General features: G+C 35.5%; 1 protein-coding gene and 2 long non-coding RNA genes across 6 annotated transcripts; 1 reads left to right on the top strand and 2 right to left on the bottom strand.

Annotated features, from left to right (window-relative positions):
* Positions 1-37001: 37001 nt before the first annotated feature.
* LOC113316984 lies at positions 37002-38634 on the bottom strand. 2 transcript variants are annotated; one of them, XR_003343155.1, is made up of 4 exons: positions 38490-38634; positions 38245-38288; positions 37832-38033; positions 37002-37661 (listed from the first exon to the last, which is right to left on the bottom strand). It is a non-coding gene; the product is annotated as an uncharacterized LOC113316984 (long non-coding RNA). The 2 variants fall into 2 exon arrangements; XR_003343154.1 differs by having other exon boundaries at positions 37002-38033.
* A 582-nt stretch (positions 38635-39216) lies between these two features.
* LOC113319180 lies at positions 39217-42934 on the bottom strand. Of its 3 annotated transcripts, none has more exons than XR_003345190.1 (7): positions 41970-42932; positions 41052-41284; positions 40858-40937; positions 40287-40416; positions 39977-40143; positions 39843-39880; positions 39221-39606 (listed from the first exon to the last, which is right to left on the bottom strand). It is a non-coding gene; the product is annotated as an uncharacterized LOC113319180 (long non-coding RNA). The 3 variants fall into 3 exon arrangements; XR_003345191.1 differs by having other exon boundaries at positions 40389-40416; XR_003345192.1 differs by lacking the exon at positions 39843-39880 and having other exon boundaries at positions 39217-39606; positions 41970-42934.
* Positions 42935-50264: 7330 nt separating this feature from the next.
* LOC113317511 lies at positions 50265-53968 on the top strand. Its single transcript, XM_026565635.1, has 7 exons — positions 50265-50818; positions 50896-50982; positions 51069-51281; positions 51903-52067; positions 52160-52213; positions 52312-52458; positions 53360-53968. Exons 1-7 carry the CDS (start codon positions 50453-50455, stop codon positions 53735-53737), a joined length of 1410 nt encoding a protein of 469 aa, XP_026421420.1. The 5' UTR covers positions 50265-50452; the 3' UTR covers positions 53738-53968.
* The last annotated feature ends 18121 nt before the right edge of the window (positions 53969-72089 follow it).

The following is a 72089-nucleotide window of genomic DNA, read 5'->3' as shown; positions in this document are numbered from 1 at the left end:
AACCTAATTTGCTCAATTGCTCATATTAGGTTCAAACTCTTTTCAAACAATTGAGGGTTTTCTCAAACGACCATCAATTGGTCCCACGCCCACCAAGAGCCGGTCTCAAGACCTCTTGGTCGGTCCCTCATCTTTTCATGACTAGGTTTTATTATCTGACGCTCACACGAGCATTATTTCAATAAATGATTAAGCCAGCATTTAATCATTCTTTCACCAACTAGTCCCCAAGAGACTTTGGTATTTTGCTCATTCGAGCATTTGGGCGTTACATGGTGGACTTATCATCCCAGGTAGCTGGTCCCTTCACTCTGTGCGGTTGATTTTCAATAAATCATCAATTTAATTAAAATTAGGGTTTTTGAATCCAGTGCTCTGCAAAGACGTGATTCTGAGCAGATTCAAATACTGATAATTTTATGTTGATCCCATGATCAACACTTTTATTTATTATACTCGATCCAGCAGTCAATATCTTAAATTAATATTTTATTTAGTCCTGCTATCAACAATTCATCAAACGAGCAATATTTGCTCAAACTAGCAATATTCGCTCATACTAGCAGTATTTGCTCAAACCAGCAATATTTGCTCAGATTAAAGAATATTGGTTCAAATATCAATATTCAACAATTCAGCAACACAGTTTGCTCGTCTTAGGTTATCAACATAATAATACCTCGTCTCGGCAGACATGTTCAATCCATGAGTCTCAAAACATTTGCAAATTATGTTCAACTCAGCAATACAAGGACTTATCGTCCCATAAAGTCAGCAACTGACTCCACAATCACGAGACATCAATCGTGTCACATGGGGGATATTAACTAGGGTTTTGGTCTGGAGGTCTACGACACGTGTGTTTATACATACGATGAGAATGTGAGCAAGTCGTGCAATCAGTTGGAAGAGTCAGCAAAGTAGTGGGTGGAAAACTAACCAAGTCTCCGCATGATGAGCAACTGGTTTTGACATGATTTCCCGCTTCCCCACTCTCTGATTCCAGCAACTGTCACACTTTATGGGATCATGGTGTTTTCAATTCCAGCAATATAAAAAGATCTCTGAATCATGATTGAAAGGACAAGGAATTTCTCGGCAAGTTCATACAGACAATCTTTCGTCTACACGAACTCATCGTCTGAGCAATCAATCTCTATTGAGTAAAATTCAATCATTCAGAGCGTTCTTTTGATGAATTCACAATACACCTACAATCTCAGATCACCATTGATCCCACACATTTCTCAGCTTCCCTCCGACAGATCAACCAATCCTCTTTTGTGACCGAATTGACTCTTGGAACGGCTATTGTTCTTGGTTTAGGCTGGGTCCTACAGATTGATCTCTCTAACTTAAAACACACCCTTCTTGCAGTACATTTGTGTGAGGTTCAACATTTCGCTCGGTTCAAGGAGTGTCTACACGGACGTCTCCTCAATTACGTAAAAACCAGCAAATCGTTTTTCCCCATCTACAAGTAGTCAAAGTGGGTTTGGAAAAAGCTTTTGACAACATAAATTGGAGTTTTCTGGACTACACAATGTCCAGATTTGGTTTTGGAAATTTCCAGAGGATATAGATTTATTGGTGTATCTCAAATGTCAGATTTTATATTTCTTTGGATGGCTCTTGCTCTGAGTTGTTTAGAAGCAGTAAAGGGGTAAGACAAGGTGACCCACTGTCACCTTTTCTGTTCATCTTGGTGGTTGAGGTTCTTTCTTTGATTATTCAAAGATCAGCTGAGTTAAACCTTATTCAAGGTCTCAATCCTTCTATGAATGGAGACACTATAAACCATCTACAGTTTGCTGATGATCTCATCATGTTTCTGGATGACAGTGAAGAACATATTACAAATCTCAAGAACATCTTAATTTCTTTTGAAACGGTTTCAGGCTTGAAAGTAAATTTTAAGAAAAGTGCTCTAGTGGATGTAGGAAATGCTCAGTTTGCGGAATCTCATGCTATAATTTTTGGCTGCCAAAAGGTGCAATTTCCCTTAAATTATTTGGGAATTCCTTTAGGAAGTAAATCCAAGTCAGTAACTGTTTGGGAGGTGATTTTACAAATATTTCAGAAGATATTGAGCAAATGGCAAAGAAGATACTCTCAAAAGGAGGTAGGTTAATGCTTATCAAGCATGTCCTTTGCAACCTTCCAATTTATTATCTATCTCTTTTCTAGATTCCTGCTTCTATAGAAAAACAAATGGATAGCATTATGAGAAGTTTTCTTTGGGGGGCTGGAAAAAATAAAGGATGAGTGGGTTGGAAAAAGATATCCTTGTCAAAACAAAGAGGTGATGTTGGTGTAAAAAGGTTGAGACTCATTAATAGAGCTTTACATGCTAAGTGGATTTGGTGATACAATACTTAGAGAAGAGCTTTCTGGAGGTCAATTGTTCATCAAAAATTTGGTGGCTCAAGCAACGCCCTACTACCTAATGATTCTAAAGGTACTGTGGGTAAGAGTTTGTGGGCAGGCATCTTAAAATCCAAAAACATTATTCAACAACTTTCTATTGTGCACATTCAAAGTGGTAATAGATGCTCTTTCTGGAATGATATATGAATAGGGGAACATTATTTAGCAAGCTTATATTCATCTCTATATAGATTATCCAGAAACAAAAATGCTACTATAAGGCACATGGTGAAATTCATTGATAACAATACTGCTTGGGACTTCAATTTCACCAGGAATCTTAAAGAAAATGAAGTGGAGATGGTAGCTCATATGCTGGGTCAAATTAATGCTCCAAATCTGGCAGACAATGGAGATGACTACCTTTCTTGGAACCATGGTAATAATTTCTCTGTAAAATCCTGTTATGATGCTATTGAGGTTGCAGGATATATCAGTTTTCCCTACAAGTGCTTATGGAATCCAAGAATTCCACAAAAAGTTATCTTTTTTCACTTGGAATTTATGTTATAATGCATCTCATACACTGGATGCTCTTCATAACTCTATTGTTATTAATGGGTGCATTATGTGTAAGAAGGCTGCTGAATCCAATTCACATTTGTTCTTGCTTTGTGATGAGACAAGAAAGCTCTGGAATTTTTTCTTCACTAGTTTCAAACTTGTATGTGTATTCAAGGAGGATGTAAAAGCAACTCTTTGGGAGTGAAATAACAAGAAAGGGAATTCTTGGAGAAATAAGTTATGAAGCATGATTTCTTTCGCCATTTGGTGGGTAGTTTGGAATGAAAGAAATGGGAGGCTATATCAAGGTAGATACAAGCATTTAACACTCTTTTGATTGAAGTAAAAATGTTTATTCTACAACTGGTCTCTTGGAACTAAGATTTTTGAGAATATTTCTTTAACCAGTCTTTTGTTCAACTGGGAAGGAGTGATAAGATAACTTGAAATTTTGTTAGTCTATTGACAGTTTTTGTTTCATCTATGAGTTTTAACGTCAAGCTAATTTACCATTTTTGTAACACTCTTTCATGGTGACCACTATTTTGTGGAAGCCATGTTTTTTTCTTAATATATTTAGCCATTTTTGAGTAAAAAAAAGTATAAGCATCTCCAAATCTCCAGAGATTTTGATGAATGCAACTTTTGTTATCTTCTTTTATTTTAGAAAACTTGATCTCCACATATATATATATATATTTAAGATCCACATATATATTAATTCAAAACCTTTTTGTTAACACCTTGATAGTAGCTTAGTTAATTTCTACGCATACAAATGAAAATTTATACCATGCATGAAGAAAAACACTCACAAGTGAGTCAGTTTGTTAGTTTAATTGAATTTTTAAATGATGAAAATCCTTATCAGTGTGGTGTGAAAACTTTCAGTTTTCTTTGTCTCTCAAGCTAGTCTCTAGCTTTTTCTCTCTTCCCATCGGCTTGATGTTTTTGCTTTTGAGTGTTTAGACAGAGAGATATCCATAAATCTCTATTGTGGCTCTTGGCATGTAAAACACTGAATCATTAGCATTCGTGATATTGGTCGATTAGCTAAGGATTTTCTTTTCTCTAGCACTGCTATATCAAATTTGAATTAACGGCACCAAGGCTAAGCGTGTGGCATTTTGTGATGGCATCTAACCACAGTTTAACTTATATCTTAAGATTCTTATTTTTATTTCTAAGTCATTGTTTAAGTTTTTGTTCTTAATGTTTGTGAAATGAAGTAATTTGGATTTTCATTCTGATATGCACAACTTACACATATTTACTCGAAAATTTTTATCGATGAAACCAAAATCATGAAATTAATATAGAAAGAAACGTATATCCAATTGAACAAATATTTTCAAGATGAAGAAAAGAATCTTATCACAATCTTGCGCACAAGCTTGGACAAATGATTGTAATTGATCCATAATGATTCACATACTTTCATAACTTATAAACGCAAAGCTAGTAAACCTTCAAGTAAAATTCTTTTTACAATTTCTATGGTTTTTTTGAGTCGTATTTTTTTTCTTACTATTTAATTTATTATTGTTTAATCTATGTTGGGTACATTGGAAAGTGTAAGTAACGTTGTGTGTCCTAGTTTGGGTCAATTTCCATAAAAATATGAGTTACCTAAATTGACCATGGTTTTCTAATACAAAGAGGATGATGCTTGTGAATCAAGTTTGTGACTCCTATATAAGGGGTCTAGGTTATGTGTTTAGTAATGAAATCCTTAATATAATTCTCGACGAGGATGTGAGGGATTCATCACACCTATTAGGGTGGTATGTGAGAGACCATTAATGGTGGAATGAGTACATTATTATGGTGTTTATCGATGTTGCAAGATATGTCATTATGGAGTATTCATACGGAGATGTTGGTAAGACATCGTCTAATAGGAGATTTTTTTCTACGAAGATATCCTTGTTATGGAGAAGATCATCTTGGTGGTGCTAGAGTAAATTATTTATGTTGAGTAGAAGGTGTCCATGATAATTCATGTCAGGGTGCACAGAGAAGATCATCTCGTATTGGTAGGTAATGTGGTAAATATTATCTCGTATGGATGAAGATACTACTTTGGTTTGATAGAGCACTTGCAGGAGTTCTTGTGTTCGGTCACGATGTGGGAAATCGATGGGTCGATTTTGTCAATAATAATGTGTCTCAGTTGCTGATTCAATAATGAATAAAGAGGTCGTAGCCGTTTCCGTGGACGTAAGCATATTGCCGAAACACGTTAAATATGCGAGTATTTTACTTATTGTTTATGACTTGAATATGTATGGTTCTCTTTCACCTATTCTCGTCCTAGATCGCAATAAGGTTCATAGAGAAATCCGAGAGATCAAGTGTTTCTTATTGGCTAATCTGTTTCCAAAATGTTAGCACGTAGATGGCCCTAAACCGTGACAATTGGTTGGGTACAACGAAGGTATCTAAGGGCTTGTTGGACCCAAATAATTGGTATCAGATAATTAGGTTGGATGAAAGGCTTGTAGAGAGAAGTTTTGGGTTTTCTGGTTGCTAGAAAAAATTAAAGACGAAAGATTTGGTTTCATCAAGTATGTGAGTATTTGATGTTACAACTTAAAAAAATGCAGTGTTTGATGTTATCAAGTATATGTAGAATTTGATTTCATCAGTTGGGCAAAAAAGTATAGTGTACTTCTAAAGGAATGAGATTATGGTTAGAGAACTGCTCGGTCGAACTCGCATGCGTTGCTATATCAAGCATGTTTGTCAATGTTAGTGATCAAAACTATAAGTCTTGATTTCTATCCTATTTATAGATGTCTCGGACTAAGACATATATTGTGTAGTTGAGCTTAGACTTCACAACATTCATCATTTGAAGACGAAGAACTACTAAGGGGAGCTTGTGGAACTTCATCAACAAAAGGTATGTGGAAACTGAAACTCATCTATCACTTGGAAAGTCTATTTTTACTCTATCTCCTATATTGAGACATAAGTCGTATTACGATATAGTTTTCTATTATACGCATTTGAGATTTCGAGCTGAGTTTATCTCGGTTACATATTTCTCGAAATATATGTTGGCAAGCTTTCGCTTTGAGCAAGTTCATCTTATATTCTTGACGAGTGTCAGAATATGATCATGTGAAAATTTCCGAGTAACATCTTACATGGTTTGTGTGATACAATCATTTGGTGTAGACTTGGAATGTTTCATTATGATTATTTGAATATCTTGAAAATTGTTTTGATGTTAATAGTGTGTGAAAATGGCAATTGTCATCCTCTAAGTAAGTTTCAATGATTGAAATAAAGAGTTTAGAATCATGTAACTATGTTTGGATATAAAAATAGTATGTTCTCACATTTGTTTATAAGTCCAAAACCGGGAACCTTAAGTATGCATACCCGTACACGTGGCTGTTGTTGGACGTCAGGGCTAGTATGCGTAACCGTACGCATACCGGCGGAAGTCTTACGTCCGTGAATTTCTGCCGGAGTTTGGAATTGGTATGGGCACCCGTACGCGTACTGGCGTAACCAAACTCGGTCCGGCTACTTAAGTATGCGTACCCGTTTGCATACTTAAGTTGGTTACTTTCTAAAATCGGTTGTGTACATGAACTTAAACATTTATAAAATAAGGAATGCAATCTTTGCAATCCGTGGCTATAATGTTCATGAATTGATTCGAGTGAATCAAACCGATTTTTCTTTGTGTTCTTATATACTTCTATGAGAATATAGCAATTGAATGGCTCTTTAACTAGTTTCATTTGAGTCATTTGAAATAGTTATGGTTAAGATGAATAAGGTTGATATGAGAGTAATCATATGGCTAACTTCGGTTAACTGTTGTTAAGCCAACATGGTGTACACGTTTGGGTACGGTTACATAAACCTAAATGAGGGTACATTTCATTTGTGTGTAACAAGCTAAGTTCGGTCTAACGGTTGAAATATATTAGCTTGGTTGAATCAGGTTTTTCATCTAACGGCAAATATTGAATGATTTGTTACCAAGATAACTTGGATTGCAAACCCTGATTTGAAAACTATATAAAGGAAAACTCTAGCAACTGAGAAACCTAATCCCCACACCTCCTGTGTGTTACTAGTTGCATCAACTAGTGCCAATTATCCTTTAACCTTAGGTTTCTATCGAGACCCTGTAGGTTAACGACTTCAAAGACTTCATTGGGATTGTGAAGCCAGACCCAACTATTTTCTTTATAGTTGCGTGTTCTGATCTTACCCGATTCTATCGTTTGAGTACTATCTTCTCTAAGATTTGCTCGAGATTTATTCTCCGATAGGCAAGATAAAAAGTAATCACAAACACCTTCGTCTCATCGTTTGTGATTCCACAATATCTAGTTTCGCCATCATATGATATAGATTATTGTGAGGTGATTGATAATACTAGGTTGTTCTTCGGGAATATAAGTCCGGGTTATCAGTTGGTTCCTGTTCACCTTGATTTATCATAAGACAGAATAAAAACTCTTGGGTATTTCTGTGGGAGACGGATTTATTCAATCTATAGACTTTTCTGTGTGAGACAGATTTGTTTACCAAGTCTTTAACTTTGGGTCGTAGAAACTCTTAGTTGTGGGTGAGATCAGCTAAGAGAATCAAGTGCGTAGTATCCTGCTGGGATCAGAGATGTAAGGAACGCAACTGTACCTTGAATCAAAGTGAGATTGATTAGGGTTCAAATACAGTCCAGTCTGAAGTTCATTAGTAGTAGGCTAGTGTCTGTAGCGGCTTAATATAGTGTGGTATTCAAACTGGACTAGGTCTCGGGGTTTTTATGCATTGCGGTTTTCCTCGTTAACAAAATTCTGGTGTCTGTGTTATTTCTTTTCCGCATTATATTTGTTATGTAATATAATTAGACAATCCAACCTTTGGTTGTTGATTTAAATTGATTGAAACTTGAACATTGGTCTTTGGTACCGTTCAAGTAACTCCTCTTATATTCAATCAGACTCGTAGATTTCTATTTGTTGATTGCAGATTGAATTAAGAGTTAGATATATAAACTCTTTGATATACTTTTCTCTAGATTGAGTCCGACTGTCTAGTTGATTCTCTAGAAAGTATATTGGAGTAAGTCCTCTCAGATTGCCAAACGAAATGTTGGGTGTGGTTGTTAGATCCTCGCATTTTCAATTGGTATCAGAGCAGGAAAACATATTAAAGACCTTATAAGTTTATGTTTGTAGCGATATGATATGGACATAAGTGCTATCTCTAATAAACACATTGCCAGAAATAAAAGTCTTGCTTCTATAAAATATATTAAAGAGAAAGATTTGTCAATCTCGAATATAGATGAACCCAGTGTTCCAATGAAACATACAGACATTGAAAAGTGTTACCATGACTACCTTACTGACGAGTCTGACTCAAGTTGAAATGAATGCAGGCTAGGAGAGTGCAGTGATTCTAAAGATTATTAGAATCCAGGCTGATGATGTCAATCGGTTGAAACACAAAGTCAATGTTCTTATTGGTACGGTAAATGAGCGTGATTCTTTTCTGAAAATCCTACGTGAGAAAAACGCCTCTGTCTGTTCTTCACAGACATTACATGAGGGAAAACTCAAAGAGGATACTTTGGAAACTGAACTTCTTTTGAATAAACTCTTTACTCAAGAATGTTCCAAAGAGTCCACTATACCAACTGCTTCTGATTTAATGGGAAATTTTTTGATTCAGAAGCAAAATCGAAATCCCTTCCTGTTGAAAAAAATGTGCCTGTGTCTTCCTCTAATCAAGGAATGTCCACATCACATGGAAGGAAGAATCCTCCCAACGATGGTTTTAAGATTATTCTGCCTAATCACTCAGGTGATCAGAAAGTGTGTCTCTTTTGTGATTCAAAAGGGATTGGTGAACAAAAGAGGAATTCTAGGTTGAATGACAATTATATTATTCGTCTTCAACACACCTTAGATTTAATTCTCAAAGGTGTAACTGATATTCGTATGTATAAACCAATTGGTTTTAGTACTCACCCTGTGTACCCTACTAGGAAAGTCAGTCCAATGTGTTCCTCAAATGTTCAAATGCGAAACAGTCTTCCTAAACCAATTCGTCGAAGAAGAACTCATGGATATTTTTCAATTAAGAAGGGAGATTATGTTGTTCATGGTGTGATAAAGGTTCCAGAAGAAGAAAGAAAGGGAAATTTATATGACAACCTAAAAAGGATAATTGAAGGATATAAGGAAATCATCAACAGGCTGTCAATTCCTTCTGATCAAAATTCTTTAGGTAAGAATCAAAACTATGCTTCATATTTTGATGATATTAAATTTTATGATAACTTTTCACATCATAACGGTTTTCCTTCAAAGATCAGGAGAAAGAGGTTTAACCAGAAACAACGTTCATTTAATGAGCTCAAGGCTCATACTTGTGCTAGTTAATCACAAGTTTGAAATTTCACTCACAAAAAAATCCTGGTTGAGTGAGATATGATCAGGTATACTTGATGGCAAGGTGTGTTTCTAATTCTCTAGCTATTTTCTTATCGTTCTTAGCTGGATTATCATTCACAAACATTTTTGCATAAGTATTTGTTTGTTCTAATAGGCTTCAGGTTCTTCTTATTTCTTCTTGAATTTTTTTTTATGTCAAAATTGATAATCTTATATGCTCTGAATTTTTCTCTTGTAAGAATATAAGATTTATTAAGCTTAATTATGTGAATTTATTCACGTAGCAAACACTTTGGTGAATAAATGACATTCTTGTTTTTTTGTTCTCTTCTTGGGTATTTTACGATTGTGATGGTCAAGGTTGCGTTCGTATGATTGCCCATTTTTTTTTGTCACAGACCGACTTTGGAAACCCTAAAATCTGTTTCCTGTGAAACCTTATAAATTCCAAAAAAATCTTTATAAGAGTACGCATACTCTCTCTTCCTGGTTTTAAGAATGGGGTCTCCTTCAAACCCTTGGAAGTTACCAGCTGATTCAACTGATGATTCGGTTTACTTGGAATTTGTTTTAAAGAAGAAAAGAACCTTGGTTAAAGATGATGAACTCGAATCCCGTGCCTCATGCTATTATGCGTTTTCTCATCAAGATCGAGAAAATGTTGAGATGGTATTTGCTGAAGTGGTTCATGGTTTTCTCACTGATCTTGGGAAGACTCAGCTGAAGCTTGAGAACTCGGTAAAGGATCTTAACATGCTGCGAACTGAGTTGAAAAATTTAACTCTGACCTTGTTCTCATGAAGTCACATGTTAAGGATATTCTCAATGAGGATATCTTCTCTGAAGATGCAGTTGATACAGTCTGTCACAAGCTTGAAGATATTAGAACCAGTGAGGCTTCTGTACCAGAACTCTGATTATCGCTTGTGATTGCTATTTGGTTTTAGAGTTGTTTTTGATTCTGTCTAGGAAACTTCTTTTGAGAATTTATTTCTTGTGTTTTTAGAAGGGTTACTAGGGTTTGGAATAGCCATTATTGTGAGTACACAAGGCTATTTCCAACATTTTCATCTTCAATGTTTTTAGATTTATTTATTTAAATTCTAAGTTATTTGGAAGATGATTTTTGTAATTTTAATCTTTATGATTTTATATATTGCAAACTGTTATGGGATATGCTGTTTACGTCCATGAACCTGTGACTGTCCCATACTTGTTCAAAAGTTATCTCTATTATGTCGGTATGAAAGTATTGATAAAAGATAGAATGAACTTTTGACAAACAAAAGTTAAGCCTTTTATGTCATTATGCAAATATTAATGGAAGAAAGGATACACTTTTGTTTACAAGGATTAAGTCTATTATATGTCATTGTGTAAATAATGATGAAAAATAGAATGAATCCTTGTTTACTCTGCAGTATTGGTCTATCTTCGATCCACTTTTTTGTGCATATACTGTGTTGCTACATAAGTTCTCTTATGTCAAGCATAGTCAATTGAATTGATCATTTTTGTGGTTGATTCAATTGAGGTTTCTGGATTCAAATCCATGTTTTCATGTGATTTGGTTACGTCCAAAGATATCGTTCTTTTCTTGTAAAAGCAAGGTCTCCTTTGTTGTTCTTTCGGGAATGACATTATATGGGGGAGAGTTCTTTTTGAACTTGTGCTTTATTGCCAAATCTTTGTGGGGAGTACGGCTGTGGAATATTATAGGGGTTATCTTGTATCTTTATAAACTCCTTGATGAATGCATTTAGCTTCGGCTTTATGATTGCATATAAATAAGTTGGTATGTTATTCACTTTTGGTCTTGAAGTATCTCTACGAAAATTTCATGAGGATCCCACTAGTTTTCGTACCTTTGCCAATTTATATTGATAAGAAGGGGGAGAATTAATGTGCAGTGTTATACTACAAATACATATGGTTTACAGATCATTATGTAAGGGGGAGTGGTTTACATGTCGAGATGAAGTATTGGCTAAGGGGGAGTGATACATATCACCATAGTGTAGTTGTCAAAGTTATGATACAATTGAACTTTGATGCTGTGTAATGATACTATGACACTGTATAACAATCATCAAGAGCATTTGTTTTCTCATTATTATCGTTATGGATTTTCAACAACTATGATGCTGAGTTGAACACGTTTAGAATCATGGAGTACTTGGAAGTGACGAATATTTCGAGTCGTGTTGAAGATTCCAAGGAGATCAAGCATTTGGATGAGAAGCTATAAAGTTTTATTTATTTTGTAATCCATATATATTGATAGTTTTGTCACTAAAATTGACAAAGGAGGAGATTGTTAGAGCACTGCTCGGTCGAAATCGCATGCGTTGCTATCTCAAGCATGTTTTTCAATGTTAGTGATCAAAACTATAAGTCTTGATTTCTAGCCTATTTATAGATGTCTCGGACTAGGACATAGATTGTGCAGTTGAGCTTAGACTTCACGGCGTTCATCATTTGAAGACGAAGAACTACTAAGGGGAGCTTGTGGAACTTCATCAACAAAAGGAATGTGGAGACTGAAACTCATCTATCACTTGGAAAGTATATTTTTATTCTATCTCCTATATTGAGACATAAGTCTATTACGATATAGTTTTCTATTATACACATTTGAGATTTCGAGCTGAGTTTTTGTCGGTTACATATTTCTCGAAATATGTGTTGGCAAGATTTCTCTTCGAGCAAGTTCATCTTATATTCTTGACAAATATGAGAATATGATCATGTGAAAATTTCCGAGTACCATCTTACATGGTTTGTACGATACAACCATTTGGTGTAGACTTGGAATGTTTCATTATAATTATTTCAATATCTTGAAAATTGCTTTGATGTTAATAGTGTGTGAAAATGGCTATTGTCATCCTCTAAGAAAGATCCAATGATTGAAATAAAGAGTTTAGAATCATGTAAGCATGTTTGGATATAAACATAGTGTGTTCTCACATTTGTGTATAAGTCCGAAATCGGGAACCTGAAGTATGCGTACCCGTACGCGTACTGGTGGTTGTTGGATGTCTGGGCAAGTATGCGTACCCTTACGCATACTGGCGGAAATCTCACGTCCGTGAATTTCTGCTGGAGTTTGGAATGTAAATTGGTATGCGCGCACGTATGCGTACTAGCGTAACCAAACTCGGTCCGGCTACTTAAGTATGCGTACCCGTTTGCATACTTGAGTTGGTTACTTTCTAAAATCGGTTGTGTACATGAACTTAAACATTTACGAAATTAGGAATGCAGTCTTTGCAAACCGTGGCTATAAGGTTCATAAATTGATAAAAGTGAATCAAATCGATTTTGCTTCAATTGTGTTCTTGTATACTTCTATGAGAATATAGCAATTGAACGGCTCTTTAACTAGTTTTATTGATTCATTTGAACTAGTTATGGTTAAGATGAATAAGGTTGATATGAGAGTAATCATATGGCTAACTTCGGTTAACTATTATCAAGCCAAAATGGTGTACACGTTTGGGTACGGTTACATAAACCTAAATGAGGGTACATTTCATTTGTGTGTAACAAGCTAAGTTCGATCTAACGGTTGAAAGATATTAGCTTGGTTGAATCAGACTTTTCATCTAATGGTGAATATTGAATGCTTTGTTACCAAGGTAACTTGGATTGCAAACCTTTATTTGAAAACTATATAAAGGAGAACTCTATCAACTTGGAAACCTAATCCCCACACCTCCTGTGTGTTACTAGTTGCATCAACTAGAGTCAATTCTCCTTAGCCTTAGGTTTCTATCGAGATCCTGCAGGTTAACGACTTCAAAGACTTCATTGGGATTGTGAAGCCAGACCAAACTATTTTCTTTATAGTTGCGTGTTCTAATCCTGCCCGATTCTATCGTTTGAGTACTATCTTCTCTAAGATTTGCTCGAGATTTAATCTACAATAGATTTAAAAAGTAATCACAAACACCTTCGTCTCATCGTTTGTGATTCCATAATATCTAGTTTCGTCATCATTCGATTTAGATTATTATGAGGTGATTGATAATACTAGGTTGTTCTTCGGGAATATAAGTCCGGGTTATCAATTGGTTCTTGTTCACCTTGATTTATCAAAAGACGGAAAAAAAACTCTTGGGTATTTCTGTGGGAGACAGATTTATTTAATCAATAGACTTTTCTGTGTGAGACAGATTTGTTTATCAAGTCTTCGACTTTGGGTCGTAGCAACTCTTAGTTGTAGGTGAGATTAGCTAAGGGAATCAAGTGCGTAGTATCCTGCTGGGATCAGAGACGTAAGGAACACAACTGTATATTGAATCAGTGTAAGATTTATTAGGGTTCAACTACAGTCCAGTCCGAAGTTCATTGGTAGTAGGCTAGTGTCTGTAGCGGCTTAATACAGTGTGGTGTTCATATTGGACTAGGTCCCGAGGTTTTTATGCATTTGCGGTTTTCCTCGTTAACAAAATTCTGATGTGTGTGTTATTTCTTTTCCGCATTATATTTTGTTATATAATTGAAATACTACAGGTTGTGTGTTAAGACCAATCAGTTAGACAATCCAACCTTTGGTTGTTGATTTAAATTGATTGACACTTGAACATTGGTCTTTGGTACCGTTCAAGTTACTCCTCTTTTATTCAACCGGGCTCGCAGATTTCTATTTGTTGATTGCAGATTGAATTAAGAGTTAAAGATATAAACTCTTTGATATACATTTATCTAGATTGAGTCTGACTGTCTAGTTGATTCTATAGAAAGTATATTGGAGTAAGTCCTCTCAGATTGCCAAACGAATTGTTGGATGTGGTTGTTATACCCCTGCATTTTCAATTATGCTCTGTACTTCGTGCCATATGAGATTCTTGTGAACTGTTTGAGAGACCTGTGTAGATCGGTTTTCAATTAATTGGTATTTTCTTGGAAAGACACAAAGAGGAAAGAATATCGTAGTTGGGATAAAAATTTGTTTGTATGTTGGTAGAAGTAAAGAAGGAAATATTAGCATGTCAAAATCTCCTTATTCTTCCAAACCAAGGGAAACAATAATTTGGTTATCAATCGTTATCAATTGGATCATGTTTCTGATTTTCTTTAACCTGAAGTTGAAAATGTAAATTTAAATTCATACTATTTTGCCTTAGTTATTTGTTACAATAAGGATTTGGGGAAATCTTCTAATAGGTTTAATTTTGGAAGTATTGATCTTTGGCCAAGATTTGATATGTTCCAGCTGTGAAGAGTTTCATTTTCAGTCTTGGTATTTGAAGTGTGTAGCTACAACTTATTGCCGGATAGTGATCGTTGGATGAGATGTGATATTGGTTGTAGTGAAGATATGGTTTCTTATTCTTATACGAGAAGCAGTTTATAGACATAGTTTATAAGGTTAGTTTGTCTGTGTTGATCTTGACATTGTGTCATCAAAGAACAATAATTTTTTAGAGTTTTTCTTGTACTGTTTCCGATGAAGAAGCTAGATAGTTTGTGATATTTTAATTTTTGTTGGTGATATTCTGAAGAAGAGTTGTTGGTTATGCACCATTTGAAATCATCGGAGGTGGTTGAAGTGCAAGGCCATTGAGAAAAATAGGTTGGTTTATTGTGTTGCCGATACATCATACTTTGGTAAAGACACGTTCCGAGGAATTTAAGATATCGCTTGGACACTTAAAGAGTTTAAAAAATAAATATATGATACTACAGTATGTGTGTCTATGTAGCGTATAATACCAGGAGAAAACACGGTGCAGACATGATTGGTTGAAGGATAAAATTGAAGAAACGATAGATGATCTTGCAGACATGAAGAAACAAGTTTTAAAATACGAGGGTGTGATTTCGGTGTGTTTTTCCGTCAACCTTTATTATCCATTGATTGTTTGATTTCTGATGAACAGTGTGAGATTTTTTGTTGGAGAGGGCCACCTTATAGAAATGATAATATTTGGGGATTTGCTTGTCTACTACGATTATTGAGATTATGAATTCAATATTGACAGAGCATGTAGAGATGAAGGTAGAGATTGTTTTGAGAAATTTGGTTTAGCAACGTGAAAAGGCGAGGGTACCCAAATATACCTCAAGCTAAAACTTTTCCTACATATAAATCCTTTCTCCGAAAGTGATTGTCTATAAACTGAGTCAAGACAATACAACTAATCGGTTCATATTTCGTGTGATCGTCTATGGATACGAGATCGAGACAATACAATAATGAAGTATGTTTACTTGATACAAAGGTTCGGACTTAATCAAACACAATAGGATTGCTTACCAAATAAACAGGAATTAACATTTGTGTAATTTACTTTAATTATAATAAAACAATTATAATACGGAAATATAAAGTAAATGACACATCAAGATTTTGTTAACAAGGAAACCACAAATGCAGAAAAACCCCGAGACCTTGTCAAGAATTGAATACTCTCAGGATTAATCCGCTACACAAAATTACACCTAACTTCGTATAGTTGAGACCAAGCAACTAAACCTATAGTTCACGTACTTGTAACAATTCCTTTGGTTCGTATTCCAAGCAGTAAAGGAATCAACTCTCTTCAGCCCAGTGATATGAGTCGGACAAAGGCTCTTCCGTTTATCTTAACATAAACTCCTTCGTCAGGTCCTTAGATCTATCTTATGTTCAATTACCAAAGTAATCGTTTAAGATTAAACCAACACCACTCTTAATCCAAAGAATTTTGTTGATGCCGATCTACTCAATTAATCAATCCAATCTACCACAAGGATAAACCGATTATTAATTGGATCCTTTTTTACCAAAACAAGGACCGTGCACACCAAAGATTATAAACCCAAGTCAGATCTTCAATATCTTCTTTGTCTTCAAATCTTCTTAAATCTTCAATAAAAACCTGCACACAATCACTTGAATCTCTTGTGATCAATCACGCACAGAACGGAGTCTGTTAACAATGGATTATCACAAGGTCGTATTTAGAACTAAAAATAGTCTAAAGATCCCTGTCTCTGAACTAGTTTAGTGAATCTTATATCATAAGAGAAGATCCTCAAGCATAAACAAACTAGGTGCAATCAGATTTCAATCAACGTTAGTCAATCAAATCAATCGAAATTAAAAGATAAACCGCAATTATCTAGTTTCCCACTAACGGTACACGCTAGAGCTTCTCAATCCCAAAGAAGACTTTAAACTGAGCGGCCGTAAGATATTTCGCCTAATTAGGTTACTCTCCTCTCCGAATAGGCGGCTACACCAGTAACAACAACAAAAGAGGAATTTTGTTGTTACGAAGGATTAGTTTGCTAGAAAGGCAAACTTCAAGTATTTATAGACAAGGAATTTTGGACACCAAGGAATTTCCAAAACCAAAAATATTCTCAAGATATTCATTAAAGCACAAATTATGTTTCCATAATTCCTGGAAATACTCTGTCCAAAAATAACGATCGAAATCTCTCGGAAAATCTAATTAGTAAATGCACATTACTAATTCTGGAATTTCCATACAACATGAAATTAATAACCTTAATTAAAATATTCTTAACTTACTTATGTTTCGATCTTGGGATTCTCTTCCCTTAGCTATTAAGGAATAACTTTGAACAATTAAATAAATAAACATTCACAACACGTGTTCAAAGTATGTCGACATCCTTACTTTGTAAGTTCTCTTTCATACTTACAACCTTGAAACCGATTTGCCACACTTCCAAACAAGTTTAAAATTGGTTCATCTGACTTTCAAGAACTATGCGATTGATCAAACAAACATTCAATCACAATCATGGGTTTAACGGTTCTACCAAAACAAGTTTCGGTTCTACCTCTATGTGAGTACTTTGCATAGTCACACTAGATTTCCAAAATTCGATTGACTAGGTACTAGGACCGGTTCCCCACATATATATGGTATCTAACTTATATGTGTTGCAAATGTTCATAGGATCGGTTCCCCTTTGCCTAAAAACATGTTTCACATGTCCATAGGATCGGTTCCCCTTTATGCTATAAACCTTGCTGCACCCCATACAAGGATCGGTTCCCCTTTGTGATGTATTGCACCTCTTACTCGGATCGTTTCCCCTTTCCAAATTTGGTCAGACAAAACCCAAACCCGATCATACCATCTTAGATGATTACTTAATATCGGTTTAACTAATAAAAGTCATACCAATACATAAGTCAGGCCTTTGTAAATAGTTCTACCAAGAACACAAACAATTTGTGAGCGGTTATACTCAATCACACATATTGGTTGTTCATAAGACATGCAATGAATAACAAAACCAATAACACCTGGAAATTTCCTTTTCGGTTCACAAACAAGTTTATGAACTTACTTCCTTAGAACACATGTAAAACATTATTCCCTATGATGAAATCACCTCATACCCATACATAATCACAATAGCATTCAAATGATTATGGCGATGTCTTATCTACAAAGTTTAATGGTTAAGCATTAAACCTCGTATTGTATTCCTTAATACTATGTCTATCTAGAGTTCAAATATGCTTCGCAGTTATGTTTTCAATATGCACGACTTGAAAGATACGTTAGGGAATGAAACAGTTCAAGTCAAATATCACTAACCTCAAGTGGAAGAATGATTTTTGTCGTTGTAGATCCTTGCTTCTTCACATCTTCAAGACTTCGCAATACTTGTAATGTATCATATCCTAATACTTTCAAGCTAACTTATACAAAGTTGACTCTAGTACATAATCAAGCGACTCTTAACATGAGTTTTGATTCACTAAAATATCACAACCAAACTTGACATACCAACGCTTGGTGGGTTCAACCAAGCAATGCTCTAACAATCTCCCCCTTGTCAATTTTAGTGACAAAACTCTTACATCATATGGATAAACAAATTACAAGAATTCATTACACATACGCTTGATTCCCGAATTCAACAACACAGTAAACTGCTTACATTCAATCCTTGAAAATGTCGTTGTTGACATTATAATAACAAAGCTAATACTCTACCTAAGGAAGATAGGTAGATATTCAATCCACACGTCTTTGTTATACCAATTCATATGGCATGTTACTCCCCCTTAGTCTGTGCTTTCACTCTTTCGTTAGATAAACGTTCAAGCACCATTGTTCTTTTCCTTAGCGATACCAATCAATATAAAATCAATGCCAGTATCACTTGTTTACTCCATATATTTATCCCCCTTTTTGTCACAAAAATGGCAAAGAAAATAAAAAATAAAAGACAACACGAAAATAATCTTACAAATCTCAAAATAGACTTACAACCTGTAGAGTTAGGAACGAGGGTTCCACACATCATGTTCTGATAACCAATATCAAAACCGAAACTACAAGTAGTTTTATTTTGATATGTTACCAAGGAAACAATTGTCCGAATCAATTGTTCCAATTTAGTTTAGAAAAACAAAAATCAACTAAGCACCTTAATCCCTTTGCTAAACCGATTGTTAAAAAACAACCGTTTAATTCGATAAGACCAAAATAAAGATAACTCTATGTTTCTCATCAGGTTCTAATTATCCTTAAACTTAGACCTTTCAATTTTAAACAAGACAAGTACTAGGTTAGTTGACTAGCATTTCTTGTTAAGGAATTCGACTGGACTTGAATAACCGAAACCTCACTTCGATAAGTCTAACTAAGATTAGAGTTAACTTAGTTTCTCTTATCCGGAATCGAATTGGACTAAACAACTCATCCCGTACACCTTTTATTTCGTTAAACCATAAATAATTCATACAAACCAACATAAATCAACTTGCATAATTATTCACCTCAACCGGAAGCAATTGAAACAACATAAACATTAAAAGCACCGCAATTGCACCGAAGTCTTGTAAGCCTGAAAAATTGATACCACATAATAAAGCAAGATAATAATAGTTTTTCTTAACCGGAACCAATTGAATCACACACATCCACACACACATCATGGAATAAACATCAACTGAACCGAAATTTTGTTAAGCAAAAGCAATAAATATATATATAACATAAACTCAGGATTTTCTTAAACAGGAAAATAATTAACTAACAAGATTGTTACCTCAAATTTCGCATCCACTTCTCCAATATGATTGCATCTTCGTGCAGGGAGAATTGATATCGAAATATCATCATGTTGTCATCTTTATGCCAAAACAAAAGAATAACAACAACCCTCAACCTTTACCAGAGAAAGGTTGAAAACCGGTTTTAACAATTGCAAGCAAGAGTTGAAAACCTTCGAAACACATATGCTTTTATGCTAAACCAAAACCGATTCAACATATTGTGACTTTTTCACATATTGTTTCTACCAGAACCCCTCATGATTCTTTGATAAAGCCTACCAACATGGGCTAGAACTTAATCCTGCTAAATAAAAAAGTCACACAAACGACAAGGGTTCACAATATATGAGATCGAATATTAAGGTAGTAAAACCAAAATCAAACATCCCATAAACATACATAGCAATAAGATAAAAGCATTCAAGCACATGATATGTAAACCGAAAACTATCACAAGAAAAATTACCAATCAAATAATTTTATTCATAATAGTTTTATTCATTAATAGACCAATACAATCAATGAAAGAAATCAAAAATTGATGTCTATTATTCTCATTTTTGAAACTCTAAGCTCGACTTTTTAGAGTTTTCCTCCAAGACTGAAACCGGATCAGCAGATTTTACCGGATTCCAATCATCTTCTATAATCACAAGTCTTGATTAAAGACTCACAACATTGTCATTGACTTCTTTAACTTCCTTCCTCAAATATTTTTCCATGTTCCTTACTTCACATGAAATTAGATCTAACTTTAGTGAGAGATTCTTGAGAAGATTATCATTGAGAGAAGAGATCTCTTCATTAGGAACATCATGTTGATGTTCTGGAGATGAATCAGAATCGCCATCAGAAGACTCAAGATGAAGTTTCTTGTTAGGAAACAATATAGTCCAGACCTTTTCGGTTTTGCGATAACTGCAAATAGAGGTAGACATTCTGTCAGAAATCTATGAAAATGAAGTAAGATATCTTACCTCTTATAAGCTCTAGCACTTTTTCTCAAAGATATTTGAGAATATTATTTTAATTAAATTCATAACCGAAAAATCAATTTTAGAATTTTTTTTACCCAAATACTTACATCTATATCCTTAATGTATACTATCAAGGATAACAAGTAAGGATTCATGATAAACGATTAGGTTGTCACAATTTGGTTGTTGCATTTTCTTCCCTTGAAGATTTCAACAATTTCTTAGACTCATCTCTTAATATCGTTGTGAGATCATGATGCTCGGAGGGCTTATTCTCTTGTTTTGAAGAGACCTTTGATCCAGGCTTTGATCTTGATTTTCTGGTTTTGTACAGTTTCTCTCTCTGTTTAGTATTCAGACATTCCTTTTGAAAGTGCGCACTTTGTTTGCACAAGAAGCAAACATCAAAAATATTACTTTTTCTGGATTTAGATCCTTGAGAATTGTTTAGCCTCACTTTCTTGTCTCTAGAATCATACATACATGGTGATGATTTTTCAAGGTAATTGAGTCTTTCTCTCAGTTTCTGATTTTCTGCTTTTAGCTTCCTGATCTCATCTTGGCAAGAATGAATATCGAAGATGAGTTTAGACACTTGCGCTTTTTCGGAGCATTGAGTAACTTCGATTTTCTTTAGTCGCTTGTTGATTTTTTCTTTATCATTTAGAAAACTCTAATTGAGTTGATTAAGTGATGATTTTATTTCAACAATGTCAGATTTAAGAAGGTGAGTTCTTTTTATCTTTGCATGGAAATATCTCCTCGAAAATCGAAGGGGTAAGCTCTTCTTGAGTGTCTATAGTTGGAAGACTTTCAGATTCATAGACTTCTGCAATAGTTGCAACATGATCTATCTCATCAACTTGATCATTCTCATTAGGACAATTATCAAGAGTGGCAGTGTATGCATTTCTTTTCCATTGTGTGTCCTTGGTTGGAAAATATGGAGAAATATGAACAAATCCCCTACACTTGTAGCATTGAGGAATGATATCATCATCATCCCAGGTGTTTTCACGTTTATGTGAAGGAACATGTTTTCCTTTTGACACAAGAGATTCTCTTTTTCGATATCTCAACAGCTTCTTGAATCCTTGAGTAATAAGAGACAAGTGATGATTTATTTCAGCTTCATCTTCATCAGATTGATCTTCCTGATCTTTAAAGCTTTCCGAAAATTCAGTCGGGACCCTTTTAAAGGCTTTGTAAGCCAGATTGTCCTTTTGCTTAGATAGATTCTCTTGATCAAATATTTTCAGTTTTCCAACCAAGGAACTTCTAGAAAGAGATGAAAGATCATTAGCTTCAATGATTGCATGCTTTTTGGAATCATATCTAGATGGCAACGATCTGAGAATTTTGCGTAATATGTCCTTTTCAGAAATAGTCCTTCCAATAGAGAAAGAGGCATTAATTATCTTAGAGAGTTTAATATGAAACTCTTCAAAAGTGTCGTTTTCATCCATTCGAAGGTTTTCCCAATCGGAAGTGAGAGTTTGAAGTCTATCTTCTTTCTCTGATGAATTTCCTTCGAATACGATCTGAAGATTATCCCAAGCTTCTTTCGAAGTTTGACATGTTGAAACATAATGTTGTAAATCACGACTTACATCATGAATAATAGCATTAAAACCATCTGAATTCTGCTTGGCAAGAGCCTTTTCTTCGTTTGAAAAATCCACTAAGCGTTTGGGCTCAAATTCCGAATTTTCTACCTTAGGGTAAATGTATCCTTCGACGACTAATAGCCAAGTATTAAAGTCTCGTGATTAGAGAAAATATTTCATAGAAGATTTCCACCATAAATAGTTTGTTCCGTCAAATCTTGGCGGCACGTTAGTTGAAGTCGATTCATGAGAACTCGAGTTCATTCTTATAGGTTGGATCGCACCAAACACAGATTGTTAGATCTTTTCGTGTTTTTCTGCTCTAATACCAATTGAAAAGGCGAGGGTACCCAAATATACCTCAAGCTAAAACTTTTCCAACCTATAAGTTCTTTCTTCGAAAGTGATTGTCTATGGACTGAGTCAAGACAATACAAGTAATCGGTTCACACTTCGTGTGATCGTCTATGGATACGAGATCGAGACAATACAACAACGAAGTATGTTTACTTGATACAAACGTTCGGACTTAACCAAACACAATAGGATTGCTTATCAAGTAAATAGGAATTAATGTTTGTGTAATTTACTTTAATTATAATAATACGATTATAATGCGAAAATATAAAGTAAATGACACATCAAGATTTTGTTAACGAGGAAACCGCAGATGTAGAAAAACCCCGGGACCTTGTCCAGAATTGAAGACTCTCAGGATTAAGCCGCTACACAAAATTACACCTAACTTCGTATAGTTGAGACCAAGCAACTAAACCTATAATTCACCTGGTTCCGTATGTATTTCTACGCCTCCAACTTATAAATAAGTCACGTACTTGGAACAATTCCTTTGGTTCGTATTTCAAACAGTAAAGAAACAACAAATCTGTTTGGTATCAACTGTCTTCAACCAAGTGATATGAGTCAGAAAAAGGCTCTTCCGTTTATCTTAACATAAACTCCTTCGTCGGGTCCTTAGATCTATCTTATGTTCAATTATCGAAGTAATCGTTTAAGATTAATCCAACAACACTCTTAATCCAAAGAATTATGTTGATGCCGATCTACTCAATTAACCAATCCAATCTACCACAAGGATAAACCGATTATTAATTGGTTCCTCTTTTACCAAAACAAGTATTGTGCACACCAAAGATTATAAACCCAAGTCAGATCTTCAATATCTTCTTAAATCTTCAATAAAAACCTGTACACAATCACTTGAATCTCTTGTGATCAATCACGCACATAACAGAGTCTGTTAACAATGGATTATCACAAGATCATCTTTAGAACTAACAACAGTCTAAAGATCTCTGTCGAAACTCTAAACTAGTTTGAGTGAATCTTATATCGGAAGAGAAGATCCTAAAGCATAAACAAACTAGGTGCAATCATATTTCAACCGCCGTTAGTCAATCAAATCAATCAAAAAAAGATAAACCGCAATTATCTAGTTTCCCACCAACGGTACACGCTAGAGCTTTTCAATCCCAAAGAAAACTTTAAACTGAGCGGCCGTAAGGTATTTCGCCTAATTAGGTTACTCTCCTTTCCGAATAGGCGGCTACACCAGTAACAACAACAAAACAAGAAGTCTGTTGTTACGAAGGATTAGTTCGCTAGAAAGGCAAACTTCAAGTATTTATAGACAAGGAAGTTTAAACACCAAGGAATTTCCAAAACCGAAAATATTCTCAAGATATTCATTAAAGCACAAATTCGGTTTCCATAATTCCTGAAAATTTCTGTCCAAAAATAACGATCTAAATCTCTCAGAAAATCTAATTAGTAAATGCAAATTACTAATTCTAGAATTTTCCTACAAAATTAAATTAATAACCTTAATTAAAAGATTCTTAACTTACTTATGTTTCGATCCTGGGATTCTCTTCCCTTAGCTATTAAGGAATAACTTTGAATGATTAAAGAAATAAACATTCACAACACGTGTTCAAAGTATGTCGACATCCTTACTTTGTAAGTTCTCTTTCACACTTACAACCTTGAAACCGATTTGCCACACTTCCAAACAAGTTTAGAATTGGTTCATCTGACTTTCAAGAACTATGCGATTGATCAAACAAACATTCAATAACAATTATGGGTTTAACGGTTCTTCCAAAACAAGTTTCGGTTCTACCTCCATGTGAGTACTGTGCATAGTTACATTAGCTTTCCAAAATTCGGTTGACTAGGTACTAGGATCGGTTCCCCACATATATATGGTATCTAACTTATATGTGTTGCACATGTCCATAGGATCGGTTCCCCTTTGCCTAAAAACGTGTTGCACATGTCCATAGGATCGGTTCCCCTTTCTGCTATAAACCTTGCTGCACCCCATACAAGGATCGGTTCTCCTTTGTGATGTACTGCACCTCTTACTAGGATCGGTTCCCCTTTTCCAAATCTGGTTAGACAAAACACAAACCCGATCATACCATCTCAGGTGATTACTTAAGATCTGTTTCACTAATAAAAGTCATACCAATACATAAGTCAGGCCTTTGTAAATAGTTCTACCAAGAACACAAACAATTTGTGAGCGGTTATACTCAATCACACATATTGGTCGTTCATAAGATATGCAATGAATAACAAAACCAATAACACCTGAAAATTTCCTTTTCGTTTCACAAACAAGTTTATGAACTTACTTCCTTAAAACACATGTAAAACATTGTTCCCTAGGATGAAATCCTCACCTCATACCCATACATAATCACAATAGCATTCAAATGATTATGGCGATGTCTTATCTACAAAGTTTAATGGTTAAGCAATAAACCTCGTATTGTATTCCTTAATACTATGTCTATCTAGAGTTCAAATATGCTTCGCAGTTATGTTTTCAATATGCACGACTTGAAAGATACGTTAGGGAATGAAACAGTTCAAGTCAAATATCACTAACCTCAAGTGGAAGCATGATTTTTGTCGTTATAGCTCCTTGCTTCTTCACATCTTCAAGACTTCGCAATACTTGTAATGTCTCATATCCTAATACTTTCAAGATAACCTATACAAAGTTGACTCTAGTACATATCAAGCGACTTTTAACCTGAGTTTTGATTCACTAAAATACGACAACCAAACTTGACATACCAACGCTTGGTGGGTTCAACCGAGCAATGCTCTTACACAATGTTATATTTTCCGTCAAGTTATTTTCTTTCCAAAGCATGGGAAAGTATGCAAAACAGTATCTTGAATTGCTTGGAGTTTGAGGAAGTTAGCGAAGGTTTCAAATTATGGCTGGGTGTGATTGGGTGTTTGTGTGGAGGACGTATTATCAGATTTCGCAATGGAGCAAGATTTGGAAAGAGATATGCACAAGACAGAATGTATGACAATATACATTGTTACGACAGTAATAATGAATTCTTCATCGTTAGTCACAGTTTTATTCGAGTCTAAATTACATTGTCATTTGACTGTCGCGAAGTTGAAACTACATCCTTGCTTAAAAATTGATAAAAGATTGAATTGAATTTTTTTTTAAATCCATAAAAGGACATTGTTGTGGAAGCCCGTTGAGGTTACTGAGGCGGTGTAGAAATATATGGTTTTTCAGCTGTCGAAGTCTTTGTGAAGCTGGACACATATTTTGGCATGTATGCAGTGATCTAAGATTTATGATCTTTTTTGGATGAGTAAAATTAAATTGGTGATATATGATCATAGAATCCAATTGGAGATAAACTCGGGTAAAGTAAGATTCATAGATATGAGATTGACATATGAATACAATGACAATAATTTGTGGATTGGTTGTATTTGGTGCGCACTTAGAATCATGCTCAATATGCATTGATACATACAAGATGGTTAGTTCTTGGAAGCTAACGTGAAAGTTGGTTTTATTATACACTAACGCGAAGTATCTCGTTAACTCGCTTTAGTGGACATGCTCTTGAAGAAGAGAAAGTATGTGACCAGTTGTTTGAAAAAGCAATTGACTTTGCCGGAGTTTAGAGATGATGATCATGGTTCTGCTAAGGGTGCTTAGGGTGAAAGTTGGTTTTATTATACACTAACGCGAAGTATCTCGTTAACTCGCTTTAGTGGACATGCTCGTGAAGAAGAGAAAGTATGTGACCAGTTGTTTGAAAAAGCAATTGACTTTGCTGGAGTTTAGAGATGATGATCATGGTTCTGCTAAGGGTGCTTAGGCAGACACTTGAATGCTCACACCATCTTCTGATTTAAATTGGGGGGGGGGGGGGGTACTATGATAGTTCACATGGTGATCGAGTAGTTATGAATGTCATACCTTATGGATATCGTGAGTAACTTGGAGTTAGTGGCTTAAGTATAGCGCAATATTAAATCAGGTGGAGCAAGGCAGGCCAAGACGGAGCTGTGCTCATATTATGGAAAAAGTTTGAAGGGCCTAACGAAGGATCAGGTCGGATATGACTATACCTAAGTTCGATGGTAGCATAAGGACAATGATCGTATATGGTATGATTGAGTTGACATACAATATACCTGGAATGGTGCCAATCAATGTGAAGTTAATGTGTATCTCAAACTGTTTTATAACGGGTGATCGTATGATGATAGTTGGTGAGATGGTCTGGAATTTTTCTCCGAGGTGGAGATTTGTACAATCACTGATAAGTTGGATTGTTAAGTCTTGAGTTAGTGTCATTCAAGTTTTGGTTTGCTCTATTCTAGTAGAGTTCTACAGGACAAGTTAGGTAAACTACGTTCCATTTGATTCCTATTGAGGATACATATGCAACCAGTAATAGTGACAATTGTCCTAACAGCAAGTGCTCAACTTATGAGGTGTGATGAAGTAATTAATCCAAGTTTTCATTTAAATATGAAGAACATAAAGTCGATAATTCAAATATGTTTGTTGATGATCTACTCGCTTAATGGAGAAAGTGATGCCCACTCCAGTAAACAACCATTATTCTCAACCTGGAGAGAAAATTTCGTGAAGAGATACTCTATCAGTCCTACAAATAAAGTACTAAATATGGATGGTGCTGGATGAAAAAGCTCAAAGCACTTGAGCACTCTTGGCGAATCATTGGCTTATTTCCAAGAAGAAAGGCAATTTACTCTCAAACAGCTCAAGGAATTAGAAGAGAAACTTTTCACATTGGAAGACCATGAACAAGAAGAAGAATAGTTATTTGAGATAGAAAATCAAATGATCATTTACTAGGAAAAACGAAACAGAATCTAGCGATAATTATGACAAATCCTGAAGAAACGATCTCCAATGGTCACTCTAATGATTCGTACGAAAAATTAAAATGGAGAGAAAACTACGATTAATCTGAGCTAAATGACGTTACAAAATTCCACGTGCTTGGCCTCAGTGCTGCTAGATCATATTTGATCCAGCTGTGTTAGAGCAATTTGTTTTCCACTAGCTAGATGAGGTAATTAGATAGACTAACTTAATTTCTTACCCAAAATAATGCATTTTAAAATGTCGGCAACGGTTAGGGTATGGTTCAGAATTCAGATTGTATGGTTAAAACGCTTTTTTGTAAACTAACACCATGTTTGTTTACTCCTGACTCATCTGAGTCGTCTGGATCTGAATCATCTGGATCTGAGTGAAATCACCTGACTCATCTAGATCTGAGTCGATATGTTTGTTTTGAGTCAGATCTGACTCATCTGACTCGGAAATAAGTGAGTCAGTGGTTTGGTCCCATGAGTCAGGGGTATTTTGTTACCTGACTCAAATGAGTCCGAGTCAGGGGTTATGTCTGAGTCAGAGGTCGAGTCAGATCTGACTCAAAATGGAAAACAAACGGTCTGACTGCTGACTCGGTCCGAGTCAGGGGTTGACTCAGATTCAGACACCGAGTCAGCTGCAAACAAACAAGTTCTAAGTTATGAGTCGTCCCATTACGGCACGAGAATTTATTTGTTCCTACCTGTATATGTTATTTTCTCCTCATTTTTGATGTATGTGCTATTAAGATCAATGTAGAGAGATTTTGGTATGGTACTTAGTTTGGAATTGTAGTATGAAATTTTCTCATTTGTTTGACCTTAACCCCAAACTGCAACTCCTACTTAAATAAATTTTCATTTGTCTTCCATATGCAATACTGGAAACTTTCTAATGAATGCATGCTTTCATGTGTTAATGCCATATGTAATACTGGAAAGTTTTGGATGAATGCACACTTTCATGTGTTAATCAAAATGTAGATGGTAAACTTTTTTTCATTTTTACCGATAGCAAATTTTATTAAGATGGTTTGTTTCCTTGGTCTGTCACGTCGTACATGTTTTATTTGAGTGATAAACAAGGTCAGGTATCTGTCTCCATATAATGAATAGAAATATAACGATAATAGGTAATGCGTCGACGATCATATTATGTACGGCAACATATGACCTCATGGAGATCAGAGTTTGTATTTTTTAACCCGACTTGAAACTCCAACTTTGTCAGGCAACTTTGGTTATAACAACACTACAGATATATATTATCCCTTACTCTTCTCGATTCAATGTTATGTTGTTTTGAATGTAGGTAAGTTTGATACAGAACAATTCGATCAGTATTGAAGTTATGAACATATATGCCATGCGGTTGTTTGCCGAATTTTTTTTTTTTGGATTTTGGGTATGCGGTAGCTCCCACTTGAAAGGAATGTCTTTTGCCCGTCAATTACAGTTGGGAAAATCCATTGATTTTAGCATCTTCAGTGAAATTTACCCGCTCTTTTGTACTGCCCTGGTATTTTTCCCTTAGCACATTTACTATTAATTTTCTACTGGATGGCATAGGAAAAAATAACTTATGAAGTCGAGTGTTCATTCCCGGAATATCGCAGAAATGGGCCTGAAGGTAGCATTCTTGTTGTGAGTGACAAAAAGGTAAAAAAATAATTAAATCTTATTATAATTCATTATACTTCAGATTGTGACACGATAGTCATTTTTTCCTCTTTATTTAATTAATCTCTGCAGTTATCCTAAGAGCATCCATATCGCTCACAACAGTCTAAAAGTTTAGTGTGATTCATTGGCTTTAATGGCCTAAAGCAACAAATTCTGATTCAGTTTAACCATTCGTGTTTTCAAGGAATTCGAATACCGTATAGTCTCGTATAAACCCATCAAAAGTATTATTTAATTCATCAAATGACATTATCAAATGAAAGGTTAAAGATAAAAAAAGCTAGTGTTTATACTGATAGCACCTGATCAGGACGTTAAAACCAAGGTTTGAAAAACGGCCGTTTTTTCCGAAAAAACGTCCGTTATAACGCTCACGTCCATATACCGTGCCCGTGAGGCTCACCAACACGCTTACCTAAATAACACCGATAAATAGGAAAAAATGGCGTTATTTAGACCCGTTATAACCGTTTTCACACCTGTGATTACCGTTTTTCTAAAATTAATATTTCAATTTTTTTCTTCTAAATAACATTTTAACACACGTTTTTTACACCGTATTTTCCGTTTTCATACCGGTTAAACCCGTTTTTAAGGAAAAAAAATTTGAGTTGGAGAAATTCTTATACAATTTTTAATTTCAAACTTACAACTAAAATTTCATAAATAATCATTAAACACTTCAAATTTTATAAACTTACAATAAGTAACCTAGTGACAGTAGTGTTTGAAATTTTAAACTTAGACAAACCAACTTGTACCGGCATTTTTTTTCGACTTATTCAAGTATTTTCTGTTTTCTCGACGATTCTCAGTTGATTCCTCCTCCTCTTCCTCCGCCTCATATTGGTTGGCGTAATGCATTTGGCTGTTGTAGTTAACAGTATCGTCATCTTCATAACCATAGTCTTCTTCCTCATTATCATTACGATTATCTACTTCATTATTGATATTAATATTGGAATTATACTCTTCATTAATTCCTCGGGTATCTTCTTCTGGACGATCTTCAGTGTAATGAGAATTGTATATGGGATTTTCATTTTCATGACCTTGTGTATTGTCTCCAAATGTTAGGTTACCAAAGTCATAAACAAAGTTACTCACTGGCAACCTTTGATATAAGATTTCAACTTCTGGATCATGCCATTCGTATGGTGGAGGGAGAGGCTCTGAATTATTAGCTGCTTCCTCTTCCAATTCATTTAACCAATGTTCTTCCTGAGGTAAAACTGGTGTTTCATCATCCCCTGCTATCCAATCAAGCATATTTTCATCTGTCAGCAGGCTATGAACATCGTGGACATCGATGTTATGTCGCTTTGCTTTACCTTGAACTCTTTGCTGCTCCAATCTTAAATTGTACTGAACATATACCAAATCGTTTATTCTTGACGAAACTAAACGGTTGCGTAGTTTGGTGTGAATTCTTTCAAACACACTCCAATTCCTCTCGGATCCAGACGATGTGTTTGTCTGGCTTAGTATCTTTACCGCAATCCTCTGGAGTGATGGAAACTGAGCACCGTATGACAACCACCAGCTTACAGGATCACCTTGCAGAGCAGCCAATCTTGCTGATGGTGATGCAAATTGGCCTTGCATCATTTGCATTCTTCCCGCCTAAAAATATCAAAAACTGTGAATAGAAATTCTATAATTACGAAATTAATTGTTAATAAAAATTCACACCTCTAGCATGCATGTCGCTTGTTCTTGAGGGCTACTAATCATTTTTGATATAACTTCACTGAGACAAATTTTGGGCTGAGAAATTTCATTGTTGATGAGATTGGATGCTGGGTTGTAGATATAATATGGATTCAGAAAATGCGCTGCAGCATGAAGAGGAGAACTCAACTGATCTTTCCATCGTCGGTTAATCACACCTACAATAGAATTATTTCGAGTTTTACCCAAACCCTTTCTATAGTTTCCACACATGTAGCAAGTGCATGAAACAAATAACCCATGGTAGGTTTATCTGAATCCAAGAAACGGATCATTTTCAATAAAGGACCAACCATCATGCATGCATTTTGGAATGTGTGCCAAAACATCTCATTCAAAATAATGTTTTTCACATCTTTAGCCGTACGAGTTTTTCCTTCTGGCGAGTTCACAAATTATTGGTCTACAAAAAGACTCTCTATTGCATTACGTTGATCAATGATACTTTTGATTGCGATAAAATTTGTCGCAAACCTTGTTAAGCCAGGGCGCAATAGATTGCGTCCCCCAGAATGTTGTCTGAATCTAGCAAGAACCCAACCATGATTATAAATAAATTTACTGATTTTTCTAGCTTCTGAAATCACACCTTTAACAAAGGGGAACTTTTCAGTATCTTCCAACATTAAATCCAACACATGAGCTGCACAAGGTACCCAAAAAAATGTACCATACTCTATGGCCAATCTCATACCTATTAAAACAAAATGAGAAATGAATTAATAATACATAAAAATAAACAACTGTAATTAAATTAAGTTGTAATAGTTACCTGCGGCTTTGAATTGGGATCCTTGATCAGTTACTATTTGAACAATATTTGTCGGACCAATATATTCTATAACCGGTCTGAACAAACTCATCAAATACTCTGCTGTCAACCGATTATGCTCGATGTCAACGCTTTTCAAAAATGTTGTCCCATGGCCACTGTAAACTAAGAAGTTTACAATCGTATGGTTATTTTTGGTTTTCCAACCATCTGACATGAATGTACACCCATACTCTCTCCAATAATTTCGTTGGACCGACACCACATCCTTCTGAATCCTTTGTTTTTCCTGCCTTAATAATGGGTTCGACAACTTATAGGAAGACGGAGCTCTGTATGATTTTCCGAAATTTGCAACTGCATTGAATGCCTCGTGGTACTGAGTTGAGTTGGCCATACTGAAGGGAATATCATTAGCATAGAAAAACGTCCAACAGAAGAATCAACTTTTTCCCGGCATGTTTTACTTCTCCCGAAATTCGCCATGCTAGGTTGAGAATCCCTATTAGTATTATATTGTCCTCCCATATCTACATACATCCTAGGTGCTTGGTGTGGTGTACGCATTGAAGAACTAGGTATGTCCATAGAGGCCTGTGGACGCTGTGATGTACCTTCTTCGGCATTAGTATTCTTACTTTTTCGTCCAAAAAGGTTCTTCAACTTCGATAACCCGCCCATTTTCTTTTGTGTTACCGGCGCTTGTTCTTCTTCATCTATATCATGCACAGGGTTCCACGGTTCATTTTCATACATATCTTGAATTTCTGTATCTTCATATTCAGTTTCTGGTACTCGTTGCCGTTTTGCTTTGTTTCTGTCTTGCACCCATACTTTTGCTAAATTTTTAATCTCAGGTGGCACATGCATGCAGGGAGTAATTGTACCTCTTTGTTGTGCCAAATGCATTTTGAAACGCGAAATTCCCGCAGACACTTCTTTTTCACAAAAATTACACTTCAACTTTTTACCATCACTCATTACAGTACAATATGCATGAAAAACATCTCGTTTTGCAGATGTTGATCCTTCCATTATATTCTGTAAGTAGGAAATTTCACATAGCAATAAGTGACATATATCAATTCATCATGCCATTTTTTTTATAAAGAAACAATGATTTTTTACGTGTCAAATGATTCAAGTTGATGGACTATTTAATTATGAATATTAACATTTATTAAAACATTTCTTAAATAAATGATAATAAAATGAACCAAAAATCTATATTTCTTAAAACATTTCTTAGATAAAAATGAAACATTTATTAAGTAAATATACGTTAATAGAATGAAACATTTCTTCACTTAACATTTCTTAAATATTTCTCAAACATCATGAAAGAAAAAAACATCGATATTTCTCAAACATCTATATTCACTACTCTAACATCATGAAAGAAAAAAATGATAATAAATAAATTAATAACGTATTAATAAATTATATCTCTAATTGAATGAAAAATCTACAAAAAATAATTAATATTACCTCTTAAACTTGTATTTGAGAAATTCAAAATGTAAAGCATTCCTTTGAGCAAGAAGCAGAGAACCAGAGAACCAGAGGTATTGATTTCATTTCAATTCTCTTCTTGTCCTTTTAAAGCATTCCTTTGGGCAAGAAGACATAATAGCTAGAAAATCGAAATATTCTTGAAACATTTGGAATCTCGTTGCATGCGTATATAAGCACAGGCTAGCTATGTCTTTGATCATGAAACCAACTACTCTTTTTACTTTTTTTTTTGTTTTATTTCTTTAACTTTTGAGTCTGAACTCTAAAGTACAGACCACATGTAGCATATACTGTACACACCTCCAAATGCAAAAGAAAAAGATAAATCGACTCCCTGACTTCCCTCTCTCACTCTCTTTTTCTCTAGCTAGTCTCTGACTCTCTTCCTGTTGCATTCCTTGTTGGTTAGTCTTGTAGCAAGTAGCTAAGAGCCTAGGAGTATTATTTGACAACAAAGTTTTGACTGTTTTTGAATCCGAATATGCATTATTGAAATATTGGGGAATGCATTGAACTATTCGAGTGACAACTTGAACATATCAAGTGGATAGTGATAGTATGCGTGTATAAATATTGTCGGTAGACGATAACTACAATGCATTGTTATAAGTCATAGACTTAGGGTTGTGAATTTTACTAGATATCCATAAATTTGTATGTTAAAAACCCATAAACAAATAAATAAAAAATCAAATAAATAAATTAAACCAAAAAAAATGAAAAAACGTAGTAACAACGTTATTTAGACCCGTTGTAACCGTTTTCACAGCTGTAATTACCGTTACATAGGAAATTCAGATCACAAATTATTTATTTTTCTTATTTAACCGTTATCACACCCGTTATTTTAAAAAAAAACGTCAAAAAAACGCGTTTTATTCCTATATAACGCGTTTTTGACCCAAAACGTACTCACACCCGTCAAAACACGTTATAACGGTCACGCCTAGTACCTGTGACCTGGGCCGTGACCCGTTTTTCGAACCTTGGTTAAAACCTCTTCAACCCTTTATAAAAATTGAAACAGCGGGGCACACCAACCACACCCAATATTTCGATTAGCAATCTGTATGGACTAACTCCAGTATACTTTCAAGAGAATCAACTAGACTCAATATTAATAAAGTATATCAAAGAGTTATATCTCTCTTTCTCGATTCAATTCTTACTCAAGCAAATAGTAATATGCGAGTCTAATTGAATACAAGAGAAATCACTTGAACAGTACCAAAGACCAATGTTCAAGTATCAATCAATTTCAATCAACAACCAACGGTCGGATTTCCAATTGATTGATTCAAACGCACAACCTATGATATTTCAATTATATAACAAAATATAATGCGAAAAATAAATAACACAGACACCAGAATTTTGTTAACGAGGAAACCGCAAATGCAGAAAAACCCCGGGACCTAGTCCAGATTGAACACACACTGTATTAAGCTGCTACAGACACTAGCCTACTACAAACTAACTTCGGTCTGGACTGTAGTTGAACCCCAATCAACCTCACACTGATCCAAGGTACAGTTGCGCTCCTTACATCTCTGATCCCAGCAGGATACTACGCACTTGATTCCCTTAGCTGATCTCACCCACAACTAAGAGTTGCAACGACCCAAAGTCGAAGACTTTAATAAACAAATTTATATCACACAGAAAAGTCTAACGTAATAGTTAAATCTGTCTCCCACAGAAATACCTACAATTTTTTTTTCCGTATTTTTATAAATCAAGGTGAACATGAACCAATTGATAATCCGGACTTATATTCCCGAAGAACATCCTAGTATTATCAATCACCTCACAATAATCTTAATCGACGCGGCGAAAGAAGATATTGTGGAATCACAAACGATGAGACAGAGATGTTTGTGATTACTTTTATATCTTGCCTATCGGAGATATTAATCTCAAGCTAATCATTACGATTGTACTCAACACGATAGAATCAAAAAAGATCAGATCACACAACTAAAAAAAGTAGTATCGTCCTGGCTTCACAATCCAAATGAAGTCTTCAAGTCGTTAACCTGGTTTACAAGAAGGAACCTAAGGTTAAAGGAGAATCGACTCTAGCTAATACAACTAGTATCACACAGGAGGTGTGGGGATTAGGTTTCCTAGTTGCTAGAGTTCTCCCTTATATAGTCTTTCAAATCAGGGTTTGCAATCAATGTTAGCTTAGTAACAAAGCGTTCAATATTCACCATTAGATGAAAACCTGATTAGATTCAAGCTAATATCTTTCAACCGTTAGATCGAAAACCTAGCTTGTTATACACAAATGAAATGCACGATTTTAGGTTTATGTAACCGTACCCAAACATGTACATTTGTTGGTTCAACAGTAGTTAACCAAATGGTTAGCCATATGAGCACTTTCATATCAACCATATTCTTCTTCACCATAGCTAGTTCAAATGAATCAAATGAACTAGTTAGAGAGTTGTTCAATTGTATAAATCTTATATAACTATACAAGACACAATCGAAGCAAAAACGATTTGATTCACTCGAATCGATTCATGAACTTTATAGCCACGGTTTACAATTTGCATTCCTTAGTTAATATAAGTATAAGTTCACAAATAATCGTCTTTAGATATAACCAACTCAAGTTCGCGGACTTAAGTTCCCGGAAGGAGTTCACAAACTCCATCAGATATTCTCGGGATGAGAACCTCTGCCAGTTCGCGGACTGGGTTCGCGGACTGAGCTCACAGCTCTTGTTCTGGCTTTCTTGATCAACAAAGTACGCATACTTTGGTTCAAGGAATAAGAACTTATATATATATATGTGTTTCCACACAATGCTTATATCCAACAATGGTTATATAATCTAAACTCTCATTTCAATCATTGAAACATTCTTAGAGGACGTTATATAGTTGTTATTCACAAACCATTTTTCGTCAAAGCCATTTTCAGAGTGATTAAAACATAACATGACTTTCGTCACTAGGTAAAGATGAACTTGGCCAAAGCGAAATCTTACCAACACATACGGAGTATTTCGAGAAATAGATAGGCGAGATAAACTCAGCTCGAAATAGCAAATGTGGAAAAATCAAATTCTATATAGCAAAACGACTTTTGTCTCAAGATAGGAGATAGAGGAGATAGACTTTTGAGTGATAGACAAGTTCAAGTCTCCACATACCTTTTAGTCGATGAAGTTCCACCAGTTCCTTGAGTAGTTCTTCGTCTTGTATGATGATCGTCATGGAGTTCTTGAGCTCAACTATATTTTCTATCCTAGTCCGAGACTTAGTTATAGTAGACTAGAAATCAAGACTTATAGTTTTGATCACTAACATTGACAAACATGCTTGAGATAGCAACGCATGCGAGTTCGACCGAGCAGTGCTCTAACAAAAATATTATTCCAGCAACAAAAAGGATAAAAATACTATATACGGTGTAGTATGGTAAAACCTAAAACCCTTTGTGCAGTAATAATAATTCATGACGGAATGTATTGCACTCAAATTTTCGAAATAGTTATTCATCCAATGCATATTCCTATGAATTCCAACACTCTCGTAGCACTAACGTGCATTGCATTTTAAGCTGGGATAATTATTCATTCAGTGAAAATAATGAAAAAAGCACCTGCCACTTTTGAAGTTAAGATAGCCTAATTAAGGCACGTAGGATCTCCCTTTAGCAACATCTTTTGTATAACTTTGAGCCTTTTCCAAGTAACTATATATGAAGTTATGAACACTACAAAAAAAGAATATGAGGGTGGCGCAACCCAAAACCGGGAGTTGACGTTATGGTAACTACTAAGCACTGATGTTTATTGTTATGCATTCGGAGTTAGTGAACAAATGGTAAGACTAACATATGCCACCAACAATATTAATTTAACCCCACAAACTTAAGCATTTTCCACAATTGGGTTAGAAATATTTCATGGGATACTAAGCACAATTTGACAAATATAAAAAAGACATGATCACAAATCAAAAATGATCATTGGAAATTGAAGGACTTCAGCTTTTTCTCAATTAGCATTCACATCTCCTGTCTTTTTTAATAATGCATCCTTCAAAGGAGGAGAATTAAATCACAATATTGCAAATTATATTAGTAAAACGTTTTATAAATTTGTACTAACATTCACAACATACTATCTACAGGGCTTTTTTCGGGGGGAAAACTCAAAGGGGTGAAAGATCAACGCAGTGAATAACACCGATAAATAATAAAGGAGATCTCCCTGATCATTGACAGTCAAAGGAAGATATTCTTCACCCGCTCCCATGGAGAATTCATAGAGTTTTGCAACGTATATTGATATTTCAAGGCACAATTGTGTTACTTTCCTCTGTGTGTGGGTAGGTTTTCTCAAGTATTTTGATCTATTCGCTGCATGATAGGTATGGTGGCTTCAGTTCTAGCACAACCACATTTTAGTGTTCCTGCTTAGTCTCTGTGGTCTGCGCAAAGCCATAGCGGTTAAGATCGACGACAAGTAACACACAAATGGATAGCATAATGCCTTTGTTTCGTTAGTTTTAAGTTGCACGTTGTAGTAATCAAAAGAATGAGGAACAATATCGTGTACCAAGTGCCACAATCTCATAGCAACCATAACCTGTCGTGAAGAGAGAAAAACAACATATGAATATCATATTATTGGTTGGCAGAACAAAGCAGTTAATGAAACAAAGTATTCAGTGATTGCCCAGGCTAGCACAATTGTTCCTTTTTCGGCTCTGCACCTCTATTGTGAATACAACCTCATTGAATCTGCAATAGATAATTAAATCGCATGAGATATCTCGCAACGCAATTTCTTTGAACTTCTTACTGAACAATGTAAGCTCTCTCACATACCGGCATTCAAACATTAAAAAAAAGTTACCTTGAATACGTACAGATCTAAGAGACAAAGAAAAAATTTACAATAGTAACTTGACCTTTTTACAGAAACATGCTACTCTATTTATTAACTGAAGGGTTGACCCTGGAGATGAAGATCTTAGCTTGCTTGAGCTAATCCATCTATCGATTCTGTAGCAGGAATGGTGTTAATATCATGAAAGCCTAAAAAGTGTTAACCCTTCAATTGTAAACATGTTTCGCCAATTTTTCTAATTTGTTGATGTTGTTGTTGTTGCCCTGTAAAATCATAAATATTTAACACCAAAATTCCCATGATCAAAGCCTAAAATAATTGGGAGCTTCTATATATTGCATAATTAAACCCACAACTGATAATAACTAATATCCTTCATAGACAATATAAGTTCGAAAATAATTTATGAAATTAACATAACAAATTTCCCTATCAGAAAATGAAAGATATTTAACGGGAACTTAAAAACCTTACCAATTAAGCGAAACAACCATCCAAAGCTAAATGCGACAGAAAGCCTACAAGGAAAGAAGGAATTCCAGAATATGACTAGACAGTTGTATCATTTGTTCATATTCTAAAAATTCATAAGAAAAAAGAATCATTAGGTGGAATATTTTTTTTACACCCTTACTTGGGAAATTCGAAATCAGACCTTAAAAGCCTATATTGAAGTGATCAAATATCAAATTCAGAAACATTAGAATTTAAGTATTTACTTGATCTGGTGTATCCATAGCGGAAGAACAAAAAGAACACAAAGATGTTATTTCGAATCATGGTTCATGATCCAGATATAGTAACGGCTCCCCATAGGCAGGATTTGAGAGTGGTGAAAATGAAGAGTAACGTCTGAAGAATAGGGGAAAGAGTAACGCAAAGAATAATGAGAAGATTAACAACCACTATGAGTTTTATTTGAGTGTTATTGAGTGTGAGAATAAATAGCACGATCTTGGTCGTTCGTTATATACAGTGTAGATCATGATTCAGATTTACTAACGGCTCCCCATAGGCAGGGTTTGACAGTGATGAAAATGAAGAGTAATAACCGTACCGGGTTTTATTTAAGTGCTATTAAGTGTAAGAATAAATAGCGGGATCACTAGTGGAAAATGCAAAATAAAAAGTCTGCCAAAAAAAGCATTAAAACCTCTAAATAGGATTGTTTCTGGGAGCCCCAATCTTGTAGTCTTATTTCTCGACTGTTTTTGAGATTCTTTCAATTTTTTAAATTAAGACTTCCTTCACCAGTAGTTTTATAAAGGCTGGCCGACACAGTTGTTTCTTTAGTTTTATATAAACCCTGTAAAAGCTAATTTACAGATTTGGGGAGTCTTTAATATGGGATGAATAATTTCAGAAAAGCTGATTCATCTGAACCCCAATCCGACTACAACCGAATATTACGAATTCCGTGAACTGAAATTAGAAGGTCACTGCATAAACATATCAAAACATTCACCATTTCATTCAAAATTTGAAAATTATTGTACAATATAAATTGAACTGACACTAAGTTCAAAACCACAGAAAACTCTACACAACTACTGAGTTCATACCATTTCAGTTTCTTAGTTTCTTAAAGATGTATTTTCTTACATTTGGTGGAAACAAACCTACAAACGATGAAATAAACTAAAACCAGCAAAAAGATGAACTGAGCTGCCAAACTGACCGAAATAGTATACCTACAACAGACATGATTGCAGATCTCGAGCAATGTAAAAATAGTTACAGGATCCACAACTGTGAGTCTACGGCTTTGACACTCCTTGCCTTATTTATCAAAACACGAGATCTTCCTTATCCAGGTTAATAATCTTCCTAACTGATCTGCAATAACCCCAAATAAAAAAGATAAATAACTATCAGGGTAAGTGACAGAAGGACATCATAAATCATAATTACAAGCCTTGAAAACTGAACAAAAATTTTTGGTGAAGGAGAAGTCGGTGATGATAGTACAACAATGGTAGTGTAATAAAAAATTCAAGTAGCTATTGCAAGCAATAGTCAGAGAAACGAAGTTTTAATGTTGGTGTTCATTAACTTGTAAAGAAGATTTATACCTGACAACATTCTTCAATCTTTGGATTTAGCTTGTTTTCTGATAACATGAAGAGGTGACCATGTGTTCATCTCTCCATGTACATAGAGAAAATACAAAGAAGCAAAATTCAAGTATTCATTCAATAGTTATTACCTGATCTCCATCTCAATACTCGTTGTCAGAAACAAATGTTGAAATTACCGGAGATGAATTTGCGGATGCAATAACACATACAGATCTTCATAAGCATTCACATTTAGGCATGATCTTTTGAGAGATTCTACAAGATGTTTTTCAATGTGAACTAGGAGGGTGTGTACCTAAAACAACAATGCATACGAGAGTTATTCCAAATTGGACTCACCAACATTGTCACTAACAATACCCACAATCCAGAGACATGGCGTATGTAGTAGAGAGAACCAAGTTTTCGATTAGAAGTTAAACAGACGGGATTGCAGACCTTATCAATAATCTACATTTAGCATTCAGATATTGAAAATTAACATGCTCAAGCTGAGATGAAGTGCAACCAATTTTATTTACACTGGAAAATCATCATTACCAGCAACGTCATCTTTCCTTGTAACTTCCTGCACATAAACGATGATACTTATTGTTTGGGTCTGGAGCATTTAAAAAATAATACATACAAGAAGTAAAACAAAATTTAAGTCCTGATTCAGTTAAGATGACATATACAAGTTGACAGAGATACTTCAAAACAAACATTATGTGCACGAAAGAACTCCAAGACTAAGGTATTCCACTAATCCGAACTGACATGGTGTATTCAATTGAACGGACTTTAAAATTGCTTCAAATTAGTAACATGCCATTATTTTTCGAATCCATCCATAAGAAATCCAACCGGCCAGAGGTAATGCACCTTAAGTAGTCCTATACTAGATAAATTAAAGGTGATCCAAGTGCATGTGAGACTAACTAACCATCGACTCCAACCATTATTAAAGATGAATCACATCAAAGAAAAAGTTAGAAGCATTTTATAACCCAGCAACAATATTAGTTACCTGACTCTAAATGGCTCCTATTGTCACAAGCATGCCCATTTTCAAGACTAGCACACTGGAGCAATAATGTACCTCTCACACTGCAACAACATAACAATGCATCAGTTTTGGTTTTCAGCCTATAAAATACAGTAGATAAATGACTAAATCAACTGTAAAAAAAATTAGATGGATAATTTTAATGGAAGGTTTACTTTAATGTGGAATTATTGATTTCCTCCTCCCGCTGTAACTCGAATGTCCCTTTACCTCATGACTCAACAAACTTCTTCCAACCACCTGCAATTTTGACAATTGAGCATTGTAATGTTGATGAGCATAAACAACAAACAAAAAATATGAGAAATCAGTTTAGTGCCTCAACAGGGGACTTCCTTTAGGCATAGTTCATTCTTTGTTCTCCCCCGTAAGACTCTTCTCTATATATCTGCAATTAAAACAGACAAAACCTTTAGTTGATGATAAAATGGATGCGTACTAGCATCGTTTCAACTTCTCAAAATACATATGCAATACATAGACAGTACATATACTTTGTAAACACAAAGACAAAGTAGATTCTGTTTTAAAGCTATTAGATGCGGTCCCAATCTTAAGAGAAACCACTGAAAAAATATCTTGTCAACTATAAAGTAATCAATCAAGCAATGGTAAAGCCATCGATAATTGGGATGTTCTATGGCTCCCAACTTCCAAATCTAGAATCCTACAACAGAAAAATGCCAAAATAAGTAGTTGACCTCACTTTAAAGTTTACTAAAGTTCTGGTACTAAGCTCACTTACCATCTTCTTATTTCATCAATTTCATCGACATATCAAAATTTAGCATCACCTATATATGTAAAGATAGGTACCTATTCATAACAGAAAAACAGAACAAAACTAAAGGAGACTTTTCGCAGGTACCTTCCTTATGACTTCAACTACAGGAGAAAAACTAAGACAACATTTTAACAATAAAACTGGATAAATAATAACCAAGCTTTTAGGGTAGGTAACATAATAAGAATCGAGACTTGTAAAATTGCTCATAATATCAATCTGGATTAACAAGAATAATCAGTAACCTATACGTACAAAAGGGTGTAAATGTATAAGAAATCGCAATTACCTGTATAAGGTAAGCTTCATTTTCAACAGCTTCATTTTCAAGCTTAGTGTATTAGGTAATCCTAACTTCAAAAGAGCCAAGCAAATCAAAACTGCTAGCATACACAAACAAGAGCATAACAAAAGGAAGCCAAACATAATCAGGCCAAAGTCAAATATCATCAACATATACTGAAGTAGTGGGGATCCAGAAAACAAATCTCCCATTAAGTCACTACGAACATAAATCACACAAATATAAAAATTAACACACATTACAACCTTCATTGCTATTGACAAATTGAGAGAAATTGAAACAACATGGATAAGATTTCAAAACAAAATGAAATTTCAGTTAGAGAACTAGAAAAATCAACCATTCAGTAATCATTAGAGATATTAGTTAACAATTCGAGATATAACAAAAACCCCAACTGAGTAAACGAAAAAAAAACAACCAAAATTCCAGTCAACAATAAGAAATTACAAATCCTGAATAACCCATAGAGCTAAAATCAGTTGGATCTGCACCCCTATTAACAAAAACCCTAACTGAAAAATGAAAAAAAAATCAGTTGAATGTTCATTAAAGATGAAAAAAATCTCAGAATTCTGTAAGGGGTTTCTTCAATTCGGTTAGGGGTTTTTACTGGTATTTGTTCAAACCTAAAAATCATAGGAACGAGTTATGGTTTTGATCAAAGATTGAATTAAAAAATAGACTTAGGGTTTGGTAAATGATAATAAGAGATTGCATAAAAGCCTACAGGTGAAAGCGTGCAAGGGAGTAATTTCGAGAAAGAAACATGGGAATGAATAGTGGTGATTATTGCTAACTAGTATTGGAAGGACCGAGTGAAAAGCAGATGGAAGTGGACGATTAATTTTTTCTTGCAGAGTTTTTCCTCTATAAGAGAAAAGTGAAGAGGGAGACGAAGGGAAAGATAAGATCGATATAAACGAGGGAAAGAGAGAGAAACCCACGCAGTCCTAATTGTATTCCTTCTAGAAGCTTTTTTATTTACAAAACTATCTTAATATATTAAGTCTTCCGTCGTAGTTCGATTCAGTTTTTGGTACTTTTTTTAATAAATACGTCTACTTCAGAAAGACTGGCTGATTAAGAGCACCCTTGGTAGTCGTTTTTATAAATCCTAATCACACTTAAAAATTCCATTTTCCACTAGTGGATCTTGATTGTACTTTATATATCCCAAATGTAGACTTCGTCCAACATGATCTTACAAAGAACCCAAATAAATAGCTAAATCACGGTCGTCTCTTATATATCCAAATTATAAATTTCCGTCATTTATTAAAAACACCATCGTCCCTTATATATCCAAACTGTAGATTTACAAACAACCCAAATAAATAACTAAATGACAGATGATTAATAATGGTTTGCCCAAGTAATAACTACCATTAAGAACTTTTTTGGCATAGTAACATTGCTTAATGTGAAAATAATGCATTGATTTTGAGACGGCTGTTTGCTGAACATTACATCTACTGCCTAGATTGGTCTATCCATCCATCCCAGTATAAGCTTGACTTAAGTGGACAGTATATATAGGCACATTCGCCGATACCTGTGGTGTGATCACTGTGGTCACTATTGCCAATTTCTCAAGCATACAGTAATAAGTGTGATCACTGTGGTCGGCTAGTCCTTTCAATCCGTGTCCCGCTATTAAGGTTCGTGACCCACCAGGTTCTGCGCTAATTCCCATCTCTCCTGTAGCCTTGGTAAAAGGTTGTTTCGACCTTCACTTTTTGTTGCTGAACCAGAGTCTCCGCTTTTTCTAATTTTTATTACTCCTATTAGGAATGAGCTTGGCACTAGCATGCTGAATTTGCTCTGATAGTTGAGTCTGGCACTAAACACGATCGCATCAGGAATGAATACGTTCCCAAGAAGCTGAAGGTCGTACCCATCAAGGAGATGCTCACCCAACATTGGTTATGTTGGTTTGGACATTTACGCCGAAGACTTCTGGATGCGCCGGTTCGCGTAGGACACATTTTGCGCGGAGAGGGTAGGATAAACGTAGAGGCCGACCGAAACTTAGTGGGACGAAAAGGTGAAGCATGACTTGAAGAAGCGGAACCTAGCTGAGGATGATGCACTGGATAGACAGAAGTGGAGAGCAGCAATTCATGTGGAAGAGGTAGGATGTCTGTTCCCAGTTTGAGTTGGCCCGTGTATGTATGTTTGCGCACAGCGTGTCCATTGGGAATGACTTGTCTCGGGAGCTCGTGTTCCTCTTGTCACCACGGACATGAGTTGATAGTTCTTCCTGAGACGGTTGTTGCTCGATGGACAATACGTGTTGGCGTATGAGTGATGTTCGGTTTTCGAGTGCTTATTGGCTCCCCACTCCGAGTGGTGAACGATGAGCCCGATTACCTCTTCATGCCCGTGTCGTACCCAAATTTGGTTCATGTGTTACCTATTTATCGAGTAGATATCGATAGTGTCCCCCGTTTGTCGCTTAATCTTACCTATCGTTGGTAAGATAGATCTTTCGCGCACAGCGTGCCCGCTTGAAACGATTTTCCCCTGGTGCTCGTGCTCGCCTGGTCTTACAAGCTTGGTTGGCTTGTTTTACTAGTGACAATCGTTCCTTGAGCGACAATACGTGTTGGCGTATGAGTGGTGTTTGGTCTTCCCTGCTGGTTGGCCCCCCGTTTCATGCGTAGACAACAAGTTCGACTACCTCTTCAGCTTCTTCCCTGAGTCGCCTGAGGGAAAGACTCGTTTGGTCCCTGTACTTATCTGCCGAAAATTTATCGACTATTGCCCCTTACAAGAGTGACCATGTGAAATCATCCTAGCATATGTGAAGGGAGGGACTCCCTCCTGTGCCTATGCAGGCAGCAGGATCGTGAAAGAGGGGACTCCTCCCTGTAGCCCTGCATGTCCTGGGCAGGGATAAAATGGATGTTATTTTAACGGTCGCGAATGCGTAAATCCTACTAAAATGGTGTTACCATTCCCTGTTCCACCAGCGGCACGAAATGCGTCAAGGATTTATTACTGTCTCCGACAGATTGCCCAGACAGGTGAACCGACGTAGAAACTTAACCATATTTTGGAGATAAGATCTTCACGAGATATTATCTCTGCGCTACCTGATACTTGCTATTGGAAAAAGGGCTTTGATTATTGGTTATTGGATTAGTTGAGTCTGGCACTAGGCTCGCTCTGAAACTTAGATCATGGGTCAAATTCATTCAGAGACAAAGTGGAGCCTGGCCTGCAAGCATCAACGACCTGGCTGAGGTCCTTAGGATAGAACTGATCTCCGTAGTAGCGTTGAGGTCTATTGTGACCCATGTCACGCGTGTTTTCTAAGAGGAGCCTGCCCTTCTCATGATTTTATTTTTGGTGGGCAAGTGAATCATTTTGTCTCGTAAGTATCAACCCTAAGCTTTTTTTTCTAGGTAACTTTAATATATTCACTCCCCTCCATAAAGCAACCATGCCATGGTCCCATGGCAGCCTTTGTTTCCCAACCTACCCAAAAGGTATGATTATTTCTTTCACTCTTTTACTGGTTAATGTATTTATTTCATTTTAAATTAAACCAAATATTATTTAAATATTAATACGTCTTTCATCACTAAGGGCAATTCCTATGGTAATGGTCAGATGAAATTTTTTGTTGAGCCAGGTGGATGGCCAAACATGCTTTTCCACTATGGTAAGGCATTGGACGGTTGATCATTAAGCGCCAGATCTTACATCACATGCTAGCGTTGGAAGAAAAAGCGCAGGCGTTGGAAGAACATACGCCGGCACTCAAAGCACAAAAGCGGGTATGTAATTTAGAACGCTGGCATTTGTAGAAAAACGCCAACAAATAATTTTTTTATAATTTAAAATTCACTTTATACCTCTATAAATTACCATCATTTTCAAACAATTCACTCACACCAAAATTCACTTCTCCTGAATTTTCTCTTCTAAAATCTATTTCAATTTTTAAGTTTATTGTTGGTGAAAAGGCGATCACACTTTTTTGCGATACAAAACTTGAAGTTGTTGTTTCTAAGATATGTGGGAGCTTATTTTTGTGATTCTCCATTAGTTGAGCGACGAATTCCGATACATTACACGAAATTACACTAAAACGATGCGCCAATCCGTGAAAATCACGCCCATGAATGTTCACCGTTTCAGCGGCGAACATTTCATAAACTTTCTCCTAGAATGTCGATTGGGATACATTCCTACCGATATCGGCAACATCTTGTGTGTGAAAAATGTAGGCTCTGCAAATAGCTAAATCCTTTTGTTGAGTGTATCTAACATCACGAACTTTCGGAGGCATTTTTGTAGATGATTTGAGAGTGAAAAATGTGTGAATTTAGAGTTGAAATGAGGAGTATTTATGGAACTCAAAAATTATAGCCGTTAGATCACAAGAGTTTCCAGTCGTCCAGATTCAGCCGTTGGCGCTTCTATGAAAAACACGACGCTTCCAGGAGAGACGCTGGCGCTTTAAGCAAGAGCGCGCGTTGGGAAGACAAGCGCCAGCGTTTTTGGCTCAAACCCCAGCACTGGTGCGAAGCTCGCCCGTCCTTTCATCAAGCGCGCGCTATGTGTTTTAACTCAATGAACAACCCAACAAATTTGTTGGTTTGAACATCCATTTTTCATGTTTGTTGAGTCCATAATGGGAGAAAAATGAACAAACTTGAAGTTTGTCCATTCCATATGAACTGCTCTAAGTACGTGAAATTTCATTTTGAATTAAATCAAAAATTATTTAAATACTACCTTCGTTTCTAAAAAATAGGTTGGTTTGTGTGCAAATTTGCCTCATATATTTTATCGTTGTTTACAATTTTTCATGTCAATAATTGGCTGTTATCATGTGTATAGATGCACAAAATAACAAAACCTTATATGTAGTTCTTTATCCTAACGTCTTTAGGGGCGACCCCGAAAGAATTAGGGGTGACTAATAAGACAACAAAGGTTGGAAAATACTTTATATGTCCCTTCATAATCGGTAGTTTAGTATTGGTTTTATCAACCGATTGTAACTATGTTCTTCTCTTCTTTGCTTTGTTTTGAAATAATTAAATTTGGGGCTACTACCACAATTGGCAGATAAAAAACATAATGAGACTCCTATGGATTTGGTTCTGAAGGCTCCTATGGATTTAACTATCCTAAATATGGATGAGGGGGGCCTAATTTATTATCAAGATTACAAAAATATCCTTTGATAACCAAAATAATTACCAAACTTAAATCTAACTGAACCTAAACCTAGAAGAATAAAAATCGTATCTTTTTCTTCCTCTCTTTTTCTTCCTCTCTTTTTCTCCTCCATCGCCTCTTCTTTCTCTTTTTTCGTTTTTTTTCAAAGACGATTGATCCTCGATTCTCAGCCAGTAATAACTTTAATTGGGTAAGAACCGGAAACCCAACCCTTTTTTATTACTTTTGATCCCATGAATAGGTTAGATTTGATTAAACTAGAGACTGAAAAATTAGTTTCAGAACTGAATACGGTTGGGAAATATTGATTTCCCAACCGTATGGTTGATTTACGGTGGGAAAATATTGATTTATTCACCGTAAAAAATTTGTACGGTTGGGAAAATATGAACTCCCAATCGTAAATGAGTTACCTAATTTTTGTATACGGTTTGAAAACCTAACCGTAAGTTACCCTGGATTTGTATACGGTTGGGAAAATATGAACTTTCAACCGTATGTTTTTTATACGGTTAGGTTTCCTAACCGCAACTTCAATTCTCAAAAGAAAAAAATTATCCGGATTTTTTATTTTGATTTTCAAATATTAACTATAAATCAAATGATTAGTCTAATCTTATTACAAATTTTATCACTAATTTTGCTTAATTTAGCTAACCTAATAATTAGTTGTTAATTAATCATTGAGATAAGGGGTTATGAAATTACTATTTGATGACCCAGTTTTTTGTCATCTTGTGAGTCCTCGTAACCAAAATTTTGGAGCCCCAATAATAGGTTTCTCAATAAACGTCTAGAAACTTCCGATTATGAAAATAGAGAACTCAAAATTCCATTGGTCTTGAAAATTTTGAATTTGGGGCTGCTACCACAATCGGTAGATAAAGAACATCACGAGACTACCGATTGTACAATCGGTAGATAATAAACATCACGAAACTACTGATTGTGCAAATGGAGAAACTCAAAATTCCATTGGTTTTGAAAAATTTGAATTTGGGGCTACAACCATAATCGGTAGATAGAGAACATCACGAGACTACCAGTTGTACAATCAGTAGATAATAAACATCACGAAACTACCGATTGAGCAAATAGAGAACTTCGAATTCCATTGGTTTTCGAAAAATTTGAGTTTGGGGCTACTACCACAATCGGTAGATAAAGAACATCACAAAACTACCGATTGTATAATAGGTACATAATAAACATCACGAGACTACCGATTGTGCAAATAGAAAAATTCAAAATTCCATTGGTTTTTGAAAGATTTGAATTTGGGACTACTACCACAATCGGTAGAAAATTAACATCACGAGATTACCATTTTAACTACCGATTATAATTTTCGTAACACACATCAATATAAACTACCAATTGTAGTATTGTCTAACGATTATAGAAATCATTTTAGACATTTCAAAAAATTTAAGATAAAGGGTGGCTTTATTTTAATTTTGGATGACCTATTTGTATCTTATTAATCTTCCTAAATTCGTTCGGATCGCCTTAAAAACGCCAGGTTCTTATTACCCATGACTCGCGGAGGAGTTCTGGGCAACTGTTCAATCAGCTGAGAAGATTTTTTAAGACAGCCAGGGAGTGCAGGAATGGCAGTTGAGTGGAAAACATCATTACCCAAAGCCCCAAAAATAAAGAAACATATATTTAGGCTACAACTTTGGCGAAGCTGGGTAATTATAACTATGATTAAACAGAAAAAAGAAAATCAAATTAATTACGTCGTGACGCACTTACAATTTAATATTCTGTTCACCTTTCCTTAGCGGAAAGTGTATTTTGTTATCAATTATTAGGAATGCTGAGGCAGTTGTAAATTCTACTATTCGATACGTAGCTGAATGACCGGAAGTAGAGAATCTAGAGATCCAACATATAGCCTGCCAGACCATTCGTACTCTTTTGTTTTGAGGGTGGTGTACGCAATGGAATGTAAGCTTTAGGGATTAATTGTTTGACCATGACATCATTCTGGACTACATGACGAACATAATCCTATGTTAAAACAGAACATAAAATATAAAGAAAAACAGAAAATTAAAATTCCGAAGGTGGTTTGCTAAATGATGTTGTTTAGACCTCGAAATGCACACATGGGCTACAAGACTCATCATGCTTGCACACATAAATATGTATTCCACATTCTTCTGTCGCAAGCGGATGGTATTGTGAAGCTACATGGGCAAAGGGCAAGTTGCCAGGTACTCAGTCAGCATACAATCATTCACATCTGTACAGAGATGAATACATAACTCATCAACTAAATTGGCGATCTCAAATGCTAGTAAAAATTATTAGCTGTCAATATTTGCCTTGAAATTGGCCAGTCTTTTGATTTTTACTCACCACTTTAGTTAAAAAATAAAATAAAAGAAGTTTCATTCGCAGCAGGAAGTTTGTATTGTAATTCCTGCAAATTAACCACAGTTGTATAAATTTCAGATATTCGATTTTGGCCGGCACAGTTGGTTGGTATAGCCATCATGCATTATGAGTGGAAGATAAAGTCTAGTTGAAATGTGCTCTCAACTCTTGAGCATAACTTGAAGCATTTCCTTCCATTGAAAAATACCAGTAAGATTTTGTGATCATCAAGATTGCTTGACCATAATGAAGGGTGGATATTGCCTTTTCACACTTACTAAAGTTCCTCAAGTATAAGTAAAAGTAAAAAAATGGAAAAAAAGAGAAAGTGAACCCGAACCCGATTGTAAAATAGCCTGACCAGACAGTAGGGGACATCTAGGAGAATGAGAAAGAAAGAAGCATTCAGACAAAGCAAACAAGTATCAAGACTCAAAAATAAATTCTCTTAACAGATGGGAAAAAGGTGAAAATTTGTCACAAACAATAGAGAGATAAAGCTTATTTCATTCCAGTCTTTGTATTGGAGAACGGAAACAAACCCTTTCTTTAACTCTACTTTTTGTTACCAAATTAAACAACAAATATCTAATTTACCCCAATTTCTATTTATTTTTTTACCATGACAATTTTTTATTTATTTATATTCAAATGGAGGAAGTCCTAGACTCAATTTTTATGTGATTTTTAAATCAACCTCGTGCCTGAACGTTTTGTCTGTCAGAGCCCCAAGACCAAATTATTTGTAGCTCAGAGTTCTAGAGGCAGAGACAGAAACAGTGAGAGGAAGTGGGATTTGTTATTCTTCTGGATATAGGGGGAAAGAGAGTGAGACTACTACCGAGGTTTTTTTTTTTTATCTGGTGGCTTATTTTTTGTACAAAATGTTGGTGTTGTTTTTTCCATTAGAAGCGGAAGAAGATTATAGAAGAAGACAATACAAATGTATACAAAAACAAACAGTTTTAGAAGCAGAAGAAGAAAGAATTTACAAACATTCCAAAAATAATAGTATGGTTTATTCTAGTTCCAGTTGTAGCAATTACAATATTCATCATAAAACTAGCTCAATCATTTCCATATTTGTTAGTTTTCTTCTTGTTTTTTCCTCAACAATTCCCATTGTTTTAGCAGAAACCCATGATCATAAAAATAATCAAACATTTAGACCACTTGAAGAATTACAAAAACTTAAGGCTATCAATGCTCATCTCAGGAAAATCAATAAACGTCCTATTAAGACAATTCAGGTAATTAATAAACTTCTTCTGTTTTCAAGATTCAATCAGATTTGGCATGGGTTTGATCCCTTGTTTCTTGTGTGCAGAGTCCTGATGGTGATTTGATTGATTGTATTGTAACTCATGAACAACCAGCTTTTGATCATCCTAATCTAATAGGACAGAAACCTCTGGTATTTATACAATTTCTTTGTTTCTTGAAAATGTGATCGCGATTAGGAATTTGATTTTCTTTTCGTTTTGGGTGTTTGTTTTGTAGGATCCACCAGAGAGGCCACACGGACATAATCCAAAGGGACGAGTATCAGAAAGTTTCCAGTTATGGACATTTAATGGAGAAACATGTCCTGAAGGAACAATTCCGATTAGAAGAACTAAAGAAGAAGATATTCTAAGAGCTACTTCTGTGAATACATTCGGAAAGAAGATTACTAATCATTTTAGACGTGATTCTTCTAGCAGTGATCATGAGGTTAGTGATGCTTATTAGCCAAAAACGAGAATAATAAGTACATTATATATTTTCAAAATGGGGTCTTGGTTTTGGATACTATATCGAAATTGTTTCTTCTTTCAATTTTCGCCAAATCTGCTTAACGGATGAATGAGGAGAGTTTGATAGATTGGTTTTCTATTATCGAAATTGTTACTTCATTTACTAAACAGTAAGTCTATTTACGTTAACTCCAAACTTCCATAGCTGTTTCTAGCCAGCTACTAAGTCTATGAGTACCATAAATTTTCTGCAACAAGTACCCTCCTGCTTTACATTAAACTCTTCAACTAACACTAAAAGTCTATATAACCATTTTTTTTTTAAATTTGTTTACTGATCTTCTTAAATTTGTTTTTACCATGGAGTATTTATTATAGGGGAGGGAGGGTCGGATCACTTGGTAGATCTCACGTCGAACCAGCAAGATATGTAAAATAAACATATTCCCCATAAAAAAAATTACCTATCAATAACAACACTCTCAACGAAAATCAGTAATTCTTGTGATTTTAGACATGTTAAATAGCGTGATTCGGTACTCTTCTTTAATTTGTACATAACGAAAACAATTTTGTTCTTTTATTTGTGGTATTTCAGCATGCAGTTGGATATGTAATGGGTGAAGAATATTATGGAGCAAAAGCTAGTTTAAATGTATGGGCACCAAAGGTGACTAATCAATATGAATTCAGTTTGTCTCAAATGTGGGTGATTTCTGGTTCATTCGGTGAAGATCTTAACACCATTGAAGCTGGTTGGCAGGTAATTATACTCATCCATTTGGATTTTAGTACAATGTATTTGCTACTTGAATTCAAAATTTATATTTTAATGGAGGGTTTTATTTACCTCAGGTGAGCCCTGAGATATATGGAGACAACTATCCTAGGTTCTTCACTTACTGGACTGTAAGTATATATCTCAGTTAGAGTTAGATAATCCATCTCCACTTTTGTTTTTGTTTCTCGAAAACTATGGCGCTAATTTTTGTAATAAAAACTTGCAGACGGATGCTTACCAAGCGACTGGTTGCTACAATTTGCTTTGCTCTGGTTTCGTGCAAACTAATAATAAGATTGCCATCGGAGCGGCAATCTCGCCGACATCGTCTTACAATGGCGGACAATTCGACATTAGTTTATTGGTTTGGAAGGTAATTTACAATTTCCGGATCAAAAATTTAAATTTATTTAATTTTTTACTCCCTCCGTTCTTTTTTAATATGCCGGTTTCTATAAATAAAAGTTTCAAAAAAATAGGCCAGTTTCCTAATTGGGAAAGTCAAATGTTATTTTAATTTTTGGGACCACTTTTCTCTTAACTTCTTTTGATGACAAGTGTCATGTGGACCACTTCACTTTGCTTCTTTTGCTAACAAGTGTCATGGGGACCATTTCACTTCACTTCTTTTATTGACAAGTATCATGAGGACCACTTTCAATGATTAGTTCTCTTAATTTCCTTAAATTTTGCCAAAAACGAAACTGGTCTATTAAAAAAGAACGGAGGGAGTATTATTAAGGTTTATATTATACTTTTGAACTTTAGAAGAAGAAAAAAAAAAGTAAACAAGGGCTTAAGAAGTTATAATTCACATCGTCTACTACAATACTGCTTACATACACTCACAATTGAACCGTATCTGAGTATCAAAAAAAAAATTGAACCATATTTGCCTGTGTTAAGAGTTAAGACCGTCATTCTAGTTGCATGCTGCAGTGCAGGCATGTTAGAGAGGTTTTTCATACCTGAAATGACCGAGATAACCTTATCTTTTTCCTCTTTTCTCTTGTATAAAATTTAGATGCTGTTCTTTTCTAACATGCGTGTAAAGAGCTGCCATGCTTCTTTTGCTTTTTTCCTTTTTCTATTTATTCCATCAAGTTTGAGGTAAAACTTGTCTTTTACCATTGACCACAGAGTTTTTCATGTTAAGATTTACTAGTGTCATTTTAGGACGGTCAATCAACAGACTGGTAATTCACCTCTGTACTCCAGAAAGTGTATATATGTCAAACTATATACTTAACTTATACCAAATTTGCATTGTTTAGGATCCAAATCATGGGAATTGGTGGCTTGAGTTTGGCTCGGGATTACTAGTTGGATATTGGCCAGCATTTCTATTTAGTCATTTAAGAGATCATGCGACAATGGTACAATTTGGAGGTGAAGTTGTCAATACGCGACCATCAGGGTTTCATACGCCGACACAAATGGGTAGCGGTCATTTTTCAGAAGAAGGGTTTGGAAAAGCATCATATTTTCGAAACTTGCAAGTTGTAGATTGGGATAATAGTTTAATACCTTTATCAAATCTCAAAGTATTAGCAGATCATCCAAATTGTTATGACATTCAAGGAGGTATTAACAGCGTATGGGGGAATTACTTTTATTATGGAGGACCTGGAAGAAATATGAAATGTCCTTAAATTGAATCTCAAAGGTGAAGGGGCTTCGTCAATTTCTTTTTACAAATTTTGGTGGGTAATTTAAATTTCAGATTACATTTGTTCTTCTCTTCTAATCCAATTTTTTCCTTTTCTTTTACTTTCCTTTTTCAATTTCTAACAGGTGATCCACTAATTTGTCACCTCTAGGGATGTATTTGTAAATTTGGAAAAAATGAAATAGTGAATATATACGTTGTTTGTGATTTTCTATTTGGGTCTTAAGTGTACTCTGATTTCAGTCATTATAATTTGTGATCGGGAAATATGTTTGTCTAGGTTTCAATAATGAAGAAAATATGTTTGTTCATGATTTCAACCGGTATGTAGTGTAAGAACTGATAGACCAGTATTAAATATGAACAATTAATTCGGGTATATCGAAAATAATTGGGGGATGTTTTACTGTTTATGCCGGCATGATTTTTCAACACCGGTAACCAAAATTGGCATGATTTGTCCATATCAGCATGAACAGTAAAATATCCCCCAATTATTTTCGGTATGCCACAATTAGTCCTTCTAAAATATATCAACAAACAATGTCACAAGTAATAAAATATAGTACTCCCTTTACTTTTGGAAGAAAAGCACTATCGCATTTTTGTTTTGGCCTATTTCAAAAGGAGATTTTGATTACCATTTGAACCTCAAAATTTGCATATTGTCTTAAATGACCGAAAGATTGTTCACGACTCATATCTTTTGAAAACATAGAATAAAGATAGTTTCAACAAGAAAAATGCTAGGTTTGTTTAGAATAATTCCTAGAGGGAAATGATGATGCCAATTTTACCTTTTAGCCATTGAATCTTTACCCGGAAAAATCAACAAATATAAAAAATTTAATTAAACCACAAGAAGAAAAACTGAACATAATAACAACTGCCTAACTCATGTTACCCACCACCCTAGTTAGTAATTCGACGAATTGTTGTAGAATTATTCGTGAATATTTACAAATCAGTTCATGTCGTATAAATCTGGCATCCAAATGTATCTTCGGTCATAAAACGTATTTTTTTGTTAATTTCCCGAATAATGTGCGTTTTCCATGAATCTATGAACCATTCATTCCTCTAGTTCGTCTGATTTTCTTCCGATCTATTGGACCTATTATTCTCAAGTCGCGCCCATTTTAATTCTTTTAACAAAAATGTAGTTAGAAGGTTCTTATTAATTTCTTGAATAATATGCGTTTCCACGAATCTACGAACCATTTATCCCTCTAATTGGCTGCTTTTCTTCCAATCTATTGGACCCATTATTCTCAAGTCCTTCCCATTTGAAATTCTTTTAACAAAAACATAGTTAGAGGAACTCAATCCCCGACCCTTTGTATACTTGACTACTTCCCAAACCACTTGGTTGCTCAATACTTGTTGAGTGTGATTACATACTGAAGTTATATAACTTGGTTACTAATAATTTACTTAGAAAAGATTACATTTCATAGTTGTGTTATGTGTGGGTATAAGATTTTCTTTTTTTATGATCGGCAAAGAAAGAAAGATATTTATATAAAAAAAAGGGCATATAAAAAGAAATACAAGTGTAGCAAAGAATCTAGTCTAACACTAGACTAAAAGTTCCGAGTTAAAAGAAAACAAAGAAGCTTAAAAGTATAAGATTTTTTTTGTAATCGACTTATTACCCCGATTTTTTAGTGTTGTATTTGTATATGGGAAACACACTAAACACGGATTCACGAATCGCCGGATTTTCCCGCATTCCGAATATTTTACTGCATAGTTGACCGAGTCTACATTTTACTTAGCCGACTAATATGCATGTTTTTACCGATACGAATTTTTACCGCACACCGAATTACTAACTAGGCTCACCACTACAATTTATTCCATTAGACCATAACAGAAGAAATATTTCTATTCATTAAAACTGTCTGAATATTACAGTTGCAATTGATTGCATCAATTATCTTGACCAATACAGAGAAGACACTCTGGTATATAAAGAAACCAATCTGTGAATGACACATAGACTGAACTAACGAGAAACAGACAGGTAAGTAAAAGAGACAGCTAAGCAATAGTTGTATAAGAATAGTTACAGTTCAAGAATAACTGTACAGTGAATAAAGGATTAACTGTTGCTATTAACCCCCCCTCCTCCCCCCAAGTTGAGGTTGCCAAAAGGAAAAACCATCAACTTGTTGCGCAAATAACCAAATCTGGGACCAGCAAGCCCTTTAGTAAAAATATCAGCAACTTGATCCACTGTAGAAATGTATTAATTGACAAATTCATGGCCTGAACAAGTTCTCTGACAAAATGATGATCCACAGCTAGGTGTTTCATGATACTATGAAACACTGGATTTGATGATAGTGAAATAACACTTATATTATCACAATGAAGAGCAGGTGAAATGGGAAGAAAGACATACAAATCCTTCAACAATTAAAAAATTCAAATGATTTTTGCAGCTGAGTTAGCTAAGTTCCTATATTCTGCCTCAGTTGAACTTCTAGCAACTGTACTATGTCTCTTGCTTGACCAGGAAACTGGATTGGAACCAAAAAAGATACAATCTCCACAAGTGCTCTTCCTAGTATCAGGTTCTCCAGTCCAATCTGCATCACTTAATCCATGAACAACCAACAATCCCTTGCTAAAAAGAATGCCATAATCCAGAGTCCCTTTGATATATCTTAAAATTATTTTAGCAGTTATAAAATGAACATTAGTTGGAGACTGCATGAATTGACATACTTGGTTTACAACATAACCAATCTCACGTCTAGTCCATGTTAAATACTCTAAAGCACCTACTAGTGACCTGTACAGAGTTGGATTAGGAAGTAACTCACCACCACTAGCCTTGAGTTTAGAACTGACAGGAACAGGATAAGAGCAAACTTTAGCACCAGCCATATCAAATTTCTGTAATAAGTCAAGTGCATATTTTGTTTGAGATAGAAAAAGTCCTGCTTCATTCCTTTTAACTTCCAGTCCCAAGAAGTAGTGTAGACTACCCAAATCTTTAATGGGAATGCGAGAGCTGAGAGTGGCGATGAATTCTGAGCAGTAAGATTTATCATTGCATGTGATGATTATGTCACATATACAAGTATGTGAGTCAATCTGGATCCAATCTTCTGAACAAATAAAGAGTTATCAGCAGGTGACATAATGAAGTTACATGAAGTAAGAACATTTGCCAATTTTTCATACCATGCCCTAGGGGCCTGCTTGAATCCATAGAGAGACTTATGAAGTTTGCACACTTTATGTGGATGATCAGGATCTATAAAACCAGTTGGTTGTGTCATACAAACATCTTCATGAAGATCACCATGTAAGAATGCATTACTTAAAATGAACAACTAAAGAGAGAATAATTCTAATGGTTGTGGGCTTAGCAAATGGACTAAATGTTTCAGAATAATCCAAACCATCTTGTTGATGAAATCCTTTTGCTACTAACCTAGCTTTAAATCTTTCAATAGTACCATCTGGATTTTGTTTAATCCTAAATACCCACTTACAGCATGTGTGAAGCATGTTGGTACAATAGAAGGTGTAAGATTATTCATTTTAGCTGATAGAGAGTGTTTTGTAGAAAAAACCTTCTTTTTGAATATGCCCATCTTGCCTCTGGTAAGCATTGAGTGATCATTTTAAGTGATTGTGTCAGTGATAGAAATAACTGGTGAAGGATTAGAAGTATGTGTAACTGAATTACCAGAAGTATTTGAAACTGAGTCAGCAGAAGTAGACATATCAGAAGTAGTTGTGGTTGAAGAACTAGTTGTAGTTGAAGAACTAGTAGTAGTTGAAACTGAGGTATTAGAAGTACTTGGTGAAATTTAATATGTAGATGGAGGAACTTGTGAAATGACTGACAGTAGTAGTGGCAGGTGTGCATAATGTAGTAGGTCTAAGAGGAAAAGTGTTTTCATCAAATGTTACATGCCTTGAAATGAAAAATCTACCTGTAAGTGGATTAAGAGATCTATATCCTTTGTGTTACGAACTGTAGCAAATGAAGATACATTGTTCACTCCTTGGTGAAAGCTTGTGAGTAGCATATGGTGTTAACCAATGTAACACAAACAACCAAAAGATCTTAAAAAAGTATAATCAGGTTGATGATGAAAGAGTACCTCATATGGAGATTTGAATGATAGTGACTTGGTAGGCAGTCTGTTGATTGTAAAGTTGGCTGCTTGAAATGCTTCCACCCAGAAAGAATCATACAAACCATCTTGAATAAGATAAGTTCTGCCTACATCTACTAAGTGCCTGTGTTTCTGTTCAGCAGTGTGTCGGCATGAAATTTCATGAACAATGCCACTATCAGTTAAAAAGGTTGATAACTCATTATTTATGAATTCACTACCACCATGTGTTCTTATGACAAGAATATCTATTTGAAGTAACTTCTCAACTTGGGCCTTGAATTGAAAGAAAACTGTCTTAAAATCAGATTTTTCATATAATGGAAAGATGCAACAAAACTTGGAAAATTATCAAAAATGTTTACATAATATCTAAATCCAGAGTTAGATGATACATGACTTGGACCCCAAAGATCTATATGTAACAACTCAAGAGGTTTAGTCCTAGAATGAGAAAAAATAGAAAAGGGAAGCTTATGACTCCTTCCAAGTTGACATCCATGACAGAACAAAGGTTGTTTAAGTACATTATTAAGAGAAAGTTTCTTGCATACATGCTGCAAAGTTTGGAATGAAGAATGAGCTAGTCTTTTGTACCGGATATCTGCAAATATTGTGTTTGTTGTAGCTGTAGAGTTGTTGAGTTGAGATGATTGAGTTGAAGTTGACTTTGTGGAAGAGTTGAGAAAATGCAGAGGATATAAGCCATTATATTGAGGGACTTTCAAAGTTACTCTCCCAGTTGAGAGATCCTTCACAGAAAAACCAGCACAATCAAAGGTGATAGAACAATCATTATCCTTTGTAAATTTATGAACTGATAACATATTGGTGGAGGATTGTGGTACTAGGAGAATATCATTCAAAACAAAGTTATGATCAAAAGTACTTTTGATAGATTAACCTTTGTGTGTTATTTGCATACCTTCACCATTTGCTGTGTGAATCTCCTCGTTGTTATCATATGCAGATAGAAGTTGAAGTTCATTATCATTAGAGGTAAGATGATTGGTAACACCTAAATCTGCATACCAGGGTTTTCTCCTAAAATATTAGAAATAACCAACATTGCACTCAAATTATGTGGCGTGTTCATATTTTGGTACACAAAGTTGATCCTATGTCAACAAGCTAAAGCAGTATGACCCTTTTTCTTACAAATTTGACATATTGGAATTGGATCTGAGGTAGAGGATGTAGACATTTGTGGAGGTGCAGGAGGTATTGGGAAAGGATTTGGTGAAGAAAATCTAGCAGGTAACTAAAAATTACTTCTAAATTGAGGAGTGTAGTGCATATTACCTCTTCCACGATTCTTGAAATTAGAAGTGTATGGAGAAAATCCTTCAGATGGAGAAGCACATTGTTGAGAGAGAAGATCCAGTTGTGATTGAAAAGATGCAAAGGCCTTACTATTGGCTTCAAATAGTAGAGATTTTGATCGCTCAGTAACAACAATCTCTTCACTTGACAATAAATTGTGTAGTTCATTAAAGCTCACTAGAGGATTTCTGAGACGAATAGAGGTACTAAAAGCACTGTATTCTTTACCAATTACATTCAATATAAGAACCAAAAGTTCATCATCTGACATTGCAGAACCAGAAGCTGATAATTGATCTGGATAATTTCTTGATTTCCTCCAAGTAATTAGTAATAGTACCAGATCCTAATTTTGTAGATTGTAATTTTGTACGAATTTTTATAGCATGAGTGGTTGAAGTACGAGCAAATATTGATTCAATATTAGACCACAACTCTCTAGCAGAATCTGCTCCAACTACATATGGTACAACTGAATCTGAAATTGTGCATTGAATCCACAAGATAAGCGTATTATCATCATCACTCGAAGCTATATAAGAAGGATTGATATTACCTTGAAGAAGATTTTCTTGAGTTAGGAATTTGTCAGGACATGGAATAGATTCATCCAAGATACCAGAAACTTTGTATCTTTTCATTAATGGAAGAAATAGACTCTTCCAGGAGAGGAAATTATCATCTTTGAGTTTGTACTGAGTGATTATTGAGATATGATTGAGTGGGATATGAGAAATTATTGATTCGCATAGAAGATTAGCCATTGAAAAGAGAAAGAAAAATTTGAAAATAATCTAAACAGAGAGTTGTAGAAACACCATTAATGGTGAAGAAAGCAGCGGAAAACCTAGATCTTCATGCGTCTTGATACCATAACAGAAGAAATATTTTCATTCAGTAAATGTCTGAATATTATAGTTGCAATTGATTGCATCAATTGTCTTGACCAATACGAAGAAGACACTCTGGTATATAAAGAAACCAATCTGTGAATGACACGTAAACTGAACTAATGAGAAACTGACACGTAAGTGAAAGAGACAACTAAGCAACTGTTGTATAAGAACAGTTACAGTTCAAGAATAATTGTACAGTGAATAAAGAATTAATTGTTTCTATTAGACCATACCTAATTTTTTTTTTAAATTTTTTTTATACAAGCTACTAATTTTATTGAAAGGAAAGAGCACTTACATCCTGAAGCCGGATAGTCCATGCCTTTTGCAAGAATTTTGCACTTATTGTAGAGGTAATACATAATTTGCTCCACGGAAAGAATAAGAAGAAGGAAAAAAAAACTAATAATTTTAATTTTTTTTCTCAGGAATGCTTCGATTTTAGTAGGATTTTCATTTCTTAAAACGAAAACGCCCGAGTTGTTGATCGCATCACATATTAACTCGTGGTAGGCGAATATAGATGTGAAAATAAGAGAATAAATGGATGCCTACAGTGATACCTGCAAGTGCACAGGGTCAGTTGTAGCTTGTGTGCAAGAACAGGGTTATTCCACAGGGACTTGAGTGTGATTGAAATCTTCCTAGCTAAAGTTATCCTACAGTGAGCTAAGGGCAGTAAACTATGGTGACAGTGACAATGAACTAGAGTGGTAGTGAGCAGTGATGGATGAAGGCAGTGAATAGTGATGCAAGACAGAAATGTTGACAGTGAGTAAAAGTGAAGATATTGACAGTGGTGAGAAAGAACAACAATAATAACTTAAAAGTAACAGAGACAGAGGCAATAAGTGACATGAAGATGTTGATAATGAGCTAAGGGTTAAAACAGTGAGCAATGAAGGTAAAACAAGTGAAAGAAAACAGTGAAGAAACTGAAAACAGTGGGAATGGAAGTGTATGAAGATGGATGAGAATTCTCTTTCACCTAGCTAGTTCACCTAGGTTAACCTTGTCATGTGTCTAGTTAACTACCTAAAGTCCTTGGATTAACCCCTAGCATTGTCTATCTGATTAAAGCATAGGAAATCACAGGTCACTTAGGGTATAGGTCTCTAACTAATATGGCTTTGTTAATCCCTCAGACTATCACTGACTCCTAGCATTAATGGTCTGTTTAAAGCACCACTAATCACAAGCCAATGAACCCTTGGAAAGTCACTAACCTAACTGTTTTTAGCTCAACAGGGACTAACTCAAATGGCTAACCATTTGGCTCAAGGCTCTTCTCACCCTAGTGATGGATTAGAACATGCTGGAGTTAGGAGCTTTCATGTTGTCAAGCATTAAGACTCAAAACAAGAACATATAAGTAAACAGGGGAATTACAGGACTAACAGTAGAAGATTCACAAGACAACAAACAATTGAACATTCATACAACACACATTAACAGTGGATAAGAAGAATATATGCAATGAAATTACCCCAATTAGGGGGTATCTCGGATGACCCAAGAACCGTTTTAACATTCTACATCGTTTCCTATTTATAGCTTACAACAAAATCCCTAATTTCACAAAACCCTAAAATTTGCAAACCCTAACTTTTGGGGAAAATCAAATTCGACATACCCATGTGTAAACTGACTTCGACCCATGCTTCTTGATGTACCTCTGATGCTCTTCCTGCTCCAATTGATGTACTGCAACCCTAGCTCGAGTTGTTTCATCAACTCCACACCTATGTCAGAGAGATGTGGGTTTGGGGAAACGACTAGGCTAGGGAGAGAAAACTGTGGTGCGTACGGGTTTTGGTAGAGGCGGAGAGGGGTGTAGTGAAGCTCGAGGAGCAGCAGTTGCAGGCTGCCATGGTCGGGTGGAAGGAGGAGCTGGTTTGCAGAGGAAAAGAGAATTTGGGAAGAAGAGAGGGGAAGAGATCGATGGAAATGGGATTAGGGTTCGTTTGGTTGAGGGTATAGGTTTCTGATGCTAGGGTGTGAGGTGGATGTATCAAAGGTTGATGCTCAGCGAAGCGAAAGCGTAGGATGAAAAGGTGATGGAATGATCCAACGATGCGATAGGAACGACCGTTGGATGATGAGATACAAAAAACTGACGGTTTCAGATGGAGTTAGGTAGTATAGTGTTTGACAGAAGCTTCGGATTTTGATGCACAATGATGAGGCGACCGTTGGATGACAAGATGGATCCAATCTGACGGCTCTCATGGAAATGGGTATGGATTTGGGTAAGGGTCTTGGACCTTGGGTATGCCAAGCCCATATCTTCTTTAAGAACAATTCTTCCTCTTCAATCCCACTTCTAGTTGATCCGGCTCTTTCAAACATCATTCTTCGCTTCCTCCTAGCGAGAGTCTTTGCCGTTCCTTTGCTCTTTTCGCTCCGTGAGTTAACCAGGCTTTATTTAGTACCTAAAAATGCAAAATTAATTAAGAAAAGTATTTATTCTTGAAAACAACGAAAACACAAAATATGGGATAAAATGTAGAATTAATGCACAAAAGATGAGTTAAATGCCAAGAAAAATATATATAAATATGCACTTTTTAGCACTCATCAAATACCCCCAAACCTGAATTTTACTTGTCCTCAAGTAAAACAAAACTAAGGAAATCCTACCTATACCACTGTCGCTGGTCTCTCGAATGCATTTAGCGTATGCACTAAGCCTTTTAAACCACTAAGTGTCCCTAGTGGACGAGTTAAGTCTCGTGAAGGTTTGCTTAGAACGTACCTACAAAGTTCTAGGCCAAAATATAAGTTCAGATTCCATCAAATGTGACATGTGCAAGTCAGTTTAAGATCACAGCAAAATGGAGATGTCAATCTAGCTATCAAAGGCACAATCCTAGCACTGATAACAAATAAAGACATGTGATAAGAGTGTAAAGTGTATCTACACATGTGTAAGGAAAGATCGGATGTTATGACTACTAATCACCAAGAGATAGTTTCTCAGGCTAAGAACCAAGGTCGAAATCTAGCTAGCTGTCCGGACTTTACGAGAATTGTGAATGAGTTGGAGGTATTTCACAATTACTCGCGTTGTACATCAATGGCATACACCCTTCCTTGCTTATTACAATAAAACACAAAAGATGACTCTTTACATGACTCTTATTTACATGACTACTCTCTTTTATTTTTGGAACAAGAGAGGATGGAATTGATAAATACTTGATTTTTTTTTCTGAATTTTTCTGAATATATACATCGTTTTTTTTTTTTTTTGATTTTTTTTGATTTTTTTTTTTTTTTTTTTTGATAAGGAAACACTTTTGATACATATACAAAAGGAAACAAAAAATTAAATGACACTTTGCAAGAGGTAGCCCTTTTTGATGCACCCAGTTAAATTCGATGGTTGTTTTTCTTAATGTAACCTCCACCTTCTATCCCAACCAACCAAAGAACAAGCTAGTCAAGTTTCGTTCAGTATTCTAAAGTGATTGGCAACTAAAACTTCCGATAGAACACCTCAAGGATGAGGCTATACATGTATTGGTAGATCGTGCGCGTGCAATTTTCTTATCACTATGTGAATTGTGCTAGAATCAGGGTGCCTAAATATCTAGACTAAGACTCCTAATAAAAATACATATTTGCACAAGAGTCAACATTTCAAGATAAATGAGCTTCATTTTTTATGTTTTTTTATCATTTTTTATTTATTTTTTGGAATTTTTAAATTTTTTTTCAAAAAGAAGGAGTTCTTGTTTTCAATTATGGCATATTATCAAAGTATCTACTTTTCACCCCCAAACCTAAACTAAACATTGTCCTCAATGTTTCAAAATATGAACAAAATTATAATACAACATATGAAGAGGATCATGTTGAGTAGAGAAAAAGGAAAGAGAATACCCGATTTTGGCGAAAGCAATATTAGAACTCCGTTATTCAAGGCAAGAATGCAACATATGTCAGCCGAGATCATATTGGATTAGCAAAATATATACAAAAGGAACAAAAAGGTTTTTAAGAAATTTTATCTACTGGATTATATACAAAAATTCACCATACACTAACAATCTAAAGAGTTGAGGATCAACCCAAAAGACAAAGTGTAGAGGTTTCAACAGCTTCACACAAATATAACAGGAAAGAAACGCAAGTGAAACTGTGAAACAAAATGATCTACCCCCAAACCTGGATTTTTCAACGGATAAAATTTTGGAAACAAAATCTCGCAGTTTTGGGGGTTCATCATGTACAAGGTCTAACTCAAAGTGAACTGTGCTAGGGACGGGCAAACATGTTAATTCCAATTGTGGTTCCTCAAATGTATTATACTTAGAAGCAAAATAGTCCAAGAGGACTTGGGAAGCACACAGTTCCAAACCTAGATTAGGGACTCTCAGAAAAGTCGGTTTGACAATATGGGTACAAACCAAATCTAGGTTGGGTGAAAGGCCATCAGATTGTGACTTATGTAGGACGATAGGCACATCATTGCTAATCACATCAACATCTCCTAAGTCTTCTACACGTGTCACAACATGCTCACAATCATCAAACAAATTTGCAAGATCACAATCAGAGTCATCAACATCATCAACAAATTTATTCTCATGCATCGGCAAATCAGGAGAAATATCACAATGTGACCTAGGTAGAGAATCAGACACATCAAATATATTTTCATGCATATTAGCATTAGTGTCTACAGAAGATTCAACTATTCCTATGTCATGCTCATCTTCGCAGAATAATTGTACGAATCCCATGTCAATATCAAAATCATATGAATTACAATGAGTATTAGAAAAAACAACATTCATGAAGGTCGAGGGCGAGAAGCCATATGTTATTGAACCAACAGGTTCCACAATATTTTCATGTTCTTCTAACATATCATCATAATCATCATAATCATCATCATGGTAGCATGCATATTGGTCCTCATTAACAGTGATGGTGTCATTAGTCGATTCATGTTCCTCTAAATTAGGTTCATATTCAACATCATTTACATGAATGGGACTAGACACTTCATTAGGGACAACATACATTTCCTCATGAATTTCCTCCTTTTGTAGGTGAAGCAAAATCTGATCTAAATATGCATGAATTCGTGATGTAGATCTATCAAAGTTTTGCTTACTGAGTCTTAAAGCTTCCGTGGTGGAGTCTAAATTCATGGGAGTACAAAATTCTTCATGTTCAAATTGTGGTGAATAGTACATGCGTGCATGGTCATTAGGGTTTACAAAATATTGATCGCAACCCTCAAAGGATTGATTATGGTCCCAATGACTACCATTCTCACAATTTATGGGCATTTCATACCTTGGATTTTCTCTAGATTGCCTAAAATTATGCAAAATATGACAATTCTCAACAGGGTGGTCTAAACTACCACATGCCGGACATGCATAGATTTCAGGTTGCCTAAGAAAATTAGATGTGACAGATTCCTCATGTGATTGCATTTCTAAATCTGCGATTCGAGCTTCTAATTGATCGATCAGTGATGATTGTGTGAGTGAGGCACTAGCAAAATGTTCATTTTCACGTTGTGATGAATGATGCATGTGTGAATAGTCATTAGGGTTCATGTATTGAGGCTCGGGACTCTGAAAATGTCCATTATAATTCCTATGACTATTGACATCATGGTCTATGGGAGGTTCATAACGTGGAGTATGTCCATACGCAAGTTCTCTAAGGGATTTGTTGTATTCCCCAACTGTAGACCAAGATCTAGACATGATTTGGCTCAAAAGCTAAGTAACTATGTTACAAAGCCCAAAATTTGGTTTTTAATGGGTTTGGATTTTTGGGAAAAATTTGGTTTTTATTGGTAACATTTGGTTTTGTCGGGTTTTGGAAAAAATTTGGACTATAATGGGTTCGAAGAACTTTGGTTTATTGGGTTTTGAAAACTTTGGTTTTAGACTTTGAAGACAAAGCCCATTTGGGAGCTTTTGGTTTTGATGGGAGCAAATTTGGTTTTAAAGAGGTAGAAAAATTTGGTTTTTAATTGGGAGCAAAAATTTTGGTTTTAGTATTGGGAGCAAGAATTTTGGTTTTAGTGTTGGGAGCAAGCCCACATTGGTGGGAGAAATTGCTTTGCCAAGGGAAAGTGAACTAAGCCCACAATGTGTATGCAAACTGACGCCCAATGTAGCTTTTGAAATAGCCCAACTGTTGCTTGTTTGGTCTGAGGCCCAGTTGGGCTTTCAAAAGTTCAGTTTTTCTAATTTAAAACTACAGGCCCAAATCAATCTAACACCACAAGCCCAAAAGCAATTAAACAAACAAGCCCACAAGAAATTAATTACAAACCCAATAGAAAAATGGAAAAAATTATTACAAGCCCACAAATTAAAAATGGAAGCCCACAGGTTGGGTTCTCTTAATGGGTTTAGGCTTACTTGCTTAAGCACATCCCAGCTGCTCAGTTTGGTTGCAAAAGCCCAGTTGGGCTTTGGTTCACCTTCTGCAGCTTACAGCCCAGTTGGGCTTTGATGGCTCAGTTTAGCACCAGGCAGCAGGGGTTGCAGCAGACTTGGCCTGGCACCAGCAGGAGCACCACAGCAGCACAAGTTCTAGCAACAATAGTGCAGCACCAGCTCCACAGCAGCAGCACAGGGAAGAGGAAGAAAGTAGCAGCAAGTGGCAGGCCCAGCTGAAACTCAATCAGCAGCAACAACAAGGGCTCAGCCAAGCAAAACAGAGTCACAACAGCACAACAACAGGAGCACCTGGAAAGCTCAACAGAAGCTGTCAAGAACAGCAAGGGAAAATGATGCAAAGATGAAACATTATGCAAAGATGAAAATGCAAGTTATGATGAGATAAATGCTTACACTAAATGATTATACTAAATGCAAGATATGCAAGTGAATAGCAGCAAAAGAAAACAAGGAAAAACAACAACCACACAATGCCAAGTCCCCGGCAGCGGCGTCAAAAACTTGGTAGGCGAATATAGATGTGAAAATAAGAGAATAAATGGATGCCTACAGTGATACCTGCAAGTGCACAGGGTCAGTTGTAGCTTGTGTGCAAGAACAGGGTCATTCCACAGGGACTTGAGTGTGATTGAAATCTTCCTAGCTAAAGTTATCCTACAGTGAGCTAAGGGCAGTAAACTATGGTGACAGTGACAATGAACTAGAGTGGTAGTGAGCAGTGATGGATGAAGGCAGTGAATAGTGATGCAAGACAGAAATGTTGACAGTGAGTAAAAGTGAAGATATTGACAGTGGTGAGTAAGAGCAACAATAATAACTTAAAAGTAACAGAGACAGAGGCAATAAGTGACATGAAGATGTTGATAATGAGCTAAGGGTTAAAACAGTGAGCAATGAAGGTAAAACAAGTGAAAGAAAACAGTGAAGAAACTGAAAACAGTGGGAATGGAAGTGTATGAAGATGGATGAGAATTCTCTTTCACCTAGCTAGTTCACCTAGGTTAACCTTGTCATGTGTCTAGTTAACTACCTAAAGTCCTTGGATTAACCCCTAGCATTGCCTATCTGATTAAAGCATAGGCAATCACAGGTCACTTAGGGTCTAGGTCTCTAACTAATATGGCTTTGTTAATCCCTCAGACTATCACTGACTCCTAGCATTAATGGTCTGTTTAAAGCACCACTAATCACAGGCCAATGAACCCTTGGAAAGTCACTAAACTAACTGTTTTTAGCTCAACAGGGACTAACTCAAATGGCTAACCATTTGGCTCAAGGGTCTTCTCACCCTAGTGATGGATTAGAACATGCTGGAGTTAGGAGCTTTCATGTTGTCAAGCATTAAGACTCAAAACAAGAACATATAAGTAAACATGGGAATTACAGGACTAACAGTAGAAGATTCACAAGACAACAAACAATTGAACATTCACACAACACACATTAACAATGGATAAGAAGAAGATATGCAATGAAATTAACCCAATTAGGGGGTATCTCGGATGACCCAAGAACCGTTTTAACATTCTACATCGTTTCCTATTTATAGCTTACAACAAAATCCCTAATTTCACAAAACCCTAAAATTTGCAAACCCTAACTTTTGGGGAAAATCAAATTCGACATACCCATGTGTAAACTGGCTTCGACCCATGCTTCTTGATGTCCCTATGATGCTCTTCCTGCTCCAATTGATGTACTGCAACCCTAGCTCGAGTTGTTTCATCAACTCCACACCTAGGTCAGAGAGATGTGGGTTTGGGGAAACGATTAGGCTAGGGAGAGAAAACTGTGGTGCGTACGGGTTTTGGTAGAGGCGGAGAGGGGTGTAGTGAAGCTCGAGGAGCAGCAGTTGCAGGCTGCCATGGTCGGGTGGAAGGAGGAGCTGGTTTGCAGAGGAAAAGAGAATTTGGGAAGAATAGAGGGGAAGAGATCGATGGAAATGGGATTAGGGTTCGTTTGGTTGAGGGTATAGGTTTCTGATGTTAGGGTGTGAGGCGGATGTATCAAAGGTTGATGCTCAGCGAAGAGAAAGCGTAGGATGAAAAGGTGATGGAATGATCCAACGATGCGATAGGAACGACCGTTGGATGATGAGATACAAAAAAACTGACGGCTTCAGATGGAGTTAGGTACTATAGTGTTTGACAGAAGCTTCGGATTTTGATGCACAATGATGAGGCGACCGTTGGATGACAAGATGGATCCAATCTGACGGCTCTCATGGAAATGGGTATGGATAATGGAAATGGATTTGGGTAAGGGTCTTGGACCTTGGGTATGCCAAGCCCATATCTTCTTTAAGAACAATTCTTCCTCTTCAAGCCCACTTCTAGTTGATCCGGCTCTTGCAAACATCATTCTTCGCTTCCTCCTAGCGAGAGTCTTTGCCGTTTCTTTGCTCTTTTCGCTCCGTGAGTTAACCAGGCTTTATTTAGTACCTAAAAATGCAAAATTAATTAAGAAAAGTATTTATTCTTGAAAACAACGAAAACACAGAATATGAGATAAAATGTAGAATTAATGCACAAAAGATGAGTTAAATGCCAAGAAAAATATATATAAATATGCACTTTTTAACACTCATCAACTCGCATTATCATCAAAAATTTAGCTTCAAATTCATTGAATTTGAGTTTTATAGAAAAAATGACCTCACCATATTGATATCCATATAACTACGTCATCGGATAACGTTAATATACCCAAATCATTGGATCCTTCTCCCATTTTGTCACTCCCATTTTAAATGACTTTAACCGGCATTTTATAGAGAAGACAAAAAATCAACTTGTGGTATCTTACCACTCATTCGCATTATATATATCTCCCCACCTTTCATTGTCTCAAGTAGTCCAATTAGTATGTTTTTAAGTTGTTATGGAGACACCACTTATTTCATTACATGCATTCACACTGTATTATTCCTTATAAATAGGAAAACACTGGTGTATTTCGGAGAACTTCACTAATTGACTAGTATGTTAAATATTTGACCAAAATAATATAATACAATTGTGTTTACATTTGATTCGATATTGATATGGATCAAGAAATGTAGTGATAAAATAGTTTGATTGACTTGAACGGCAAGTTGGTGCTTGATTAGATCACTGCAGCTAAGAGATGGCGTACGTAGCCAACTCCATAATACATACATTAGTTGTTACCATTGTTAGTTAGTTATTATTGTTTATTTACTTCAATCACAAGCCAAGCAAACAAGTGTTTTGTTTTTGATTATGTGATGCTGGACAGACAGAGCGAGAGCGATCCTCTTCTTTGAGATTTATTTTCTTTATGTATGTATCCATAGAATTTATTCTTACCTCTATCTTAAATGACCTATTTAAAGCTACTACCTCCCTGGTCTCTACCATTTTTTTTTGAAGCATGCATATTATTAAAAGGAAGTTAAATTACAATTTATCGTGGATACGTGGTATCCACGGAGTCCTAAAATAAAATATGACTAATAAAAGATGGGATTATCTGGTCCCATATTTTGGTTGAAGAATTTCGTGTTTGACTTTCATCCGCTGCATGATTGGTCATTCCGTCGGCTGCTTGATTTCCTTCCCTGTAGTTGTGTTGAATAGAAGCCTGCGAGATCTGTCGAAGTCTATTTTTTATTTCTTCAATCATGCTTGCTATGTGCCAAGGTGGGGGTGGAGGAAGTAATGAAATGCAAAAGGTTCTCTGTGTCTGTTTCAAAGAGAACTCTTGGCCATTGCCTTTCTGTTGTTGTTTTTGAGGCCAATAGCAAAGCCCAAGTTTCTGCAGTCGTAATTCCCAGTGGTTGAGCTAGAGCTATTAAAATTATTGCGTCGGAGTCTCTGCAGATGAATCCCGACCCCGCTAATCTTGATCCAATTGATGTACGGAGTGGACCATCGCACCGATATTGTTGATATCCTTTTATCTCTTATTGAGTGGTTAAATATCGGTGTATTCCCTGAATTGATTGGTGATGAAAAGTGTATAGCCCCGTAGTATTCTTGTTACAATTTTGTGCCGATGCTAGGATTTCTTTTTAGAAGCATTAACGGGAGACATGTGACGTCAACAGATGTATCGGAAATATAGATGCGCATATCCAAGAGTCAGACGCTGATACAACCCCAAAATAGACGGGTCATTGCCACGAAGGTTACAAATGTATGTTATGAAATATCAACTACTAAATTTGAAACAAGTATGTGAGCAAGTGTTGTCGTGAGAACATAGTTTTATCATGGCACACAACTAAACCTCCGTTTCGAAAAAATAGGTTGATTTCATTTATAAAAAAGCCTATTATTTTGAAACGGAGGGAGTACAGTAGTAATTTGTGGAATGATAAATAAAACACCAGATAAAAGAAAAAAAAACTTCTCTTAAATATAACTCATATTTTTATTAGTTAGGATAAAAAATTTAAGTTAAAACGAAAAATCAAATTTACCAAATAAGTCCTTTTTTTTTTACTAACAATTCTACTTCTTTCTCAAAATCAAAACGTTTACTGATGTCGTACATCTTTCTCTGTATCAACTTTCTAAGTTGATCTATTATTTTGGTATCAACAATGACCGTTGATTCCTCGCATCTGTATCAACTATGATTGTCGATCCTTTACGTACTATGTTGTATTTATTTGCCTTGGAAATCTTTACTTTCCTAGTTTACGTATAATTCCCTTTTCTTTCTTTTTCGTCGGTTCATGTAAGCCTATATAAAGCCTGACATTTTTAGGGGGTACTCCAAAAAAATTAGGGGCGACACAAAAAGACAAAAAAGGTCACCCAAGCATAAATCTAAGCTACCCCTTATCTTCGATTTTTTGAACTGTCCAATATGCCCTTATACAATCGATAACAAACACAAAAGTCGGTAGTTACACAATAATCGGTAGGTAGATATGTACTAAGTTGTTCCCGATTAATGTGTGGATATTTCGGCTAATATGCCCTTTTATAATCGGTAGATAATTTAACTTATAAACTTACCGATTATAAGTAGCCTCAGATTCAACCTTGGCCAAATTCCATAGGTTTTGAGGGTACACATCCAACCATAACCATTTGGTTCGTGTTTTGGATGTAACCATAATCGGAAGTCACATAGGATACACAACCTCCCGATTATAGGTTTCCCCAAAATGAGTTTTTTCTATAATCCTTCATTTGGTGAATTTTGAAATCTGCCATAATCGGTAGATTATGTATCTTACAACCCTACCGATTATAAGGAGCCCCAGATTCAACCTTTGCCAAATTCCATAGGTTATAAGAGTACAAAGCCAACCATAACCATTTGGTTCGTGTTGTGGATGTATCCATAATCGAAAATCAAATAGGTTACAATAACTTCCGATTATAGGTTGCCCCAAAATGAGTTTTTTCAAAAATCCTTGATGTAATGAATTTTGAAATCTACCATAATCGGTAGGAATTATTACTACCGATTATAGGAAGCCCCAAATCGAACCTTTGCCAAATTCCATTAGTTTTGAGGGTACAGAACCAACCATAACCATTTGGTTCGTGTTATGG

This window comes from Papaver somniferum, chromosome 10, assembly GCF_003573695.1.
Source record: "Papaver somniferum cultivar HN1 chromosome 10, ASM357369v1, whole genome shotgun sequence".
In the NCBI taxonomy this organism is placed as follows: Eukaryota; Viridiplantae; Streptophyta; class Magnoliopsida; order Ranunculales; family Papaveraceae; genus Papaver; species Papaver somniferum.
This window is presented reverse-complemented; position numbering and strand designations above follow the sequence as displayed.

Coding starts and splice junctions, on each gene's coding strand:
- LOC113317511 (XM_026565635.1), top strand. CDS start 50,453: ATGTTGGTGTTGTTTTTTCCATTAGAAGCGGAAGAAGATTATAGAAGA. Junction 51,282..51,902: donor CTTCTAGCAGTGATCATGAG/GTTAGTGATGCT, acceptor GTGGTATTTCAG/CATGCAGTTGGATATGTAAT. Junction 52,214..52,311: donor GGTTCTTCACTTACTGGACT/GTAAGTATATAT, acceptor AAAAACTTGCAG/ACGGATGCTTACCAAGCGAC.